At 38.3% G+C, this 72,089-nt stretch overlaps 1 protein-coding gene across 1 annotated transcript; it reads right to left on the bottom strand.

Annotated features, from left to right (window-relative positions):
- Positions 1-17,970: 17,970 nt before the first annotated feature.
- LOC136172992 (phospholipid scramblase 2-like) lies at positions 17,971-61,417 on the bottom strand. Its single transcript, XM_065942136.1, has 7 exons — positions 61,228-61,417; positions 59,392-59,696; positions 57,639-57,681; positions 35,548-35,768; positions 30,321-30,482; positions 20,519-20,680; positions 17,971-18,030 (listed from the first exon to the last, which is right to left on the bottom strand). The coding sequence occupies exons 1-7, from the start codon at positions 61,415-61,417 to the stop codon at positions 17,971-17,973; spliced, it is 1,143 nt and encodes a 380-aa protein (XP_065798208.1).
- Between the last annotated feature and the right edge of the window lie 10,672 nt (positions 61,418-72,089).

Genomic DNA, 72,089 nt, shown 5'->3' with positions numbered 1-72,089 from the left:
AGATGATGTTGAAATCTTTCTTGCAGCTTGGGTTGTATAGGAGTTCTTTTTCCTGTTTCCAGTTAGTTTTCCATGAGAATTTTTCCACATGTAGATTTATTTTTGATGTGTTTTGGGGAGGGAGGTGAGTTCCACATCCTTCTACTCTGCCATCTTTATCTGATCCCACTGCCTCCTCCTTTATGTCAAATGATATTTTTAATTAGTTGAAGTGTTAAAGTGACCAGGTGTGTAGAATGTTTAATTTTCTGCCCCAGAGCTGGCACATAACCATGGAATAAATATATTTTTCTTAACTTAACGGAAATGCCTTCATTGATATTTAACTTTTGTTTTTTTCATTTACAAAAGTAACACATGATCTTCTGAATAATAAAGCCAGACATGAAGAAAAAAGGGAACCCTGTTCTCTCCACCTCCTGTTTTTATTTTCATTACACTGTCAACAGTGGTTAACAGGCATTCTAAGATTTAACTAAGAGAGGTAGATGGAGAGGAGAGAAGAAGGGCCTTGGAAGGGATGGGAATAGAGAGAAAAACTGAGAAAATGAGATGAAAGGAGAAAAAGCAAGGCACTTTGGCCTGAATCCCACCTCATCCACTTACCATATCTATGACATTGTGAAAGTTACCTGCTCATCTCTGTGCCTAATTTTTAATGTGTAAAATGAGGATGATAATAGCATATACTCCATAACATTTTTATGAGAATTAAGAAAAATTAATATGTAAAGGATTTAAATGGATGCCTGTCATACAGTAAGAACTCAATAAATGTTGTCTGTGTAAGATGTATATTACAAAAATGAACATACACATAGCTTTGTTTTTTTTTTTTTAATGCAAATAGGATTATTTTATACAAACTGTTCTCTGGCAATGCATCTTAGACATCTCCAGGCCTTTGATGCAGAACTGTATCAGTAATCTAATTATGTAGGTGTACTTCATTTTTAATTTTTCACAGTTATCAATTATTTTTTTAATTTTATTAAGTGATGACTATGCTGTAGTCATTATTCTTGCACCTGTCTTCTGGTGCAGACTACAGAAGACTCTATTATTCCACATACATACCTTGTTATATTGGGCTTTGCAGGTACTGTGCTTTTTACAAATTAAAACTTTGTGGCAACCCTGTGTTGTCAGATGATGGTTAACATTTTGGAGGGGATAAATTATTTTTAAATTAAGGTGTACATATGTGTATATGGTTTTTAGACATAATGCTGTTGCACATTTAATAGACTACAGTATAGTATAAGCATAACTTATATGAACTGAGAAACCAAAAAACTTCATGTTATTCACCTTCTTGTGACATTTGCTTTATTGCAGTGAACTGTAACCAAGCTCACAGTATCTCTGAGGTCTACCTCTGAAGAAGTGTATAAGAATAAAAAGATCCAATTTATCTCCACAGAACCCCAGAGAGATGAGGACTTAGTGATAGCAAATAAAGAGGAGGACAAAATTGAAAATTAGAATATAAAATGAAGTATGCACAGTAGTCAGAAGGCTATCCACCCACCCTCATTCACCACCTCCATGGAAAGGATGTGGCAATGTTGTGGATTACACTAAGCAAGAGATGGAAGATTTCTTCCGTGTAAAACTGAACAGAGAAGTCTTGGGATTCACTGGGGAAGGAGAGGTTAAAAAGTAACATTTAAATTGGAAGCTCCTGGATCTCTACAGTTTTCCCCTCCCTTCTGCAGAGATGGACTGAGGTGTGGTCTAGGAGTGGGCAGTACCACTGTTGGTGCTAGCTCGGTCAGCACCTCAAAAGCAGCCCAGATCTCTGATGTCAGCACAGCCACTTCCACAGTCAGGAAACTAAACCCCAAGAGAAGCTTCTGCAAATACTGGAGACCTTGGCATCTACCTTGACTATTGCATAATAATCTTAAGAACTGAATGTGTGTCCCCCAAATTTCATATGTTGAAGCCCTGCTCCCCTAATGTGTCAGTATTTAGAGATGGGCCTTTGAAAGACACTAAGGTTTAGATGAGATCATGAGGGTGGGGCCCCATAATGGGTTTAGAATCCTTTTAAGAAGAAGAGAGACAAGAGCTCATTCTCTGTCCTGTGAGGGAGAAAGCTGCTGTCTGCAAGCCAGGAAGAGGGCCCTTCCAAGGAATAAAATCTGTTGACACCCTGATCTTGGACTTCTCAGCTTCTAGAACTGTTGGAAAATTTTTTCTATTGTTAAAACCTCCCAATCTATGGAATTCTGTTACAGCAGACAAGCTGAGTAAAACTGATGTTAAGAACAAAGCTAAACTACAGTATCCATCAAGAAGAAAAATATGAGATTGGTGCAGATGTAATTGCAGCTTTTGCATTGTTGCAATTTTCCATTTGATATTAGAATACATTCTTAAATGTAGTTATACCTCATTTTAATATGCATTTCTCACTTTATGTTTTTTTTGCTAATGATTTGTTACTTGGTGTGACTTTTATATTTATTTTATACTATAGAAATGATTTTAGACCAAAAACAAATTCAAGCAATATTCTTAAGTGGGTTGCAAAGCAGCAGAGACAACTCACAACATCAGTAACACATTAGGCCCAGGTACTGCTAATGAATGAACAGTGCAGTGGAGGCTCACAAAGTTTTGCAGCAAAGATGAGAGCCTTGAAGATGAGGAGTGCAGTGGCTGGCCGTCAGAAGTCAACAATGACCAGCTGGGAGCAGTCACCGAAGCTGATCCTCTTACAAGTATGCAAGAAATTGCCAAAGAACTCAGTGTCGACCATTCTATAGTCATTGGGCATTTGAAGCAAATTGAAAAGGTGAAAAAGCTCAATAAGTGGGTGCCTCATGAGCTGACTGCAAATCAAAAAAACCTTCACTTTGATGTGTCATCTTTTCTTATTCTACGCGACAACAAACATTTGATTGGATTGTGACATTCGACAATAAGTGGATTTTCTACAACTCGTGACAACTATTTCAGTGGTTGTACCAAGAAGACGCTCCAAAGCATTTCCCAAAGCCAAACTTGTACTCAAAAAAGTTCATGGTCACTGTCTGATGGTCTGCTGCCCATCTTATCCACTTCAGCTTTCTGAATCCCAGCGAAACCATTACATCTGAGAAGTATGCTCAGCAAATTGATGAGATACACGGAAAACTGCAGTGTATGCAGCCAATATTGGTCAACAGAAAGGACCCAATTTTCTCCACAACAATGCCCAACCACACATCAAACAACCGATGTCTCAAAAATTGAATGAATTGGGCTACGAAGTTTTGCGTCATCCGCTATGAGATGTGATCTCTTGCCAGCAAACTACCAAGAGTTCATCAAATCCTGAAGCACAGATTTTTATGCTACAGGAATAAACCAACTTACTTCTCATTGGTAAAAATGTTTTGATTGTAATGGTTCCTATTTTGATTGAGAAAGATGGGTTTGAGCCTTTGTTACAATAAGCCTAGTTAAAACGCATGGTCTGAAACTGCAATTATGTTTGCACCAACCTAATAATAACTTTCCTAGCAGTATCTAGACAAGTGTTTGATCAGCTAACTAGGGGATGGAAAACTGGGGGAGAAATCTTTGTAATTCTATTTAATCTAGCATCTATTCTGATAGCATTGGTCTTATGCCATCCCAGTTATACATTTGATTGTCTTTCCTGAATATAATATTGACAGCAGTGAAATATGTCAGATCTTTGGCGATCAGCCCTATTAGTGTATTCAGTACTTCTCATTGAAGTAGCACTAGTTATTCCCCTGGCATGATTGATGGAGTCCAACCTTGTGTTTACAGTCATTTTATCATGTTGACCAGTCCTGATTCTCTGTTGGTCCTCTACCAGAAGTTCTGCAAGGCTCAATCCCTGTCTTAGATGCTAGCCTCTCAAAGATCATTCAAGTTAAACTTTGCCACTTGTTGTGTCTCTAAAAAATGTTTACTTTAAGTTTTGAGATTTGGAGAAATGCCAGTGCTTTTTTTCCAGGGCTTAACCTTGGCATCATAGATAATAAATAGATCCACATCTGCAGTAACTTCAAGTGACCCCAAAAGTTCTCAGTATGGTGTGTTATGGAGAGTCCTATTTTGAATTAGCGTCTGTGAAAATTTAGAATCCATTCTTTAGAGAAGAATTGAGACCTTAAATAACCGTAGTAGTTGGCTCAGTGAATTGGGGTATGGAAAGATCTCTCAAAATAAGAATGCTGTCTATTAACATAATGTGTTGAGCCATTCTTTGCAAAATATTTTGAGGACTCTCCTACAAATTGTCTGCAAGTCTTCAAAGAAGATATGGACCATTTTATTTAACAAAAGAATGAGCTGTGACACAGAGAATATATATTTAGGAGACATGCTTCAGTCATTCCCTCCCATCCACCCTCCCCTGCTTCTAGGGAAAATAAACAAAAACACCAGCCAGGTTAGTTTTCTGTGGACCCCCGTATCCTGATGTTTCAATGAGTTGGATGCTGGTGGTAAGCATTCCTTCTCTTTCGCATGCCCAAGACAAACCTGAGTTCCTCTCCTAATAGGATGTTCAGATTCACATTTCTTCCTAATTCCCATTTTCTCCATGCACCCCTCCCCCCTCATTCTCTTTCTTCTCTAGTTTCCACCTCTGAATTTTTTGTTTGTTTAAAATTCTGGGAGAATATCTCATTTGATATTTATACCTTAGTTTATTTGAACTTTGACTATCCTATTTCTACCTATGTCCTCCCCAAATGTCCTTTTTTACAAAACTTTTCATGTTTTATAGATGTGTTTTTAGTCTGAGGTTTTTTATGGGGTGGGAGCAATTCTTCAGTTTTCTCTTCTACCAATAATTTGTTTTTTGAATGTTTAGCTTGTCTTTTGTTGAATTTTGTCTGTTTGCCTGAGGCCTTGCTTAAGTGTTGGGTGATTCCTAGGTAACATATATATATATATGGTCAGAAGCAGCAAGATAGCAGATTTTAGCAGCAAACTTTGTTGATGAGTTTGCTTCACTGTATGGTTAATGAGTAGAAAGCTGCATTTTTTTTTTTCTTCCACATACTCCAAAATCTGGAGTTTTTTTGTTGTGTTTTCTTTGACTATCCAGTTCCTCCGAAGAGCAATTTTCTGACCATCTCTATGGAAGTCACTGTGAAAGTACTGTCATTTTGTATATCTCAGATGAAAGAACATAATTAGAAAGCTCAATGTATTTATAATATAGAGGAAGAATAAGAGAGAGGCTGAGAGAGAAAGACAGAAGAAAATGAAAAGTGGACTTGAACAACTGGTTAGGAGAGGGCCACAGATTTACCTTGTTCATTAAGAAAGGAGGTAACCATTGTGACCAAGGTTAGACTCAAGGACAGACAGGTCCACATAGTCCAGATGGAATGTACTTATGCATCTCAGGGTACTAACCTCTTTCTTCAGGCAGCAGTTAAAAGTGCTAATAACTAACTTCCATGCAGTGTCTAATTGCTGAAATCACAGCCAAGAGAGCTTCCCAGAAACACATCCTCAGTCATGTAGTACTTTATCTTGTGTTAGCACAACTGACCGAAATCCTATCCTTCCCTAGGACAGACATCTACAGTACAAACCTTTGCCAGTCATTTACCAGGTCCAGGGTTATTTACCAGGTTCCACGTATTATTTACCAGTTATATACCAGGTCCAGGAGAGTTCTGACAAAATATGGGCCACTGGAGACGGGAATGGCAAACCACTTCAGTATTCTTGCAGTAAGAACCCCATGAACAGTATGAAAAGGCAAAAAGATAGGACAGTGAAATATGAACCAGCCAGGTTGATAGGTGCCTAATATGCTACTGGAGATCAGTGGAGAAATAACTCCAGAAAGAATGAAGAGACAGAGCCAAAGCAAAAACAACACCCAGTTGTCAATGTGACTGGTTATGAAAGTAAAGTCTGATGCTGTAAAGAGCAATATTGCATAGGAACCTGGAATGTTAAGTCCATGAATCAAGGCAAATTTGAAGTGGTCAAACAGAAGATGGCAAGAGTGAACATCAACATTCTAGGAATCAGTGAACAAAAATGGACTAGAATGAGTGAATTTAACTCAGATGAACATTATATCTACTACTGTGGCAAGAATCCCTTCAAAGAAATGGAGTAGCCATCATAGTCAACAAAGAGTTTGAAGTGCAATACTTGGATACAGTCTCAAAAATGACAGAATGATCTCTGTTCCTTTCCAAGGTAAACCATTCAATATCACAGTAATCCAGCTCTATGCCTAGACCAGTAACACTGAAGAAGTTGAAGTTGTATGGTTCTATGAAGACCTACAAGACCTTTTAGAACTAAGACCCCCAAAAAGATGTGCTTTTCATTATAGGTGACTGGAATGCAAAAGTAGGAAGGGAAGAAACACCTGGAGTGACAGGCAGATTTGGCATTGGAGTACAAAATGAAGATGGTCAAAGGCTAACAGGTTTGCCAAGAGAGGATGCTGATCAGAGCAAACACCCTGTTCCAACAAGACTCTACACATGAACATCACCAGATGGCCAATACCAAGATCAGATTGATTATATTCTTTGCAGCCAAAGATGGAGAAGCTCTATACAGTCAGAAAAAACAAGACTGGGAGCAGACTCGTGCTCAGATCATGAACACCTTATTGCCAAATTCAGACTTAAATTGAAGAAAGAGAAAACAGCTAGACTAGTGAGGTATGACCTAGATCAAATCCTTTATGATTATACAATGGAAGTTGCAAATAGATTCAAGGGATTAGATCTGATAGAGTGCCTGCAGAACTATGGACAGAGGTTCGGGACGTTGTACAGAAGGGAGGGATCAAGACCATTCCAAAGAAAAAGAAATGCAAAAAGAAATGCCAAAATGCAAAATGGTTGTCTGAGGATTTCTTGCATATGGCTGAGAAAAGAAGAGAAGCTAATGCAAAGGAGAAAAGGTACGATATTCCCATTTGAATGTAAAGTTCCAAAGAATAGCAAGGAGAGATAAGAAAGCCTTCCTCAGTGGTCAGTGCAAAGAAATAGAGGAAAACAATAGAATGGGAAAGACTAGAGATCTCTTCAAGAAAATTAGAGATACCAGGGGAACATTTCATGCAAAGATGGGCTCAATAAAGGACAGAAATGGTAGGGACCTAACAGAAGCAGACGGTATTAAGAAAAGGTGACAAGAATACACAGAAGAACTATGCAAAAAAGAACTTAATGACCCAGATAACCATGATGGGGTGATTACTCACCTAGAGCCAGATATCCTGGAATGTGGGCCTTAGGAAGCATCAGTACAAACAAAGGTAATGGAGGTGATGGAATTCCAGTTGATCTATTTCAAATCCTGAAAGATGATGCTGTGAAAGTGCTGCACTCATTATGCCAGTAAATTTGGGAAACAGTGGCTACAGGACTGGAAAGGGTCAGTTTTCATTCCATTCCCAAAGAAGGGCAATGCCAAAGAATGCTCAAACTACCGCACAATTTTCCTCATCTCACATGCTAGTAAAGTAGTGCTCAAAATTCTCCAAGCCAGGCTTTAATAGTATGTGAACCATGAACTTTCAGATATTCAAGTTGAATTTAGAAAAGGCAGAGAAACCAGAGATCAAATTGCCAACATCTGCTGGATAATCAAAAAAGCAAGAGAATTCCAGAAAAATATCTACTTCTACTTTATTGACTATGCTAAAGCCTTTGACTGTGTGGATCACAAGACAATGTGGAAAATTCTTCAGAGATGGGAATACCAGACCACCTGACCTATCTCCTTAGAAATCTATATGCAGGTCAAGAAGCACTAGTTAGAACTGGACATGAAACAACCAACTGGTTCTGCATTGGGAAAGGAGTACATCAAGGCTGTATATTGTCACCCTGCTTATTTAACTTATCTGCAGAGTACATCATGCAAAATGCCAGGCTGGATGAAGCACAACTGGAATCAAGATTGCCAGGAGAAATAGCAATAACCTCACATATGCATATGACATCACCCTTATGGCAGAAAGTGAAGAAGAACTAAAGAGCCTCTTGATGAAAGTGAAAGAGGAGAGTGAAAAAGTTGGCTGAGAACTCAACATTGAGAAAACTAAGACCATGGCATCTGGTCCTATCTTTTCATGGCAAATAGATGGGGAAACAATGGAAACAGTGAGAGACTTTATTTTTTAGGGCTGCAAAATCACTATAGATGGTGACTGCAACCATGAAATTAAAAGATAGTTGCTCCTTGGAAAAAAAGCTATGGCCAACCTAGACAGCATATTAAAAAGCAGAGACATTACTTTGTGAACAAAGGTCCATCTAGTCAAGGTGTGGTTTTTCCAGTAGTCATATATGGATGTGAAAGTTGTACTATAAAGAAAGCTGAGCACTGAAGAATTGATGCTTGAACTGTGGTTTTGGAAAAGACTCTTTGAGAGTCCCTTGGACAGCAAGGAGATCCAACCAGTCCATCCTAAGGGAGATCAGTCCTGAGTGTTCATTGGAGGGACTGATGATGAAGCTGAAACGCCAATATTTTGACCACCTGATGGAAAGAGCTGACTCATTGGAAAACACCATGATGCTGGGAAAGATTGAAGGCAGGAGGAGAAGGGGACGACAGAGGATGAGATGGTTGGATGGCATCACCAACTCGATGGACAGTAATTTGAGTAAACTCCAGGAGTTGGTGATGGATAGGGAGGCCTGGCGTGCTGTGGTCCATGTAGTCATGAAGAGTCAGACATGACTAAGTGGCTGAACTGACTGACAGACCCCATACATATATGAGTATACACTCATAATGTTTTTATGTATGTATATTTATAACTGTATTCAGTGAATGAATTGGTCAGTGGGTCATGACAACATTTCTTAACATGACAAACATCTTAAAATCCACTGGTTATTCGTGTACAATTATTATGAGTTGTGAGCATTAACTGATTCAGTGTTGGCTCAATTGTAAACTCTGCAAACTGGCTGTGTGCTAGCTCTTCCATTCTGCGCACTTTTCTCATCTGCTCTCTCATCTCTCAAGTGGAAAATATATTATAAAAATATTAGAGTTCAATTAGATAGTCTTAGTACTTGTCTAATATATACCTAATGTTCAATATCTGTTAAGAATTGTCATTGTTTATCTACAAGATGTAGATAATATGCTTTGATTTATTGCTAATTTACTTTTTTTCTCACTCTTTTTAATATTTTGGTTAAGTCATACTTTAGAATACATTCTGACAGATTCAATGAGATGTTTATATTAGTGGGAAGAATTACAGTTAACCAGACAAACTTGGAGGTTAATTTATCACCTTGTAAAGATGAATACAATGCACTAACTAGCCCCTTTCTTATATATTATTTAAATTATGCTATATGCAATCTTTACTTGTGGTTGAAAATATCATATTTACAATTGGAAAATGCTTTGTATTTCCACTAGTTAAAAATCCAAAAGATTTGGGAAATTTGTGGTGCCAGCTTGCTCTTTGATGCTAATAATATATTTGTTTATTTACTGCCTGTACCCTCTGGCGTTTCTTAATTTATTGATTGATTTCATTAACCCTGGCCACTGTAAAAAAAAAAAAAAAAAAATGAACACTGTTTATATTTTGCTGTTACTGTGGCTTTAAATTTAATTGCTAGGAAATAAACTAACTTTAATCAAGCAAGGCTAACAGGCTAAAAGTTTTCTAAATTGCCTCTCTGTATTAAAATAAGTCTTGAAGGATTAACTTAAGATAAAGCATACCTAACTCCTAATGGGTACAACTCTGTTAAATCATAGCATCAGAGTTTATTCATAAGTACTCAGAATCAGATGAGGATTGTAAGATTCATCCACTATTATATAGCCCTGATAAACATTATCTGTTGGATTTATTCCATTTGTATTAATAGTAGATAAATATAATGAGACGTTTAGCATATATATTCTGAATTAGAGTTTAAGATTGACTTTTCATTCAGCAAATATTTATCAGGCTTCTTCTGTGATATCAAGTACTTTGCTTTGCACTCGGGAAGAAAAATTGAAAAAGACATGTCTTTCTGAAAGTAGTTCAGTCTAGTGGCAGGGACACCCAAGTTGTATGTATATAAGTATATAATGGCTATGGAATGTACATTATTATTATTTTAAACTCAATATTATTTAAAATATTTTGAAATATTTAATATTTTGAATATTTAAATATTTTTATTTTTAAACTTTTAAAAATGTGTAAAATTTAGTATTTTGTTTCTTATTTTTCAGTATGAGAAATTTAGCCTTCTAAATTAGCTATATCTTTAGAGATTTAAAAAATATAAATGTATATTTTTTTATTTCAAGCAAAATTTATATAAGAGGTTGTTTTCTTTTACATGTTTTAGCAAACCCTCATCTAAGCTTCCACTTTGGGAAACTTTTAAAAAAAGGAAATTAAATTCAAAATAAGCAGGAAAAAAGAAAAAAATAAGAGCAGAAATCAGTGCAATTGAAAACAGAAAATCAATAGATAAAATCAATGAAACCAAAAGCTGTTTCTTTGCAGACAGCAAAACCAATATGCCTGTAGAGAAGGCAACTAAGGAAAAAGAGAGGGCATAAATGACTAGTATTAGAAATGAAAGAAGAGAGAAGATGCCATGGACGTTAAATGAATAATAAAGGATGAGCTATTCCATGCCCACATTTTTTATACCCTTGATGAAATAGACCAATTCTTTGATAGATACAATCTGCCAAAATTCATACAAGGCATAGCCAACCTAAATCAAACTATATATGTTAAAGAAATGGAACCATAAGTTAATAAGCTTGCAAAACAGGGAGCACCAGACCCAGACAGATCTAGTGATTTCTATTAAATATTTAAGGAAGAAATTATACCAATTCTCTACATTCTATTGCAGAAGATAAAAGCATGGAAAATACTTTCTAACTCAGTCTATTATGCCAGCATTACCCTAACACCAAAACCAAAGACATTACAAGAAAAGAAAACTATAGACCAGGATCACTTATGTTTATATATGAGAAGCCATCAACAAAATAATAACAAAATGAATCCAACAATATATGGAAAGAACTACACACTGTGTCCAAGTCAGATTTATCCTAAATAGGCGAATCTGGTTCAACATTTGAAATCAATTAACACAATTCAGCACATCAATAGGTTAAAAAAGAAAAATTACATGATCATAGATCATAGAAAGAGCATATGACAAAATCTATCATTTATGATTAGAGAGAAAAACCTCTAGTAACTTAGGAATCAAGGAGAAGTTCCTCAGGTTGGTTAAAAAAAAAAAAGTCTACAAGATTGTACTGGAATTCTAGATAATATATTAAGAAAAAGAAATGAAAAGCATACAGACTGGGAAGGAGGAAATAAGCTCTCTTTGTTCATGAGTGGCATGATTGTCTATGTAGACAATGGGACGCTAAAATGGGGAGAGCTTTACTCTGTCACTGGAAGCCGTTCCCACAACTTTAGAAATCTTAATTATGCATACTCAGTTAATCAAAATTATTTGAGACTGCTATCCTAGAGCTAGTGCTTGGGTGTTTATGCTTAACGTTTATGGGGAAAAGGCAGGCGTTAGAAGAAGGGTTAGCAGGGGGCAATTTGGCAATATTTCAGTAGGCAGATTTCCAATTAACTGTCTTTAAATATTGTTCCTACTCCCACCTTACATGACATTGTTATCTTTGAGCCAGTTACCGTGAAGGGATAAAGGTTTTCCTCCATTTTGAACTGTTCATGTGTGCTCTGGATTGCCTTAGCTGGTTCTGATTTATCCATCAGTATCTTCACTTACTATAATTTTATTATAAACTTAGAAGATAGATGAAATATATTCTTATTTTTATTTGTTTTGAACTGGAAGAGACATTTGAGGCACTTGTTTTAAAAAGTCAGTCTTTTGAAAAAGTATAGGCATTTTTCCAAAGAAGGCATATAGAGACCGACAGGCACATGAAAAGATGCTCTGCATTACATCAAGGGAATGCAGATCAAAACCATGATGAAATATACTTCATATCTGTCAAAATGTTCAGTTATTGAAAAGATAAATGTTGGTGAGGATGGAAGAAAAGGGGATCTTTGTTCACTATTGGTGGGAATGTAAATTGGTGAAGTTACTAGAGAAAATAGTACAGAGATTCCTCAAAAAATTAAAAACAGAGTTACTACCTGATCCAACAATTGTACTAATGGGCATTTATCCAAAGAAAATGAAAACATTATTTTGAAAATAAAGCACTAATCTGAAAATGAACCCCTATGTTCACTGCATAATTATTTACAAGAGTCAAGATATGGAGGCAACCTAAGTGCCATCAGTAGATAAACAGATGAAAATGTGTGTGTGTCAATGAGGTACCATTACACGCCAGTCAGGATGGCTGCTATCCAAAAGTCTACAAGCAATAAATGCTGGAGAGGGTGTGGAGAAAAGGGAACCCTCTTACACTGTTGGTGGGAATGCAAACTAGTACAGCTACTATGGAGAACAGTGTGGAGATTCCTTAAAAAACGAAATAGAACTGCCATATGACCCAGCAATACCACTGCTGGGCATACACACTGAGGAAACCAGATCCGAAAGAGACACGTGCACCCAATGTTCATCGCAGCACTGTTTATAATAGCCAGGACACGGAAGCAACCTAGATGCCCATCAGCAGACGAATGGATAAGGAAGCTGTGGTCCATATACACCATGGAATATTACTCAGCCATTAAAAAGAATTCATTTGACTCAGTTCTAATGAGATGGATGAAACTGGAGCCCATTATACAGAGTGAAGTAAGCCAGAAAGAAAAACACCAATACTGTATACTAAGGCATATATATGGAATTTAGAAAGATGGTAATGATAACCCTATATGCAAAACAGAAAAAGAGACACAGATGTACAGAACAGACTTTTGGACTCTGTGGGAGAAGGCGAGGGTGGGATGTTTCAAGAGAACAGCATCAGAACATGTATATTATCTATGGTGAAACAGATCAGCAGCCCAGGCTGGATGCATGAGACAAGTGCTCGGGCCTGGTTCACTGGGAAGACCCAGAGGGATCGGGTAGAGAGGGAGGAGGGAGGGGGGATCGGGATGGGGAATACATGTAACTCCATGGCTGATTCATGTCAATGTATGACGAAAACCACTACAATATTGTAAAGTAATTAGCCTCCAAATAATAAAAATAAATGGAAAAAAAAAGAAAATGTGTGTGTGTATACACATGCACACACACACACATGTATGCATATGTATTTTATTTATATGCACATATATGATGAAATATTAAAACCTGATGAAATCTTGCCATTTGTATCAAGATTATTAATGCTAAGTAAAATAAGTCAGAGAAAGAAAATATATGATCTCGCTTATATGTAGAATCAAAAAAAGAAAATCACTAATCAGAGACTAGATTGGGTGATTCCGAGCGGCAGTAATTAGCGGTCGTCCAAGTGGGCGAAGGTGGTGAAAGGGACAAGCTTCCAGTCGTGAGGCAAGTGAGGCTGGGGTGTGATGCATAGCGTGGTGAGTATAGTTAGTGTAGTGTCACATACTTGAAAGTTCGTAAGAGTAGAACTTAAAAGTTCCCATCACAAGTGAAAGATTATGTGAGGTAATTGATACTGTTATTATTATTGTGGTAGTCATTTTCCAACATGTACAAATTTCAAATCATTATCAGTCCAGTCGCTCAGTCGTGTCCAACTCTTTGTGACCCATGGACTCCAGCACGCCACCCTTCCCTGTCCATCACCAGCTCCTGGAGCTTACTCAGACTCACGTCCATCGAGTCAGTGATGCCATCCAACCATCTCATCCTCTGTCGTCCCCTTTTCCTCCTGCCTTCAATCTTTCCCAGCATCAGGGTCTTTTCAATGGGTCAGTTCTTCGCAAAGTACAAAGTAAAAAGTTAATACAGGGGCTTTTCGGGTGGCGCTAGTGGTAAGGAACTCACCTGCAAATCCAGGAGACTTAAGAGACATGGGTTTGATCTCTGAGTCAGGAAGACCCCTGGAGGAGACCATGGCAACCCACTCCAGTGTTCTTGCCTGGAGAATCCCACGGACAGAGGAGTCTGGTGGGCTACAGTCTGTGGGGTCTCAGAGTCAGACACAACTGAAGCAGTTTAGCACACAAAGCTAATAATACAATGTTTTCTGTCAATTATATCTTAGTAAAACCTGGAAAATTATTACCTGACTATGTGCTAGTCTAGACAACATGTCAAGATCCCTGTGATGCTGCATCTTACTACATTCTATCAGGCAATGCTCAATTGCACTTTGTCCGATTACTGAGGATGATCACTTCCATCATTTGATTATGGTGGTAGCTGCTAGGAGCTGCTGTGAATGTTATTTATTCTTTCTCCCTCTAAAAGTAAATAGGTTTCGTGTGACAGTGTATTGAAACTGTGTATATCTTTTTCTTCCTCAAACTTTTCATGTTTATTTTATCTCCAGGGATACATAGTGTTCTATTTTATCTAATGGTAATCATCTCTTTAAAATACTTTGATGTTCCTTAATTTTGCTGGTTGGAGCCCTTTCAGTTTTATTCTTTCGACACACCACCCACCTCCTGAGCACCTCATTTCTATTCCATAAGTTGTTCAAGGCTTATCTTATACTTTTTCCTGCTTTAATTCTGGGATCAACCCTTTCTCAGAGACCCCAGTTTGGGTAGAGAACAGTATTAAGAAGCCAACATCTAGAAATTGTTGAGTAGAATAATGACCTGAGATGTGATGCTTTTCCTTTGTTCTCTGCAGGGTGAGACCACTGGCAGTGGGAGCCCTTGTTCTGAGTGAGTCCATGACCTCCCATCTCTTAAGTCACCTCCACCTGAGGGACAGAATCTCTGACAGGGTAAGGTCTCCGTTCAAGAGCAGACATGGGAAATAGGGCTTAAGAGCGCAATACCTTTATAGGATTTCTTTTTGGTCCACACACTTTGATCATTTAAATGCTTGTGATTAATAGTACTGAATTTATTGAACCTTTTTAATAAGAAAAAATGACCTAGACTGTGGAAATATCATGGAATCTAGGTCACTGAAATCATTTTATTAAACCTAAAAATGCCTGTAATATAGTTTTATTAATAAATAATTATAATAAGACAGCTTCCCACAAGGCACATTGGTAAAGAATCTGCCTGCCAATTCAGGAGACGTAGGAGTTGCGGGTTTGATCTCTGGGTCGGGAAGATCTTCTGGAGAAGGAAATGGCAACCCACTCCAGTATTCTTGACTGGAAAATCCCACAACAGAGGAGCCTGGTGGGCTACAATTCATAGGATCTCAAAGAATCAGACACAATGGAGCACATGCACACACATAGACACACAATTATAATTGTTATAAAAATTATTATAAAATTATAATTATTATTTAACAACATAAACAGGTATTTTCATGAATTTTTCTGGTATATGGTAAATTCACTCACCTTAAAGAATAATCTATCCTAATTGCAAATAAGATTTGTTACTGTTTTTTCTATTACTCTCTTGGCTCCATCTGAATTTTCTCTCTGGATTTTCTGTTGTGCATAAATGTAAGTTGATAGATACGTTCCTCAGGAATCCCCCCTTTTCTCTGTACTTTGTGTTTTCTGACTTCTAGAAGAATTTCTAAAATATTTTACTTTATTATGTTATATCCTTCTACATTATGAAATCTACTCTTCTACTGTCTCCATCATACTTTAAAATGTGGTCATTGTATTTTTACAAGTTGATTAAAGTTTTGCCACATCAATATATTTCTTTTTCTCTGCCTGTCCAGAAATGAATATGCAACAGTCCCTTAAATCTCATTGAGATTATAAATGAAAACATTTGTGGCAATTCCTGGTATGTTTCTTACTTAAGTTTCTAATTTTTTGTGTTTGATCATTTTTCATTTTGTAAATATTTAAAGAGAAAGTATTTGTCTAATATTTGAATATTAAGTTCTGCAGATAATGTATAAGCGTCTGCTCAAATCTTCCCTGTACAATTGAAGAAGGAACTCTTCAGATTGATCAGATGCTGTTTTACTTTGCTTAATCACATATCCTAGGTCTTATGCAAATAAGTGGGAGACGGGGAAGCTGAGAAGGAAAACAGAAGCAACATGTAGATGTACAGAGATCATGTCTGTGTGTAACTTTAACCTCTTTTTGGGTTGATTCTGGTACCTAACAGCTTGGAAAGCCCTCCTTCTCTGACGGGCATAACTCATGTCACCAGGATCCAGCTTTACACGAGCCTCAGGGTACCTGGCATGCTGTCTGTACCACCTGTAAACTGAACGTGAGTGCCTCAGTGACACCTCATCAACGGAATGTGGCATCCGGTAAATGACTTAGACTAATGAAAGGTGGTCTAGACATGACTTTTCCCGCAGCTCCTCTGCCATCGCAAAGGTCTCAATATTAGGAGCTAGGGACTGATGCTGATGCTGAGACGCCAATAGTTTCATCACCTAATGCAAAGAGCTGACTCATTGGAAAAGACCCCGATGCTGGGAAAGATTGAAGGCAGGAGGAGAAGGGGACAGTGGAGGATGAGATGGTTGGATGGCATCACTAACTAGATAGACATGAATTTGAGCAAGCTCCAGGAGTTGGGGATGGACAGGGAAGCCTGGCGTGCTGCAATCCATGGGGTCACAAAGAGTCGGACATGACTGAATGACTGAACTGAACTGAGGGATGTTGGAGGTCTCCTGAGGATGATCTCTTATTTCTTATCCTAAGCTCTTATTTCTTATCCTAATCTCTTATTTCATAATCAGCACACTTTTCCTTTCTATTAGGTAAATTGAGGGTTGGACCTCTTCTCTCTCTGGATTCAATTTTCTCTACAAAACAGGATATAAAAATTCTTCTAACTTTCTGACACATAGAAACCCTAGTTTTCAGTACTGGTATCTGTTTTATTAATGGTATCATATGCTTTTGCTCCTTTTAAAGGAGCAAAAGGGAATGAGTGGTAAATGTATAGGGCTCAGAGTACCACCTGAATAAAGTGTTTACAATTTGTTTAAAAATATCAATATGCAAACAAAAATAAATAAAATTTAAAAAATTAAAATATCAATATGCAAATAAATATATAAAGAGTTTTCTATCAGTTATTTTGACTGTTGGTACAAATAATAATATACCATTATAGAAGTTTATGTTCTGTGAAGGAATATGTATGTCGTTTAACACCTAAAGTGCTCTCAGAATTACTATGTTCAATGGATGATAGAATATATGAGGTAATAATTACTTATTAATAATTATGCCAAAAATTGTAATAATACCCTAGTTCTAGTGAATGAGATTTTTTTTTTAATGTATCTGTGTTTGGGAAAGAGTCATATCTTTCTTTGTACTGAAAACTATTAAAAATTGGTAATTTATATTCCAGTTAATGTCTTATTTATAGTAGCAGGTTAGATTATAGGTGAAGTTTATATAAAGTGAACTGCTATAAAACAAATACAAATTTTACTTTTCCTTAATAATATGCATATTAAGTATTATTTAAACATAATTATAAAGGAAATTTAGTATATATTAATGTTAACTTTTGAATATACAGTATTTGCAGAGTAACATTAGTTGTTGCATATAAAAAACTAGATTTAATTACAAATATTTCATATTATAATTAAGTCTTTAATTTTTGCTATAAAATGGAAAAAACAGACTATAATTCAAAGCAGTTTTTCATAAAAAGATTCATGTCTAAAGGTAAAATGTCCAAAATAGTTTCTTTCAAATATATGATGAATGTTTAAAGAAAATGTGTAAAACCATAAGTCAGTGAACAGAAAATAAACTATATAGTTTTGACACAAGATCACATACCTGGACCACAGGATTCACAGAGGATTTCAGACATGGTATAATACTTTAAAGGTAAAAAACACTGAGTTTTCCTTTTCATAGTCCCACTGAGTATAGATACCAAATTTTCTTTTATGAGAGACTTTTGTGAGCTTGTTAAAAAGGTGTTAGTGCCAAAAACTTAGCGCATCTCTTACTTTCATAAAACATGAAGTCCTAAATTTAAAAAATGCAGAGAAGAATATTCAGAAGCAAAACATATATAATTCTCTGGTACAGAAATTCTATGGGATCTGATAAAACACTAATATAGCTGTTAAACAAGAAAAATTAACTATAAACAATAAATCAGGTGAAGTCTATGGCTGCATAAGTGTACCTCCAGTTTTCTATTTTAATATAGTTATGCCCTATAATTCATTCATGTATTGATACCTGCATGAATTTAATTACTCTTTGGTAATTTCTCTATGTGGCTTCCTGGGTGGCATGGTGGTAAGGAATCTGCCTACAAATGTAGGAGACTCAGGTTTGATCCCTAGGTTGGGAAGATCTCCCGGAGTAGGACATCACACCCCACCCCATTGTTCTTGCTTGGAAAATCCCATGGGCAGAGGAGCCTGGGGGGCTAGAGTCCACAGAATCACAAAAAGTTGAACATGACTGAGCATACACATGCAATTTCTCTATATTTCACTTTTTATAGTCTCCGTTAAATCTTCTTTCAGTTTTTCTTCCCCAACTTTTTGTAGTCCTTCTCTTGCAGTATAACTTGTGTTGAGCGTTGCATATATAATTTTTAGATTTTTTTTCCCATAAAAATGATGGCCATCTAAAGAGTCAGAATGCACCTTAGAAGTTTTTGTGTCAGTTTCATGATTTGTCTTCCAAATTTAATTACTGTGTTTTCCAGGTTGTTCAACTCCATCAGTGTCTATGCAGAACTCCCTTCCCTATAACTTTAGCCAAATCCTATGAAATTTATTTCTCTCATATCTATTATTTTTTTTGTTCCTTTAATAGAAATAATTTAATACTTGTTGCAAGACAGTAGTAATTATACTATTGTACTTTTACCCCTCAAATTCATTGTTCACATAGACAACAGGATTTATATTTCTAAAATTTGGATTTATAGCTATTTTATTTATGCCTATTTCAGTTCAGTTTAGTTCAATCGCTCAGTCGTGTCTGACTCTTTGAGACCCCGTGAACCGCAACACAGCACACTAGGCCTCCCTGTCCATCACCAACTCCCAGAGTCCACCCAAATCCATGTCCATTGAGTCGGTGATGCCATCCAACCATCTCATCCTCTGTTGTCCCGTTCTCCTGCCTTCAATCTTTCCCAGCATCAGGGTCTTTTCCAGTGAGTCAGCTCTTCGCATCAGGTGGTCAAAGTATCAGAGTTTCAGTTTCAGCATCAGTCCTTCCAGTGAACACCCAGGACTGATCTCCTTTAGGATGGACTGGTTGGATCTCCTTGCAGTCCAAGGGACTCTCAAGAGTCTTCTCCAACACCACAGTTCAAAAGCGTCAGTTCTTCTGCACTCAGCTTTCTTTATAGTCCAACTCTCACATCCATACATGACCACTGGAAAAACCATAGCCTTGACTAGACTGACTTTTATTGACAAAGTAATGTCTCTGCTTGTTAATATGCTGTCTAGGTTGGTCATAACTTTCCTTCCAAGGAGTAAGCGTCTTTTAATTTCATGGCTGCACTCACCATCTGCAGTGATTTTGGAGCCCAGAAAAATAAAATCAGCCTATTTAAATAATAGCCTATTATGCCTATTTAAAACCAGTCAATTAACAAAACCATTTTCAATGAGTTACCAGTCTGTAGAAAGTGTTGCTTAATCCTTAAAGGTCTTTTAGAGACAGGTTAACTCACATCTTAATCATACCACTGGATTTCCCTGGTGGTGGTGGTGTTCAGTCAATTAGTCATGTCTGTCTCTTTGCAACCCCATGAACTGTAGCTTGCCGTGTTTTCCTGTCCTTCACCATCTCCCGGAGCTTGTTCAAACTCATGTTCATTGAGTCATTAAGGGTAAAAATTATTATTCTGTCTCAGATATCTTTAATTTTGACTGGATGTAGAATCATACAAAACTTCTGATTCTGAAATTCTGATTTAATTGAACTCAGGGTATGATTTGGTACTTGGGGTTTCTGAAATTTTTCTAGGTGATTTAATGTGAAGACAAGTTCAGAATCATTGCTCTATCCCATGTATTTCCTCTCAATTTGCACTTTTATCTAATTGCTTAATTGACAATATACTCTTGTTGCAGATTACAATTTACACTAGATTATTTAATAGTGAATCAAGAGGAATTCTCCCTATTTCACTGAATTTATGCCATTTTAAGCCCTTATTTAAAGTATTCCTCAAAGCATGAATTTTAATTTTTTTTTTTTAAATACAAGCCCCAAAGATCAGGGCCTCTCCTTAACACATAAGGTCCATATATTGACATATGAAATTGAGTTGACTTTCCAGAGAAGGCTAGTCACCTGTGAATCCACAGTATCAGGAAAAAATGAAACATCAGAGCAAGGATAAAATGTCACCCCTTTGAATAAAATCTGTGAGTTTAAGATCACTTTTAAAATGTGAAATTTAGTAAGTAATTTCAGAATGATACTAGAAAATCACCTTCAGTATAGACTGAAGTTCAGCAAGAATAAAACTTACTATGAGGAAACATGCGCCAAGTATCACAGCTTTCATTTTCACATCAATGTCTGAAGAGAACTGAATGTCAAAGTTACTGTAGCTTGTGAATATTTCTCTCACAATTCCAGTAAACTGCTTAGAAATCTTGCCAACCACATTTTTTCCATCAAGAGATTTAATCTAGATTGGAAGAACAGAAGTCTTAAAGAATTCTAGAAAATAAAAATAAAACTACCTGTAAACTTGGAATATAACAAATACTCTATTAACCTTATGGGGCATAACAAACTTTGAAAATTATATCACTTATTAGATGCATATAGATACACACACACAGATAATTCAGAAAACTGTTTCTTTGCTGTAAAGAACCTCTATGAAAATAGCTTTGCTAAAATATTTTAATATTTTTTATTTTACATTAAGACAGACAGTAATAAATGAGTTGGAATTGATCCCAAATAAAAGTTAAACAAGAAAAGATACAGCCATAAAGTGAGTGAAATGTTTCTTTGATGAAATTTCTAGAAGCCATCAGGAAGGTCGTACGTGAAACTCCCATCTGAATTGAGTTTTAAGACAGTGACAAAGAGCTGACTTAGGCTAAGTCTTTAGACATGATGCGAGGCCCCATTATCGCCCACTGTCAGTAGGAAAATGTGAAATGCCAAGAGCCTGGAAAAGAGGACTGGCAATTTTGAATGAAGTAAAGTAACCAATAAGTAACTTGATGGAATCATGAATACCTTATTGCAAAATTCAGAATTAAATGGAAGAAAATAGGGAAAACCACTAGACCATTCAAATATGACCTAAATTAAAACCCTTATGATAATACAGTGGAAGTGACAAATAGATTCAAGGGATTATATCTGACAGAGTGCCAAAAGATCTATGGACAGAGATTTGTGACATTGTAGGGGAGGTGGTTATTAAGACCATCCCCAAGAAAAAGAAATGCAAAAAGGCAAGATGATCTATGGACAGAGATTCGTGACATTGTAAAGGAGGTGGTGATCAAGACCATCCCCAAGAAAAAGAAATGCAAAAAGGCAAGATGGTTGTCTGAGGAAGCCTTACAAATAGCTGAGAAAAGAAGAGAAGTGAAAGGCAAAGAAGAAAAGGAAAGATATACTCATCTGAAGGCAAAGTTCAAAGAATAGCAAGGAGAGATAAGAAAGCCTTCCTCAGTGGTCAGTGCAAAGAAATAGAGGAAAACTATAGGATGGGAAAGACTAGAGATCTCTTCAAGAAAATTAGAGATACCAAGAGAACATTTCATGCAATGATAGGCACAATAAAGGACAGAAATGGTAGGGACCTAACAGAGCAGAAGATATTAAGAAGAGGTGGCAAGAATATACTGAAGAACTATGCAAAAAAAGATCTTAATGACCCATATAACCATGATGGGGTGATTACTCACCTAGAGCCAGATATCCTGGAATGTGAAGTCAAGTGGGCCTTAGGAAGCATCACTACAAACAAAGGTAATGGAGGTGATGGAATTCCAGTTGATCTATTTCAAATCCTGAAAGATGATGCTGTGAAAGTGCTGTACTCAATATGCCAGCATATTTGGAAAACTCAACAGTGGCCACAAGACTAGAAAAGGTCAGTTTTCATTCCAGTCCCAAAGAAGGGCAATGCCAAAGAATGTTCAGACTACGGCACTATTGCACTTCTCTCACACGCTAGCAAAAATAATACTCAAAATTCTCCAAGCCAGGCTTCAACAGTACATGAACCCAGAACTTCCAGATGTTCAAGCTGGATTTAGAAAGGCAGAGGATACAGAGATCAGATTGACAGCATTTGTCGGATCGTAGAAAAATCAAGAGAATTCCAGAAAAACTTCTATTTTGCCTTATTGACAACACCAAAGACTTTGAGTGTGTGGATCACAGCAAACTGTGGGAAATTCTTCAAGAGATGGGAATACCAGACCATGTTTCCTGTCTCCTGCGAAATCTGTATATAGCTAAGAAGTAACAGTTAGAACCGGACATGGAACAATGGACTGGTTCCAAATTGGGAAAGGAGTACATCAAGGCTGTAAATTGCCACCCTGCTTATTTAATTTATATGCTGAGTACATTATGTGAAATGCTGGGCTGGATGAAGCACAAGCTGAAATCAAGATTGCCAGAAGAAATAACCTCAGATATGCTGATGACACCACCTTATGGCAGAAAGCAAAGAGGAATTAAAGATACTCTTGATGAAAGTAAAAGAGGAAAGTGAAAAAACTGACTTAAAACTCAGCATTCAGAAAACGAAGATCATGTCAGCTGGTCCCATCTCTTCATGGCAAATAGATGTGGAAACAGTGACAGATTTTATTTTTGGGGGTTCCAGAATCACTGCAGATGGTGACTGCAGCCATGAAATTAAAAGACAATTGCTCCTAGGAAGTAAAGCTTTGGCCAACCTAGACAGCATATTAAAAAGCAGAGACATTACTTTGACAACAAAGGTCCATCTAGTCAAACCTAACTTTTCCAGTAGTCATGTATGGATGTGAGAGTTGGACCACAAAGAAAGCTGAGCACCAAAGAATTGATGCTTTTGCACTGTAGTTTTGGAGAAGACTCCTGAGAGTCACTTGCACTACAAGGAAATGCCACCAGTCAATCCTAAAGGAAATCAGTCCTGAATATTCATTGGAAAGACTGATACTGAAGCTGAAGCTCCAATACTTTGATGTGAAGAACTGCTTCATTGGAAAAGACCCTGATACTGGGAAAGATTAAAGGCAGGAGGAGAAAGGGAGGACAGAGGGTGAGATGGTTGGATGGCTTCAACAACTCGACGGACATGAATTCTGAGCAAGCTGCTAGAGTTGGTGATGGACAAGGAGGCCTGAGGTGCTGCAGTCCATGGGGTCCCAAAAAGTAGGACTTGACTGAGCAACTGAACTGAACTGAACTGTGTTGCTCCCGCTCAAAGCTTGGGATAAGTCTGGACAACAGGAGGGGATGGGGGACAACAAACGCGGAAGTGCATGAAACAAAGAAGCTCAATAAAAATTTTTTACTTCTACAGTTCGAGGAAAGCCAAGGGCCATGGTAGAGAGTTGAACAGCTTGTCGCCACAGAAATGCACCTCACCAAGAGGGCATATAGTGGACTTGCCAGGGTATATATAGGAAGAGTTGTGTCAAACCAGGAAGAGAAATGTCCTTTTCAAATATGCACAAGGTACCATGTATGCTGGCATAACCTTTGAAGCTCTAACTCAGGCTGGGACCAGTTCCATAACATGGGATGACTGAGGTGTTTTATTTGGATATGGTTGGTTAAGTTCTCTAAAACTCTGTATTAAACTTCTAGTATGAACACTGTGATAACATGAAGTTGTCGTTTAGTTGCTAAGTCGTGTCTGACTCCTTTGACCCCATGAACCCTGCCAGGCTCCTCTCTCCATGGGATTTCCCAGGCAAGGATATTGGAGTGGGTTGCCATGCCCTCCTCCAGGAGATCTTCTTAACACAGGGATCAAACCTACATTTTCTGCTTTGCAGCCAGATTCTTTACTGCTGAGCAACTGAGGAATTCAGATAGCCTGAATTACTGTTTGTCAAATAGTCATTTCAGTGCCTTCCCTCTGTAAACCCAGTATGCTTCCGTGCACATTGAAATTAGGACTTGACCATGTTCCTTGTTTAACCAATGGAGGGTTAATGGATGTGACACCAGCAAAGACCTCAGAAATGGCTGAATGGTTTGATCTTGGTCCTGCTCTCCAGAGATCAACCACTAGAAAAGCATGATCCAGGCAGCTGGTATTGCAGCAGCTCTAGAATGAACATATCTGGAACAGACCTGAAGCCAACTTACAGCCAAAATTAGGGCCATCTGTCTGAGTCTAGGTTTTTACCCCAGACCCTTAACCTTGAGAATAAATGCCTATTTTTAAGTCAGTTAACTTTAAGGGTTATATGTTACATAACATTATTGTGACAAAACATTAATACAGATCTCTTGCACACCTTCATTTTTTAATCTGCTAGTAGCTGTCATTTAAGCACATGTATCTTGTAAAGAAATCTTTGTTTAAAATTTATTTTTGAAATATTTAAAAATTTTGAAAACACAGAAAATAACTTAACCTGTCACCAAAATCTTACTATTAGATATTAACATTTCCCCTTCTTGATTCCTATAGCAGGAAATTTTAAACTGTACCAAGATTCATGTAAAAAATAAAAATACAATATTTTTGAATGAAAAACATCAGAAATATGAATAATGACCTCCAACTGGAAAGTTATTAGGACCAGATAATTTTTAGCTAAATTCTAGATAAACTTCTAAGAAGAGAAAATTTTTATCATAAAGTTATTTCAACCCTGAAGTTATTAATTAGTATTTGTGACATAAGAAGAAATACATATTTAGGTTTTTGTTTTTGTTTTGTTTTTGTCCCTGGTTCCTGACATGGAGCTCTAGAACTCTTGTAACTTTCTGGTTGATAGGGATTATAGGAGAGTCTTTTGTCACAATATGTGTTATTTGTCCCAAGTTCTTGGCACACATTTGCTAAAACTTTTGGAATCTTCTGAGGAATAAAAGTTTTCTAGGTTAACGAGATGATTGGTGGCTGTGGGCCCTGAAAAGTGAAAGTGCAAGTCGCTCAGTCATGTCCGACTCTTTGTGATCCCATGGACTATACAGTCCGTGGGATTCTCCAGGCCAGAATCCTAGAGTGGGTAGCCATTCCCTTCTCCAAAGGATCTTCCCAATCCAGGGATTGAACCCATTCTTTACCAGCTGAGCCACCAGGGCAGTCCAAGAATACTGGAGTGAGTAGCCTATCCCTTCTCCAGCAGATCTTTCAGACCCAGGAATTGAACCAGGGTCACCTACATTGCAGGCAGATTCTTTACCAGCTGAGCTGGGGTTTTGTCACCAGAAAGTCCAAGCAATAATTAGAAATTTGGCACCCTGAACTCCTGCATGACCTTTGGGGAGGAGACAGGAGCGAGAGATTGATTTATTCATCAGTGGCCAGTGATCCTATAAATCATGCTTATGCAGTGAAGCCTTCATAAACACTCGGTAAACTGTTGAGTACTGGAGACCTTCCCGGCTGGGGAACACGCCCCTGGCTGGGAGGGTGGCATAGCGCAGCTCCAGGGGGTGAAAGCGCCTGTGCTGAGGACCCCTCCAGACCGTGCCGTGTACCATTTCATCCTCCTGCTCATCTGTGTCTCATGGTACCCTTTATAAAAACCGTTAAGCATGAGTAAAATATGTTCCTAGTGCTGTGGTTATCCTACCAAAATATTGAACCTGAGGAGGGGATTGTGGGTATCCCTGATTGATGGCTAGTAGGTCAGAAGTACAGTAAGTCTGAGACTTGTAATTAGCCTCTGAGGTCAGTGTGGGATCTACATCAACTCCAATTAGCTAGTGTCAGAATTGAATTAAGTTGCACACCCAACTGGGGTCCAGAGAATAGGATAACTATTTCATGTGAGAGAAAAAAACACATACATTTGGTATCAGATATATGGATAAAAAATCAAATTATGGTATATTATATTTGAATTAAATTTATAAATCCATAAATTTAATACCAGTATTTAATAAATATATTCTAAAAAGAAAATTGCAAATCATGTATTAATATAATGTAAATATAAATAAAAAATCCAAATAAAACATTAGCACATAAACCTAGCAAACAATGCACTGTAATAAAGTGTAAAATACTTTTAAAATGATACATTATAAGCAAATGATCACATCAGTGATTGTGAAAGATATTTTATTACTTACTAATACAATGTATAACATTTGGTACAATCATGGCATACAAAGTCTTTACAATTTAATGCTCATAGCAACCTTGCAAAGTATGTGCTATGTTAAGCAATATAGGGATAGTAAAATGGTATGAAAGATCATAGCAATATATTTCTAAAGTATAATATTTTTCACTGTTTCAACTGAAGTAATTAAATTGATAGTTATTGTTTTACTGTAATCATCATTATAATTTTTGACCTGTAGAAAGGCTGGGAAAAAAATGAGCCAATTGCTATAGAAGCATTATAAGAGCTACCATAATGGCATTTGAAATGTGATGTTATACCTAAGAAAGTTAAATAAATAAAGCAGAAACACCTATGTTTAATATTATGATATAGTCATATGACTGGATAAAAAATAAAAATAAATAGCTTTTCTCACAATTAATAATAGCACTTATTTTTAACAGTGATAATGGTATAAATTACAAATAAACATAATAAAACACAAAGTTTCTATATGAAGAAATCTATATGTTCTTATGAAAAATATAAAACAAGATATGAGTGAATACTTCTTGGATGGAGCAGGTTTAGCATCATAAATATGTTAATTTAAAAATGATAAACAGATTTTAAACAATCCTGATTAGATTCTAACTTATGAAAAATTAAATGACTTTAATATTCATGTGAAGGAAAATACTAGATATTAGCAATAAAAGACTATCAAAGAAGAATATTGAGTGATCATTTTGGTATGAATTGAAAGAGGACATATTATGTCACCATAATTATATCATAAGGCACTACTGTAAAATCAGATTGTCAGGTCAGTACAACAGAGGAGTGAATCTAGAAATAGATTTTATTATATGTAGGGATTTAATGTTTGATAAATTAATGTTTAATGTTTGCATGATATTTTAATTCAGCAAGGAAATAATAGTTTCCTTAATAAAGTCTGATGACATACTGTCTGACCATTGAAACAAAATAAAGCTTGGGATTCTCCTGGTGGTCCAGTGGCTAAGACTCCACACTCTCAATGCAGGGGGCACAGGTTGATCCCTGGTCAGGAAATATGCCACAACTAAGAGTTCGCATGCCACAACTGAAGAGTCTGCATGTTGTAGCTAAAGCCCTGGCACAGCCAAATAAGTAAATAAGAATTACAACTGCAGGAAAATAAAGTTTGCTCCTATATGGTACTAATAGATACAAAATTTCTGTATGGGCTTCCCAGGTGGCGCTAGTGTTAAAGAATCCACCTGCCAATGCAGGAGAGGTAAGACACGCGGGTTTGATCCCTGGGTTGGGAATATCTCCTGGAGGAGAACATGGCAATCCATCCAGCACTCCTGCCCGGAGAATTCCATAGCATCACAAAGAGTTGGACACAACTGAGTAACTAAGTACAACACACACACACACACACACACACACACAGGGTACAACACTCCTTGAAAACTATTTAAAATCAGCAGACAAATCAAGAAACCTGTGTGCAGGTCAGGAAGCAACAGTTAGAACTGGACATGGAACAACAGACTGGTTCCAAATCAGGGAAGAAGTATGTCGAGGCTGTATATTGTCACCCTGCTTATTTAACTTATATGCAGAGTACATCGTGAGAAACGCTGGGCTGGAGGAAGCATAAGCTGAAATCAAGATTGCCGGGAGAAATATCAATAACCTCAGATATGCAGATGACATGACGCTTAAGGCAGAAAATGAAGAAGAACTAAAGAGCTTCTTGATGAAAGTGAAAGAGGAGAGTGAAAAAGTTGGCTTTAAGCTCAACATTCAGAAAACTAAGATCATGGCATCCAGTCCCATCACTTCATGTTAAATAGATGGGGAAACAGTGTCAGACTTTATTTTCCTGGGCTCCAAAATCACTGCAGATGGTGACTGCAGCCATGAAATTAAAAGACGCTTACTCCTTGGAAGGAAAGTTATGACCAACCTAGACAGCATATTAAAAAGCAGAGACATCACTTAGTCAACAAAAGTCCGTCTAGTCAAGGCTATCATTTTTCCAGTGGTCATGTATGGATGTGAGAGTTGGACTATAAAGAAAGTTGAGGTCCAAAGAATTGATGGTTTTGAACTGTGGTGTTGGAGAAGACTCTTGAGAGTCCCTTGGACTGCAAGGAGATCCAACCAGTCCATCCTAAAGGAGATCAGTCCTGGGTGTTCATTGGAAGGACTGATGCTGAAGCTGAAACTCCAATAAATTGGCCACCTGATGGGAAGAGCTGACTCATTTGAAAAGACCCTGATGCTGGGAAAGATTGAGGGCAGGAGGAGACGTGAACGACAGAGGATGAGATGGTTAGATGGCATCACTGATTCGATGGACATGAGTTTGAGTAAACTCCAGAGGTTGGTGATGGACAGGGAGGCCTGGTGTGCTGCGGTTCATGGGATCACAAAGAGTCGGACACGACTGAGCGACTGAACTGAACTGAGCTGATACAGAAATTATTTTTATAAACTGACAAAAAATAAACCACTCAATAGCCAAACAGACATTAATAAGCAAAGCAATAAGAGCAAATGCAAGTAGCCAGTAAACCTAAAGTAAAATGCTCAAAATCCCTAATGATCAGGGATTGTTGTTCAGTCACTAAGTCATGTCCAGCTCTTTGCAATCCCATGGACTACTGCATGCCAGGTTTCTCTATCCTTCACTGTCTCTCAGTTTCCTCAAATAAGGCCCTGAATTGGTGATGCCATCCTCATCCTCTGTCGTCCCCTTTTCCTCTTGCGCTCAATCTTTCCCAGCATCAAGGTCTTTTCCAATGGGTCAGCTCTTCTCATCAGGTGGCCAAAGTATTCGAGCTTCAGCATCAGTTCTTCTAATGAATCTTCAGGGCTGATTTCCTTTAGGATTGACCAACTTAATGGACATGAGTTTGAGCAAACTCTGAGAGATAGTGAAGGACAGGGAAGCATCTTGGTGTGCTGTAGTCTGTAGGGTCGCAAAGAATCGGACGGAACTTAGTGACTGAACAACAATAACAGATATGTGCGCGTGTGTGTGTGTGTATGCATGAACATAATGCCTTTAAAAGAGCTTTACAAAATCTCTTTATGTTGTGTGTGTTTTCTTAGAATTATCCATCTGTTAGTACACTCTAATGTCTCTTAGGGGAATGATTCATCTTCATATAGTCTGAGTCTAACAGATGAATTAAAAGCTATGTGACTAGGGAAGCCAGCCAGATAATGTAAAAGAAAGATACTGGATAGTGGGAAATCTTAGGAAGTCAGGGGACAGTGACAGAATTCCCATATCTTATCATACGGAGGCAACCCTGCTTGGTGTTAGGAGAATTTTGCCCCTTCTATGGAAATGAGTGATTTCAGCTTATGATCAGTTTCAGATTTTATGATCTTCCAAGAAAATCATGACATTAAGATTAGGTTATAAAATATCTCAATCTTCTGCAACTAAATACTTTGGACTATGGGACTAGGCCTCATCTCTTTGGAAAATTTGCTGTGATGAAATTCTTCTATGTGGTAAATACATGGGTATATTATGGCTTATAGAGATCAGTTTAATACAAAGAAAGATAAAGGAGAGACTATAAAAAGCATAATTGTGTAGTATAACTTATATTATCTTTGTTCTGATACTCTTTGCCTAATATAGGAACCCAGAGATTTTAGAGCTTCTGAAGAGGGCTTAGGGCATTGGCAGCCTGTGTTTCAGACTGAGAAAGGAACATTTTTTCTTGAAATCAGATTTTGAAGACAACGTTAGCATTTTCACTTGTATGGATAATACATAGTACCTCCATTAGAAAACACCATGTTTAAGTGTTAGGTGTTTTGCTTATATTTATTTGACTATAAGTTTCTTCCCTTTTTTCACATTTAGAATCATGATGTTTAATAAGAGCAAAATCCCGCTTTCTAGCCCAAGTTAAATGTATAAGCACATTACCTTCCTCTTGAGATCAGTATACAAATATTTATTAATATGTTTGTAATATCTTACAAAGTTATGATATTCTTATGAGCCAATGTTATAAAATTTATCACATCTCTTACCTCAAAATCAGTATCTCCACAACAGCTGCACATACAACATGGACCAATAATTTTTAGTACATCCTTTCTATCCTCATTTTGAATTCTAAACTTTGGCAGAAATGGATGCCTGATCTGAGTAACATATCCTATTGGTACACCGGGAGGAGCATCGATTTCTATCTGAAAAAGTTAAAGAATAAATGTAATATGTCATTCTCATCATCATCACTATCATCAGATGTCTAATAAGAGCTCTCATCAGTACAGTCTTTATTTCCAAGTCTACTGAGGTATAATTAACAGCTAAATTATAATATATCTAGGGTGCACTGTATGATGATGATATACATGTACATTTGAAATGGCTGCCACACTCAGGTTAACACAGCCATCGCCTCACACAGCCACTTTTTTTGGTGTCAGTAATTGGGGTTTACTCCTTGCAAATTTCAAGTACACAGTATATAGCTGACCCTTGAACAAAGCAGGAGTTAGGGGCACTGACTCCCCTGACCCTCACCTCAACCTCTACACCCCTATCCTGCACAGTCAAAAAGCTGCCTTTGCAGGCTGGCCGTCCATATCCAAGGTTCTTCATCTGAGGATTCAACCAGTCACAGATTAGGTAGCACTGCAGCATGTGTTTATTCAAAGAGATCGATCTGAGGAGCCTGGTGGGCTGCAGTCCATGGGGCCGCTAGGAGTCGGACACGACTGAGCGACTTCACTTTGACTTTTCACTTTCCTGCACTGGAGAAGGAAACGGCAGCCCACCCCAGTGTTCTTGCCTGGAGAATCCCGGGGATGGGGGAGCCTGGTGGGCCGCCGTCTGTGGGGTCGCACAGAGTCGGACACGACTGAAGCGGCTCAGCGGCAGCGGCAGCGTGTGTAAATGGCCCAGTGAAGTTCAAACCCTGGTTGTTCAATGGTCAACTCTAATACTGTTAACTATAGTCATCATGATATACATCAGAGGTCTACAGCTTATTTATCTTATAACTGAGAACTTGTACTGATGACCAAAATCTCCCCATTTCCCTCACCCCTGAGTTCCTTGCAACCACCATTTTAATCTCTTTACAGGAGTTAATTGTTTTTTTCACATTTAAGTGATAAACCACACTGTATTTGTGTTTCTCTGTCTGATTTGTTTCATGTAGTATAACACCATCCAGATATATGCATATTATCACAAAGGCAGGATTTTTTTCTCCATTTTTGGCTGAATAATATTCAATTGTGTGTGTAGGTACAGATGCGTACATAAATGTGATCTATATAGATCTATATGTGATCTATTTATACACACACACACACACACACACATACTTAATCCATTCATCTGTCAACAAACACTTAGGTTGTCTCCATATCTTTACTGTTATGAATAATGCTGTAATTAACATAGAATGAAGATATCTTTGAAAACCTGATTTAGTATCTGTTGGATATATACACAAAAGTAGTATTAGTAGATCTTAGAGTGGTCCTTTTTTCAGTTATCTGAGGACACTCCATGCTGTTTTCTCTAACGGCTTTACCAATTTGCATTGCTAACAAGAGCACCCAGGTTCCCTTTCTTCTCATCCTTACCAATTTGTGTTTCTTGTCTTTTGAAAAAGAGCCGTTCAAACAGTGTGATGTGGTTTTGATTTGCATTTCTGATGATTAGTTATGTGAGCACCTTTTCATATATGGGTTGGTCATTTGTATGTCTTTGTTGACAAAATATCTAGGTCCTTTGCTCACTTTGTCAGGGCAAGATACTGTTTTACAAACACTTAATTCACACTATATTCTCAGAAGGTTGGTTCTATTATTCCTATTTATAGAGGAAATAAGAAACAGAGAGGTTAATTAACTTATATCCGATTCCCCAGCTGCAAAGTGGAAGAGATGAGATACCAACTTGGGGAGGGTGCATACACAGTCTTCACTGTGAAGCACTGCTCTGCTGGTTTTACATATTTTAAAATATCTGTACCTACAAAAAATGTCTAAATTATCCAGAACTCTTTCTTTAAACACGTTTAAAAACAGTAGTTTAGCTATATGGACAGAGCCCTGATCACTGGGGCAGTTTTCAAAGATAAGTGGCAGTAGCGCTGGGATGGAAAGAAAACGAGACCTAGCGTCTTCATTCTGCTGCACAGCTGGGCCACTTGGAGAGTCTCCCAGTATGCTCATCGCAGCTAAGGGCTTCCCAGGGATGTTTTAGGTCAATAACATATTGTATGTTAATGAGCTCTATAGATTGTAGAGCATATCCATCAAATTCTGGTTTCCTCAGATACTCTTATTATAGATATTACATTTAATAAATATATGTGGAATGTCATTCCTAAATGACATGGAAAAAAAATAATACAGTATGGACTTGGGTTATCTTTTCAAAATAAGTACAATATTAGACATAAATCTCTGTGTGCCCGTGTCTCTGTCTGCTCTGGTCTCATGGATCACAGAGTGGCCCAGGCAGTGCTAATCTCAGACCAGTGGAGACATAAGCAAAGGGCGACATCCTATAAGCACTCTGTGACCTGGCCCCTCCCCCTGAGATCCTTGTTATCTGTCAGAGGGCTGTCAAATACTACGAAAAAAAAAAAAAAACACACCTGGTCTTTGCGGATTGAAGGTGCTCAAACTTGCATAGCCCTATTACACGGACTCAAAGGTATAGTGTTGTTCAGTTGCTAAGTCCATATTCCATCAAATAAGTCCATCGAAGTCCAACTCTTTGCAACACCATAAACTGCGGCATGCCAGGCTTCCTGTCTTTCACTGTCCTCCAGAGTTTGCTCAAACTTATGCCCACTGAGCTGCTGATGCCCTCCAACCTTCTGATTTTCTGTCACCACCTTCTCCCTCTACCATCAATGTCTCCCAGCATCAGGGTCTTTTCCAATGGGTTGGCTCTTTGCATCAGATGGCCAAAGTATTGGAGCTTCAACTTCACATCTGTCCTTCCAATGAATAATCAGGGTTGATTTTCTTTAGGATTAACTGGTTTGATCTTACTGTTCAAGGAACTGTCAAGAGTCTTCACCAGCACCACAGTTCAAAAGTATCAAAAGTTCTTAGGCGCTCAGCTTTCTTTATGGTCCAACTCTCACATCTGTACATTACTACTGGAAAAAACCATAGCTTTGTACCAATGTATGTCAGCAAAGTGATGTCTCTGCTTTTTAATACACTGTCTACGTTTGTAATAGCTTTTCTTCCAAGGAACAAGTGTCTTTTAATTTCATGGCTGCAGTCACCATCTGCAGTGATTTTGGAGCCCCAAAAATAAAGTCTGTCACTGTTTCCACATTTTCCCCATCTATTTGCCATGAAGTGATAGGACTAGATGCCATGGTCTCCAGCTTTTTCACTCTCCTCTTTCACTTTCATCAAGAGGCTCTTTAGTTCTTCTTCACTTTCTGCCATATGGGCAGTATTATCTACCTATCTAAGGTTGCTGATATTTCTCCCAGCAGTATTGGTTCCAGCCTGTGCTTCTTCCAGCCCAGCATTTCTCATGATGTACTCTGCACGTAAGTTAAATAAGCAGGGTGACGATATACAGCCTTGGTGTACTCCTTTCCCAATTTGGAAGCAGTCTGTTGTTTCATGTGCACTTCTAACTGTTACTTCTTGTCTTGCATAGAGATGTCTCAGCAAATGGGTAAGGTAGTATGGTATTCCCATCTCTTCAAGAGTTTTCCAGTTAGTTGTAATCAACACAGGGAAAGGCTTTAGCATAGTCAGTGAAGCGGAAATACGTATTATTTTAGAATCCCTTTGCTTTTTCTATAATCCAGTGGATGTTAGCAATTTAATCTCTGGTTCTTCCACCTTTTCTAAACCTAACCTGTACATCTGAAAGTTCACAAAGTGCAGAAGACTCGCTTGAAAGAATTTGAGCATTACTTTGCCAGCATGTGAAATGAGTGCAATTGTATGGTAGTTTGAACATTCTTTGGCATTGCCTTTTTTGCGATTGAAATGAAAACTGACCTTTTCCAGTCCTGTGGCCACTGCTGAGTTTTCCAAATTTGCTGGCATATTGAGTGCAACACTTTAATAGCATCATCTTTTAGGATTTAAAATAACTCCACTGGAATTCCATCACCTTCTGGTGCTTTGTTCATAGTAATGCTTGTTAAGAGCCACTTGACTTCATACTACAGGCTCTAGGTGAATGACCACACCACTGTGGTTATCTGGGTCATTAAGATTTTTTTTTTTTTTGGTATAATTTTTCTGTATTCTTGCCAACTTTTCTCAATATCTTCTGCTTCTGTTAGGTCCTTGCTGTTTTTGTCCTTTATTGTGCCCGTCTTTGCATGAAATTTTCTCTTGGTAGTTCCAATTTTCTCGAAGAAATCTCTTGTCTTTCCCATTCTATTGTTTTCCTCTATTTCTTTGCATTGTTCACTTAGGAAGTCTTTTTTGATCTCTCCTTACTATTCTCTGGAACTCTGTATTTAGTTGGGCATATCTTTCCCTTTCTCTTTTGCCTTTCACTTCTCTTCTTTTCTCAGCCATTTGTAAGGCCTCCTTGGACAATCACTTTGCCTCTTTGCATTTCTCTTTCTTGGGGATGGTTTTGGTTATTTTCTCCTTTACAATGTTACGAACCTCTGTCAATAGTTCTTCATGCGCTCTGTCTGCCATATCTAATCCCTTGAATTTATTTATCATCTCCACTGTATAACCATAAGGAATTTGACTGCAGTCATACCCAAACGATATGGTGGTTTTCCCAAATGTATTACTTTTCCTCAAATGGAGAACTGAAAAACACAGGAATTGAAATATCTCAGAAGCTAGCTGTCTGTAGCGTGGGGAATTTTGAGATGAACACGTCTGTTCTTTTCCTCACTCTTCTTTTCACTTGCCTCTGGAGTGGCATTTGAAGATATTCTCTGTGGAACCCTCCTCTGGGTCTCGTCAGGCCCTCATGGTCATTTCAGCTGAGGGACTTGACAAAGACGCCCTACCTTCTCAGCTCTCCCTGAAGATCAGAAAGTCTAGTCCCTGAGATCTCTGATCTCACCCCCAGGGGGCACACTGCTCTGGAATATGGAGCTAATTTTTCAGTCTTTTCCACCTGCCTTCTTTCCTACAATTCACTATCAAGCATAAACCAGTAGCTGGTGGACCACTTTTCCTTTAAATCTCATGATTCTATAGGTTCACTGAAAGGGTGAAAATTTTTGCTGACCTACTTTACAACGTACTCTGTTAATTGCTTACTGACCTCCTGAAGGCAGCAGGGGATACAACAGTAGTTAAGTCTTAGTGGTCTCTCCAGAGTTATGACTTCGTGGCCTAGAAGATCAAGAATCCTCATGGTAAAAGGCCTAGAGGCCCCACAGGAATATCGGGTACAGCAATCAGTATCCTCTACTGCAAAGTAAATCTTCTGTCCAAGGCTGTTCTTGATTTCATATTTGTTATTTGTTTTAACATGTACAATGACTGAAAACATAGAGGATAAAACCATAATCATCATCATGTTAAAAATACAGACTAGACTAAAATATTTTTAGATATTACATTAGATGATATTTCATATTACATAGGGCAAGGTGTTTAGAGATGAACTAGCATTAGAAAAAAGGGAAAGAGAGAAGGGACAGTTTTAAGGTACTGGTAAATTAAGCAATCCGTGTGAGACGCAGAGGATAAAACAGTACCCTCTGCTGCAGATGTATTCTCTATCAAAGACTGTTCTTAATTCTATGTTTGTTATTGGTTTCGTTACTTATGACTAAAACCATGGAAGAGGAAACCATAATCACCACTGTTAAAAGAATTTTAAATCTAAATATTTTAGACTTACACTTTTTAGACACTACTTTAGATTATATTTCTTTTTTTTTTAACTTTTTTTTTTTTATTAGTTGGAGGCTAATTACTTCACAACATTGCAGTGGGTTTTGTCATACATTGACATGAATCAGCCATAGAGTTACACGTATTCCCCATCCCGATCCCCCCTCCCACCTCCCTCTCCACCCGATTCCTCTGGGTCTTCCCAGCGCACCTGGCCCGAGCACTTGTCTCATGCATCCCACCTGGGCTGGTGGTCTGTTTCACCATAGATAATATACATGCTGTTCTCTTGAAAAATCCCACCCTCACCTTCTCCCACAGAGTTCAAAAGTCTGTTCTGTGCTTCTGTGTCTCTTTTTCTGTTTTGCATATAGGGTTATCGTTACCATCTTTCTAAATTAGATTATATTTCTTGAATAGTGAGAAGGAAAAGGAAAAGTGTTTGGAGATGATCTAGGCAGAGGAAAAAAAAGACAAAGAAAACTAGAAGGAAATGGTATTAAGATACTGAGAAATTCAGTATCTATGTAAGAGTATCTGTGAGTATCTATGTGAGACACGGAAGAGAAAACAGCTCACATCTTCCTAATCCCATGAACCACGCCAGAAAGGGAGACGTCGCTGTGAGGGACGGCCACAGTCATGCTGAGTGTATGCAGAGAACGTCTGCTTGTCCGTGTATTCAACTAGAGAGGGGAATATAGGATGGCTGTTACATTTATGTGCCGCACAATATTATATTAAGATTTTGTGTTATGAACGAGGCATCACTTGTCTTTCTGCGCTGTGTGAGGAATGCATGAGAGGGCTCTCTCTCAATGAGCACATGTGAAAAGGGAGAGCGTGAAATGGAGGGGCAGGTCGAACCCGCCCTGGCACCCTTGTTTATTTCAGCAGTCGTTGTTCAGAAGGAGGAGGTGAGATTAAACACGGGGAAGAGGCGCTTGGCAACCAAGACTACAAGTCACAGGACGTCCAGACCACTGGCATCCTAAGTGCACTGTGTACCTTGGTGGGGGCTGATGTCTCTATGGGGGGAAACAGAGGTGTTCTGAATACTGACACCCATGTGGTGTCTTACCAAAGGGCTTCCCCTACAAACCACACTTTGGAAACTCTCCTTGCTTAAAGCCAGGAAGGAGCAATAAATGGTCCCACTTGTCCACAGCCCGCATTGACCTGGATCGGAGGATGGTGAAGCCACCAAATAGTGGCTGAAAGTGGTTAAATGATATGGATAGGACCAAAACCACTCTCTTGTATTGTTGTGGATAGACCATTAGTCAGAGGTGTCCTTCACAAGTTTTATCACTATGCCTTCTCGTAAGCGTCTTTGCTCTCATTCAGACAGGATTTTACCTTTAAAAGAACCATCCTTGATGCTGCTATCTCCCATTCAACGTCTGATGAGAAAAATTTTAATTGATTCAAGAGATGACATCTGTTACCTAAGTGTTTCATTAAGCAGCTTAATCTCAAAATTCTTCAAAAATCCCCAAAATCATCTTTTTTTATCTTTAAAATGAGTTCCAAGGACTTATATAATCTTTAAATTTTCTTCTGGTTACTTACAAAATGACAACAAGACAAAGAATCTATGGTTGTGTCTTTATTAAGTTTTGAAACATGGAAAGGAATAAGTGCTGGTCATAGCCTCGTATGCTAAAAATAAACTGAGTAATCATCATCACTTTATACTACTTTTAAGGTTACAATGTAAACTTCCATTTAGAGACAAAAAGAAAAGAAGAAAATTAAAGACATTCCTTTTAAAAAAAACTGAAGAGTTATCAAGCAATAAATTTCTTAATTTATATTTAATGATAAAGGCATACATATATTTTACAAATATGTATAACTTTTTTATACATAAATTATAAATGGAGTCCTGTATAATATATGTATCTGTCTGATGGTTTTATAATCTCAATAATGTATGCTTTAGAATATCATATTTTTTAAAAAATCAGAATACAAATGATTAAACATCAAAGACTTCCTTTTGAGAGAAAACTTCAAGAATCTCAACAAAACCAAGAGCATTATAAATATCCAATACTATGCATTTTAAATAATGCTTATTGAAAATGATACTCTTAACTTTTTATTGAGATGCTATTAATGTATAGCATTGTATTTATTAGTTTTCGATATACCTCATGATTATTCATGCATCTACATATAGTGGGATTCCCTGGTAGCTCAGATGGTAAAGAGTTTGCCGGCACTGCAGGAGACCTGGGATCAATCCCTGGGGTCGGGCAGATCCCCTGAAAATGGAAATGACAGTATTCTTGCCTGGAAAATCCCATGGATGGAGGAGAATGGCAGGCTACAGTCCATAGGTGGCAAAGAGTCGGACACGACTGAGCGACTTCCCCTTTACTTTCTACATAAAGTGTAACGATTACTACAGTAAGTTAACATGATCATTTAAGATACTCTCTTAGCAACTTTCAAATATATAATACGTTGTTGCTAATTATAGTCACCATTCTGTAAATCGTATCCCCAGGACCCCTTTTACTTAACACTGGAAGTTTGCCCTGTTCACCACCTTTACTCATTTCACCAAACCCACTGCACCCACTCTGGCAACCGCCAATCTGCTCTTGGTATCTATGAGCTCATTTACTTTTTTTAAATTCCACATATACTGAGGTAAGATATTGTCTTCTTTTTCTAACATATCATTTAGCATAATGTTCTTAAGGTTCATCATGTTATAGATAGAAGGATTTCCTTCTTTTTCTGACTGAATAACATGCCATTGTGTGTGTGTGTGACTGTATCACATTTTCTTTATCTGTCAGTGGACACGTGTATTAGGGAAATAAAATAGAAGTAGTCTTGTTCAGGCTTCAGAGGCAAAAGAGCACCGCAGGCCTCTGACCTTGCTTCTGACCTTCCTGGATACTGTCTTGACTACTGCCCTGGGTGTCAGCAACACCTGCTGTGAGTTCCCAGAAGAGAAACACTCTAATAGATAGTGAGGGGGTCTTGGAATTTGTTAAATCCCTGGAGGAGGTCAGGCCAATCACTGCCTCAACAACATTCCAAGATTTGTAGAACAAAGCAAGCAGCATTATAAAAATTAACATGACACCAGAACTGCAGTTTTGCTCTTGGACTTACAATGATATCCATTTGTGGCCTGGGAGTCATGGATGGGGGCCCAGAGACAGCAATCCAAAGTCTCATCCCCAGAGCACTGCCTGGGACCTTTCCCGACTGAAACTGCAGACTGCTGTCACACAGGACCCCCAGCGGTGTTTGAGTCTGGATGCTGGCAAATTCAATCAGGCAATATAGCCCAGCCAATGGGTTAGTGTAAAAAACATACTTCTCATTCATGGTGGGACTTTTTCTTTACTCCATCCCCTACTGCTTGGAAATGGTTTTCTGTACTGTTTAATCTCTTGTTCCTTTGATTATCTTGTTTATTTTAGCCATTTGGAATTGTTATTTGATTTATAGAATTTAAAAGACTGTGTTATTTTGTCCTGTTCCTATGCTCTTCATTCTAAACAACCCTGAGGCCAACTGTTAGGAAAATAAAATAGAAGTAGTCTTGTTCAGGCTTCAGAGGCAAAAGAGCACAGTGGGCCTCTGACCTTGCTTCTGACCTACCTAGACTCTGTCCTGACTACTGCAGTGGGTGTCAGCCATACCTGCTGTGGTTTCTCGGAAGAAAACAGGATAGATAGATAGATGGATAGATAGGGAGGGGATCTTGGCATTTGATATGTCCCTGGCGGAGGTCTGGTCAACCACTCCCCGGACTTAGCAACACTCCAAGATTTGCCCAAGGGTTGTGCGTGGGGCCGTATTGACAGCAGTCCAGTCTCGGCCTCAGCCGGGACATGCTGCCTGGGGCCTTTTCCCAGTGGGGTTCTGGGCCGCTCTCACACAGGACTTCCCACCGCTGTTGAAGTCTGGATGTTGGCAAATCCAGTTTGATGACGTATGTACTACTGTTCTCCTCTGCTGTTTCTTTTTCTTTTTTGCCTTTTAATGTTATTATATTAAAAGTAGACTATATAGTTCTCTAATAAATATTTGTACTGTGTGTTTGTATATAGAGAAGGTGTGAGTCACTCAGTCACGTCTGTCTCTTTGCACCTCCAAGGACAGCGCGGGCCATGGGACTCTCCAGGCCAGCGTACTGGAGCGGGCAGCACCTCCCTTCTCTAGGGGATCTTCCCAACCCAGGGATCAAACCCAGCTCTCCTGCAATGCGGGCAGATTCTTTACCAGCCAAGCCTCCAGGGAAGTTGTATATAATGAGGGGCTTACTTTTTTTTAACAATTCTTTGAACCTGAGACAAAAGTGGAAACTTTCAGCGAAACAACATAGGTTGTTACCAAGTCTTGGCTGTGGTAAATGTGCTGCAGTGAGCATGGGGATGGAGATATCTTTTTGTTTCCTTTGGTTAAATACCAAGGAAAGAAAAATGGAACTGATCATGTGGTAGTTCTATTTAGTTTTTTGAGAAATCTCCATAGTATATCCTATAGCAGCTGCCCCAGTTTACATTCCCATCAACAGAATGTAAGTGTTCCCTTTTATAAAAAGACAGTGAAGTTGCTCAGTTGTATCCGACTCTTTGCGACCCCATGGCCTGTAGCCTACCAGGCTCCTCTGTCCATGGGATTCTCCAGGCAAGAATACTGGAGTGGGTTGCCATTTCCTTCTCCAGGGGATCTTCCCAACCCAGGGATTGAACTTGGGTCTCCCACATTGCAGGCAGACGCTTTACCCTCTGAGCCAGCAGGGGCTCAATATCCTCAAAAGACACTTATCTCCTCTCTTTTTGATAGCAACCATTCTAACAGGTATGTGGTGGTGTCGCACTGAAGTTTTGATTTGCATTTCCTCCATAATTAGTACTACTAAGTGCTTTTTCATGTCACTATTAGTCATTTGTGTGTCTTCTTTGAAAGATATCTATCAGATCCTCATTTAAATAATTTTAAAACAATTTCCCTTTCTACTAAGTTGTATGAGATCTTTATATACTTCAGTTATTAGCCTCTTACCAGAAATGATTTACAATTTTTTTTCCCATGCCATATGTTGCCTTTTCATTTTGTTCATTGTTTCCTGTGCTGTAAGGAATCTTTTTAATTCAGTCTTTCTTGTTTATCTTAGTTTCTGTTACCTGTGCGTTTGTAATACATTACCCAAGAAAACATGACTGTGAAGCATATTCCCTATGTTTTCTTCCAGAACTTTTACATCTTACTTGTAAGACCTATTTTGTTTTGAGTTGATTTTTATGGATGGTACAAGACAGTGGTCCAATTTCATTCTTTTGCATGTGGCAATCTGGTTTTCCCAGCACCTGTATTGAAGAGACTGCCTTTCCCCATCGTATGCTGTTTCTTTATCATAAATTGAAGGAGCTCTCGTGTGCAGGGTGTTTCCAGGCTCTCTATCCTGTTCTCTTGCTCTGTGTGTCTGTTTTTATACTAACACAACACTGTTGACTGTTATAGCTTTGTAATGTGGTTTGAAATCCAAAACCATATTACATGTGGTATAGTACTTCCAGTCCATTCTTCTTTCTCAACATTCCTTTGATTTTTTTTTTTTTTTTTTTTGTCTTTTGTGGTTCTGTACAAATTTTAGGATTGTTTTTTCTCTTTTGATGAAAATTGCTGTTGGAATATTGATTGGGTTTTCATTGAATCTGTAGATTATTTTGGTTAGTAAGATCATTTGAACAATATTAATTTCTTCAAATCTGTGAGAATATCTTTCCATTTATTTGTATATTCTGTTTCTTTCACCAATATTTTACAGTTTTCAGTGTACCAGTCTTTCACTTCCTTAGTTAAATTTATTCCTAGATATTTGATTCCTTTTGATACAATTATAAATGGGATTGTTTTCTTAATTTATTTCTTAAGATATTTCATTATTTGATTTGTGTATAGAAATGCAACTGATTTTGTATATTGTTTACATACTGAATTTGTTTATTAGGTCCTGTGGTTTATTAGATCAGCCTTTCAGGTTTTCCATGATATCATGCCACCTGAAATAGAGTTTTACTTCTTTGTGATTTGTATACATTTTATTTCCTTCTATCGCCTAATTGCTCTCTCTTGGACTTCAGTTGAATAACAGTGGCTAGAGTGGGCATTATTTGATTTTTCTTGACCTTAGATTAAAAGGTTTTTAGGTTTTCAGTGTTGAATGTGATGTTAACTGTGAGCTTGCGGTATGTAGTCTTTATTACGTTGAGTTACACTGCTTCTATAGCCAGTCTTCTCAGAGTTTTTTTTTTTTTTGACATGAATGTATGTTAAATTTTGTCAAATGCTTTTTTTGACAAATGGGAATGATCTTCCTATTCAGAAGATCATGTGATTACAATCACTCATTTTATTAAGTAGCATATCACATGGCTTGATTTGTAAATGTTGAGCGCCCTTGTATATTGGAATGAATTCTACCAGAACACATGCTGTTGTTGTTGTTGTTGTCCAGTTGCCAAGTTGTGACCAACTCTGTGACTCCGTGAATCCCAGCACGCCAGGCTCCTCTGTCCTCCCCTGTCTCCCAGAGTTTGCTTAAATTTATGTCCTTGAGTTGGTTTCATGCTATCTAACCATATCATCCTGTGCCACACCCTTCTCCTTTTGCCTTCCCCTTTCCCAGCACTGGGGTCTTTTCCAATGAGTTGGCTCTTAGCATCAAGTGACCAAAATATTGGAGCTACAGCATCAATCCTTCCAATGAAAATTCAGGGTGTTTTTCTTTTAAGATTGACTGGTTTGATCTCCTTGCAGCTCAAGGGACTCTCAAGAGTCTTCTCCAGCACCACAATTCAAAAGCATCCATTCTTCAGAGCTCAGCCTTCTTTATGGTCCAACTCTCTTATCCGTACATGACTACTGGGAAAACCATAGCTTTGATTATATGGACTGTTAGCAAAGTGATGTCTCTGCTTTTTAATAAACCTTCTAGGTTCACGGGTTTGATCCATGGGTCGGGAAGATACCCTGGAGTAGAAAATGGCAACCAACACCAGTATTCTTGCCTAGAAAATTCCATGAACAGAGTAGCCTAGCAGGCTAAAGTCCATGGGGTTGCAAAGAGTTCGACATGACTGGGTGACTAAGGGCTAGGTTTGTCATATATTTCCTTCCAAGGAGCAAGTCTTTTAATTTCATGGCTAGAGTCACCGTCCACAGTGATTTTGGAGTCCATGAAAATAAAATCTGTCACTGCTTCCACTTTTTCCCCTTCTGCTTGCCAAGAAGTAATGGGACCAGATGTCATGATCTTAGCTTTTTTTTTTTTAATTGGAGGATAATTGCTTTACAATATTGTGTTGGTCTCTGCCATACATCAACATGAATCAGCCACAGGTATGCACATGTCTCCACCGTCTATGAGGTCGGACAGAGTAGGACACGACTGAAGCAACTTAGCAGCAGCAGCAGCCTCCCTCTTGAATCTCCCTCCCACCTCCCACCCTATCCCATCCCTCTAGGTTATCACAGAGCACCTGATTTGAACTCCCTGCTTCATACAACAAATTTCCACTGGTTATTTTACATATGGTAATATACATGTTTACATGCTACTCTCTCAATTTGTCTTACATTCTCCTTCCCCTACTGTGGCCATAAGTCTAGTCTCTATGTCTGAGTCTCCATAGCTGCCCTACAAATAGGTTCATCAATACTATCTTTCTAGATTCCATATAAATTAGTTAATACATGATACTTGTTTTTCTCTTTCTGACTTCTCTCAGTATAACAGGTTCTAGGTTCATCCACCTCATTATGACTGACTCAAATATGTTCTCTGTTATGGCTGAGTAATATTTCATTCTATATATGTACCACAATTTTATCCATTCATCTGTCGATGGACATCTAGTTTGCTTCCATGTCCTAGCTATTGTTAATAGTTCTGCAACAAACATTAATGTATATGTATCTCTTTCAATTATGGTTTTCTCAGGGTATATTCCCAGTAATGGGATTGTTAGGTCGTAAGGTAGTTCTATTCCTAGTTATTTTAAGGAATATCCATCCTATTCCCATAGTGGTTGTGTCTGTTTACATCCCCACAAACAATCTAGGAGGGCTCTCTTTACCCCATGCCCTCTGCAGCATTTATTATTTGTAGATTATTTTTTTATGATGCTCATTCTGAACAGTATGAGATGAAACATTATTGTAGTTATTGTAGTTTTAATTTGCATTTCTCTAATAATTAGTGATATTGAGCATCTTTTCATGTGCTTTTTTGGCCCTCTGTATGTCTTCTTTGAGGAAATGTCTGTTTAACCTCTGTTTTTTTTATTGGGTTGTTTTCTTGATATTGAGTTGCATGAGTTGTTTATATATTTGGAGATTAATCCTTTGTCAATTGCTTCATTTGAAAATATTTTCTCCCATTCTGAAGGTTGTCTTTTTGTTTTGGTTATGATTTCCTTTGCTGTGCAAAAGCTTTTAAGTTTATTTAGGTCCCATTTGTATATTTTTAATTTTTATTACTTTAGGAGGTGGATTAAAAAAGATCTTACTGTGATTTCTGTCAGAGTGTTCTGTCTATTTTGCTCTAGGAGTTTTATAGTGTCCAGACTTACATTTAGATCTTTAATCTATTTTGAGTTTAATTTTGTGTATGGTATTATGGAGTGTTCTTCTCTCATTATTTTATATATAGCTGTCCAGTTTTCCCAGCACCACTTATTGAAGAGACGGTCTTTCCTGCATCGTAAACTCCTGCCTCCTTTCTCATAGACTAGGTGGATTAGGTGATCAAAGGCATGTGGTTCATCACCGGGCTTGTTATGCTATTCCACTGATCAGCGTTGCTGTTTTGTGCCAGTACCATACTGTACTGGTTTATATAGCGTTCTAGTACAGACCAAGTCAGGCAGCCCGAGTTCTCCAACTCTATGTTTCTTCCTCAAGGCTGCTTTGGCTATTCTAGGTTTTTGTGTTTTCATACAAATTGTAATATTTTTCACTGGAATTTTTTAAGTGCTGTTGGTAACTTGACATGGATTGCACTGAATCTATAGTCATTTTCACAACACTGAGTCTTCCAGTCTATGAACATGGTATATATTTCCATCTGCTCGTTTCATATTTAATTTCTTCATTAGTAACTTACAGTTTTCTGAAAAAGAGAGTCAAAGTGTCAGTTGCTCAGGGGTATCCAACTCTTTGTAACCCCATGGACTGTAGTCCATCAGGCTCCTCTGTCCCTGGGATTCTCCAGGCAAGAATATTGCAGTGGATAATCGTTTCCTTCTCCAGATGGTTTTCTGAGTACAGGTGGTTGGCCTCATTGCCATCCTTGTTGTTCAGTCACTGATTCATGTCCAGCTCTTTCTGACCCCAGGGATTCCAGTATCCCAGAATTCCCTTTTCTTCAACATCTCCTGGAGCTTGTTCAAACTCATGTCATTGAGGCAGTGATGCCATCCAATTCAACCATCTCATTTTCTGTTGTCCTATTCTCCTCCTGCCTTCAGTCTTTCCCAGCATCAGGGTCTTTTCCAGTGAGTCAGTTCTTCTCATTGGGTGTCAAATTATTAGAGCTTCAGTGTAAGTATCAGTCCTTCCAATGAATGTTTAGGATTGATTTTGTTTAAGATTGACTGGTTAGATCTTGAAGTCCAAGGGGATCTCAAGAGTCTTCTCCAGTACTACAGTTCAAAATAGTTCTTTGGTGCTCAGCCTTCTTTATAGTCCAAATCTAACACCCATACATTTCTATTGGAAAAACCATAGCTATGACTATGCAGGCTTTGTCAGCAAAGTAATGTCTCTGCTTTTTAATATGCTGTCTAGGTTTGCCATAGTTTTTCTTCCAAGGAGCTTTTCTTTTAATTTAATGGCTGCAGTCACCATCTGCAGTGATTTTGGAGCCAAAGAAAATAAAATCTATCACTGTTTCCATTGTTCCCCCATCTATTTGCCATAAAATGATGGGACTGGATGCCATGATTTTTGCTCTTTGAAGTTTGAGTTTATGCCAACTTTTTCACTCTCCTCTTGTAATTTCATCAAGAGGGCTCTTTAGTTCTTCTTCGCTTTCTGTCATAAGTGGGGTGTCATCTGCATATCTGAGTTTATTGACATTTCTCCCTACAGTCTTGATTCCAGCTTGTGCTTCATCCAGCCTGACATTTTGCATGCTGCACTATGCATATAATTTAAATAAGCAGGGTGACAATATACAGCCTTGATGTACTCCTTTCTCAATTTTGAACCAGTCCATTGTTCAATGTCCACTTCTATCTGTTGCTTCTTGACCTGATACAGATTTCTCAGGAGGCAGGCAAAGTGGTCTGGTATTCCCATCTCTTGAATAATTTTCCAAAGTTTGTTGTGATCCACACAGTCAAAGGCTTTGGTATAGTCAATAAAGCAGAAGTAGATGTTTTTCTGGAATTCTCTTGCTTTTTCTATCTGTGATCCAATGGATGTTGACAATTTGATCTCTGGTTCTTCTGCCTCTTCTAAATCCAGCTTGAACATCTGGAAGTTCTTGGTTCACGTACTGTTGAAGCCTGGCTTGGAGACTTTTGAACATTACTTTGCTAGTATGTGAGATGAGTGCAATTGTACAGTAGTTTGAACATTCTTTGGCATTGCCCTTCTTTGGGATTGGAATGAAAACTCACCTTTTCCAGTCCTGTGGCCACTGCTGAAGTCTCCAAATTTGCTGACATATTGAGTGCAGCACTTTCACAGCATCATCTTTCAGGATTTGAAATAACTCAACTGGAATTCCATCACTTCCACTAGCTTTGTTTGTAATGATGCTTCCTAAGGCCCACTTGACTACACATTCCAGGATGTCTGGCTCTAGGTGAGTGATCACACCATCATGATTATCTGGGTCATGAAGATCTTTTTTGTATAGTTTTGTGTATTCTTGCCACCTTTTCTTAATATCTTCTGTTTCTGTTAGGTCCATACCATTTCTGTCTTTTATTATGCCCATCTTTGCATGAAATGATCCCTTGATATCTCTAATTTTCTTGAAGAGATATCTAGTCTTTCCCATTCTATTGTTTTCCTCTTTATTTGCATTATTCACTTAGAAAGACTTTCTTGTCTCTCCTTGCTCTTTTTTGGAACTCTGCATTCAGACAGGTTTATCTTTCCTTTTCTCCTCTTTCACTTCCCTTCTTTTCTTAGTCTCCGCTCGAGACTCTGGACACTCACCGGCAAGTCTAGCTCAGATTCTGGTGGGGTCACTGCTCCTTTCTCCTGGGTCCTGATGCCACAAGCTTTTGTTTGTGCCCTCCAAGAGTCTGTTTCCCCAGTCCTATGGAAATTCTATAATCAAACCCCACTAGCCTTCAAAGTCAAATTGCCTGAGGGTTGTGTCAGTCCCTTTGCCAGATCCCCAGGTTGGGAAATCTATTGTAGGCCCTAGAAGTTTTGCAACAGAACAGTGCAAGAAGTTCTTCAGTGTAATTGTCCTGCAGTTTGTGGGCCGGTTGCTCAGAGGCGTTATGGTGGGGCCAGTGGTGACCTCTCAGAGGACTTGTGCCCCATGCTGTGCCTCCCAGGTCTGCTGCAGCCAGGCTCACTGTCCCTGCTGCAGGCCGCTGCTGACCTATGCCTCTGCCTACGCAAGCACTCAAAGGCAGCTTGGGCTCAGTCTCCTGTGGGGTCCCTGGGTCCTGGTCTGCACAGGGTTTTCTTGTGTGTCCTCCTAACATCGTTGCCTCCTTAGGTTTATTTCCAGGTATTTTAATATTTGTGATGTGATGATAAATGGGGTGGTTTCCTTAATTTCTCTTTCTGATCTTTCATTGATACTGTATAGGGATGAAAGAGATTTCTGTCTTAATTTTTTATGCTGCAACTTTACTAAATTCATTGATGAGCTCCAGTAGTTTCTGGTAGCATCATTAATATTTTCTATGTATCATGTCATGTTCTCTGCAAACAGTAAAAATTTTATTACTTCCCCCCCCACCAATTTGGATTTTTAAATTTCTTTTTCTTCTGTGATTCCTGTGACCAGACCTTCCAAATCTATTTTGAATTAAATTGGTGAGAGTGGACATTCTTGTCTTGTTCTTGATTTTAGAGGAAACGCTTTTAGTTTTTCACTGTTGAGAATGATGATTGCTGTCATCATTTTTGTCATAAATTGCCTTTATTATGTTGCGATAAGTTCCCTTTATGCCCACTTTCTGGAGGGTTTTTATCATAGATTGGTGTTGATTTTTGTCAAGAGCTTTTTTGCAACTATTCAGATTATCAGATAGGCTTTTATTCTTCTATTTGTTAATATGGTGTAATATGTTAATTGATTTGCTTATATAGAAGAATCCTTCCATCTGTGGAATAAATCTACTTGATCATAGTGCCTGGTCCTTTTAATATGTTGCTGAATTCTGTTTGCTAGAAATTCGTCGAGGATTTTTGCATCTGTGTTCATCAGTGATATTGTCCTGTAATTTTCTTTTATGTGGCATCTTTGCCTGGTTTTGGTATCAGGGTGATAGTGGCTTTGTAAAATGAGTTTAGGCATTTTCCTTCTTCTGAAAACTTCTGGAAGAGTTTGAGCAGAATAGGTGTTTGCTCTTCTCTAAACTTTTGGTAGAATTCACCTATGAAGCCATCTGAACCTGGACTTTTCTTTGTTGGAAGATTTTAAATCACAGTTTCAGTTTTATTACTTGTGATTGATCTGTTTATTTTCTATTTCTTCTTCAGACTTAGAAGGTAGTACCTTTCTAAGCATTTGTCCATTTCTTCTAAGTTGCTCATTTTATTGGCATATAGTTGCTTAATAATCTCTTATGATCTTTTGTGTTTCTGTGGAGAACTCAAGTCAGTATAACAAAATCCAATATCTGTTGTTGCTGAGTTGCTCAGTCATGTCTTGACTCTTTGTGTCCCCATGAACTGCAGCATGCCAGGCTTCCCTGTCCTTCACCATCTCTTAGGGTTTGCTCAAACTCATGTCGATTGAGTCAGTGATGCCATCCAACCATCTCATCCTCTGTTGCCCCCTTCTCCTCCTGCCTTCAATCTTTCCCAGTATCAGGGTCTTTTTCAATGAGTCAGTTATTCATATCAGGTGTCCAAAGTATAGGAGTTTCAGCTTCAGCATCAGGCCTTCCAATGAATATTCAGGATTGATTTCCTTTAGGATTGACTGATTTGATCTCCTTGCAGTCCAAGGAAGTCTCAAGAGTCTTCTTCAACACCACAGTTTGAAAGCATTAGTTCTTCCCCATACAGCTTTCTTTATGCTCCAACTCTCACATCCATACATGACTACTAGAAAAACTATAGCTTTGACTATACAGATCTTTGTTGGCAAAATAATATCTGTTGTAACTTCTCCTTTTTCATTTCTAATTTTATTGATTTGAGTCCTCTTCCTTTTTTCTTGAAGAGTCTGGCTAAAGGTTTATCAATCTTCTTTACCTTCTGAAAGAACCAGCTTTAAGTTTTATTTATCTTTTCTATCATTTTCATCTCTTTTTCAGAAATTTTTGCTCTAATCTTTATGATTTATTTCCTTCTACCAACTTTGAGTTTTGTTTGTTCTTTCTCTAGTTGCTTTAGGTGTAAGGATTGTTTGCTTATTTGAGACTTTTTTGTTTCTTGAGGTAGGACTTTATTGCTATAAACTTCCCTCTTAGAACTGCTTTTGCTGCATCCCATCGGTTTTGGGTTATCTTGATTTTGTTATTAGTTTCTAGGTATTTTTTGATTTACTCTTTTGATTTCTTTAATGATCCATTAGCTATTTAGTAACATATTATTTGGCCTTCATGTGTTTGTGTTTTTTACAGTTTCCCCTGTAATTTACTTACAGTCTCAGAATATTGTGTTCAAAAAAGATGCTTGGTATGATTTTAATTTTCTTAAATTCATTGAGGCTTGAATTGTGACCAAAAATGTGGTCTGTTTTGGAGGATGTTCTGTGAACACTTGAGAAGAAAGTATATTCTGCTGCTTTTGGATGGAATGTCCTATGAAAGTATCAAGTAAGTTTATCTGATCTAATGTGTCATTCAAGGCTTGTGTTTTCTTACTAATTTTCCGTCTGGATGATCTGGCCATTGGTGTAAGTGAAGTGTTAAAGTCCCCTAATATTACTGTGTTACTATTGATTTCCCTTTTTATGAATGTTAGCATTTTCCTTATATTGATGTTCTCCTATTTTGGGTGCATAAATATATTTATAAAAAATACATTTTTTATATCTTTTTCTTGGATTGATCCCTTGATTATTATATAGTGTCCTTCCTTGTTTATTGTGGCAGTCTTTATTTTAAAGTCTATTTTGTCTTATATAATATTGCCACTCCAGCTTTCTTTTGATTTCCATTTGCATGAAATATATTTTTCCATCTTTCAGTGTGTATGTGTCTCTGGGTCTCTTGTAAACAGCTTATACTTAGGTCTTATTTTTGTATTCATTCAGTCAGTGTCTTTGGTTGGAACATTTAATCCATTTATATTTAAATTAATTATAGATATGAATGTTCCTGTTGCTATTTTCTTAATTGTTTTCAGTGTTTTTGTAGCCTTTGTTTCTTCTCTTTTTTTTTTCTTTTTTTTTTTCTCTTCTCCTGTGTTTCTTGCCTAGAAAATTCCTTTAACATTTTTTGTATAGCTAGTTTGGTGTTGCTGAATTCTCTTGGTTTATGTCTATTAAGCTTTTGATTTCTCTGCTAAATATGAATGAAAGCCTGGCTGGGTAGGGTAATCTTGTTTATATGTTTTTCCTTTTCATAATTTTAAATATATTCTGCTGCTCCCTTCTGGCCTGCAAAATTTCTGCTGAAAAATCAGGTGATAATTTTATGGGGAGTCCCTTTTATATTATTTGTTGCTTTTCCTTTGTTGCTTTGAACATTTTTTGTTTGCATTTACTTTTAGTTCATTCGGTTAACATGTCTCAGTTTGTTGTTCTTTGAGTTTATCCTATGTGGTACACCGGGCCACCCAACACTTGGTGACTATTTTCTTTCCCATGTTAGGAAAGTTTTCAACTATTATCTCTTCAGATATTTTCTTAGGCTTTCTTTTTCTTCTTCTGAGACTACTATAGTTTGAATGGTAGTATGTTTAATGTTGTACCAAAGGTCTCTGAGACTGTTCTTATATTTTTTTCATTTTTTTTCTCTATTCTGTTCCACAGCAGAGATTTCCACTATTCTGTTCTCCAGGTCACTAATCTATTCTGCCTCAGTTATTTTGCTGTTGATTCCTTCCTGTGTAATTTTCATTTCAGTCATTGTTTTGTTCATCTGTGTTTGTTCTTTAGTTTTTCTAGGTCTCTATTCAACCTTTCTTGTATCTTCTTGATCCATGCCTCTGTTCTTTTTCTGACATCTTAGATCGTCTTTGCCATCATTAATCTGAATTCTTTTTCAAATAGATTGCTTATCTCCTCTTCACTTAGTTATTCATGTAGATCTTTATATTGCTTTTTTTGGTAACATATTTCTTTGTTTGATTTTGCCAAACTTACTGTGTTTGTGGTTTCCTAGTGAAGGGAGTTAGCTGCACCCTCTTGGGACAGTGTGGTGGGTCCTAGCACCCATTGGCATATTTCCTAGTATTTAGATCTATCTTCATGCTCCTGGGAGAACAGTGTGTATTCTGGCACCAACTGATGGACTTCCTAGTAGCAGAAGCTATCAACATTCTCTCAGAACAGCAAGCCTGGTTCCGTGACCTAATAGGGGATTTTCTAGTAACGAGAGGTTTCCTCACACTCCTGGGATGACTCACAGTTCCTGGAACCCACTTGAAGTATTTCATAGCAGCAAAAGGCATCCATGGATTCCTGGGATTCTGTGGGTAGGTTATGGGACAGTGTGGGCAGGTCCTGGAACCTGCTGGCAGAATTCTTAGTGGCTGGACCTGTCCATGTCCTTCCAGGACAGTTGGGGCAGGTTCTGGGTCCCACTGGGGGAGTTGCTGGTGACTGGAGCTGTCTTCACCCTGTGGGTCAGCAGAGGTGGGACCTTGCATCTGTCAGCAGGTCTGCAAGAGGTGTTCAGTGCTGGCCTCTGGAGCCCAAGACGGCAGCAGTGACTTTCGTCCTCTCCTTGAGCCCCTGTGGGTGGTGTCCTCTTGCCTGAGAGTGCTGGTAAGGGTAGAAGTTCTTACGGTGGTCCCACCCCTCTCCCCGTGCCTTCTCATGGGCCCAGGCTTCTTCCTAGTACACCCTCGGTTGCCATGGCCTGCCCTCCTCAGGCTGTTTTTGCACCTAACCCTGCTCCTCTCCCTGGGACTGAGATTTGAGGTCTGAATGGCTGACCCCTACTCCACCAACAGAGGAATACCTCAGATTGGGGAGTGCAAAGTGATGAAGCTGACCCCCTGTGCAGGTTACAGTCCACTTTGCCTTCCACAAATTGGTTGCTGCTCTCCTCTCTCAGACTATGAAGCTCTCCCTCTGTCCAATCTAATCGCTCTGCTGGGAGGAGTCTTCCAAGGTATGGGAACCTTTCCTCCTTTACAGGGCACGAGCCCTGTCCTCATTCCTTATTTTTCTTTTTCTCTCTGTCCTACCTGTTTACTTGGGGGTTTTCTTATCTTTTGGGGCCTCATAGGTCTTCTGTTAGCACTCAGCATTTGTTCTGTATGAATTGTTCCACTTGTGGATGTATTTTCAATGTTTCAGTGAAGGGAGGTGATCTCTGCTTTTTACTCCTCCACCATCTTGATTCTGACACTACCCAGATTCCAATATTGTTGTGATTGGTGTATTTGTGAGAGGAGGTGAGGTCTAGATCCTTCTACTCTGCCATCTTGCCTTCTCCCTAGAGACTGTCCTCTAAAAAAAAAAATCGAGCCTCAACTCTCCTCATTAAACAAAAGTAAGATATGTAATACAAGTCTAAAAATGGGCAGTGAAATAAGTATAGTTTTCAATTCACATTGAATATGGAAGAAAAAATATGTATAAAATTTTGAAATTAATTTAAACATATTTTTAAAAGTTATCTTTTTAAAAATTGTGTTTGGGGGAATGTCAACTGATTTCTAAAGGAATTAATGCCAACATTGTACTGAATAAAAGTCATTCAGTATTGCTAGTCTATATAAGAATGGGTGCAGAGTAATTTTCCCTTTATTTTGTTCTGTGGTGGCAGGCATCAACCTTTGACTATGCCTAAACATGCTAAAATCTAACATCATCACATTGTGTTACTGTGGTAATGTTTGCTTCTTCCTTGCTGGTATAGTCTGCGAACTTCTGAGAGAGAGAACCACATCATTACCCATAGAACCATAGGCCAGTGTCTGCTGAGAAGCCTCATCCACAAAGCTGGAAGTGGACTTGGCCAACATCTAGGCAAGCCCGAGGACCAGAGTATGGGTTGAGACGTGTGGATAAGCTTGTGAGTCTAAATGCCAGCCTGCAGGGCCTCTCCTGATAGACAGACTCTGGCCTGGGCTCATCCTGGGGTAGAGTGACTCCCTCACTCTGCACTATAGCGACAAACGTCAGGTTTATCATTCCCAAGCAGCATATTAGAGGCTCTTTCTCTTAATAAACTAAATTGCTATAGAGAAAATAAGTATACACAATGACATGTGGGGGACACACTCACACCTTAAACCACAAGCAGACGGATGACACCTTTCTGAGAAGCATAAATATGAATTCATCGCTACATGTCCGGTGTTAATCACTGCTAAAGCCATGCAGTCCTGAACTTGGTTTACTGAGAGGTTTTCAAACACAGACTCCATGTCCTTACTAGTGACTGGTCTTCGTAAATCTGCTACCTCTTTGTGTTCAGTCTTGGCTTGTCAGATGTTTCTTGGAATTTATCTATTTAGGTAGTCCCGTTTGTTGGGATGTACTTGCTCATGGTTGTCCCTTATAATGCTTTTCATTTCTTTGGTGTCAGTTGTAACATCCTTTCTCTCAGTTTTCATTTGAGTCACTTTTTTTTTTTTTTTTTTGGTATATCAAACTAAATGTTTGCCTATTTTGTGTTTTCAACATTCTCTTAGTTCTATTGTTCTTTCTTATTTTTTTTCCCTCTACTAGTTTTTGGCTTCGTTTGTTCTTTTTCTGATTCTTTGATATATAAGGTCAGGAGTTTATTTGTGACCCTTCTTATCTTCTAACGTTGCATTTATTGACATGAGCGCACTCTTATTGCTGCTTCTCCTGGATCCCATCATTTTGGTATGCCGCATTTCCACTTTCATTTGTCTCACGATATTTCCGTGAGTTATATTCCGCTTCTCCTCTGATCCTTTGGTTGTTCAGTCTCCACAGTTTTGTGAAATTTCTAGTTTTCTTCTTGTACTTGCTTTCTGCTTTCAGACTATTTTTGAAAAAAAATGATTTCAGTTTTCTTAGATGTATTAAGGCTTGTTTTGTGACTTAATATATGATGTATCCTGAAAATGTTCCTTTTGCACTTAAGAAAAATATGTATTCTACTTCTTTTGGATGGAATGTTCTGTAAATGTCTTTTAAGTCCACCTGGTTAAAAGGTATTGTGTAAGTCCAAAATTTCTTTATTGATTTTTGTCTGGATGACGGATCTGTTGATTAAACTGAGGTATTAAAGTCCCCTAGTACCATTTTATGTTTGTCTATTTTTCTCTTCAGGTTTGTTAATATTTGCTTTTATATATACAGATACTTAAAATAGTACACCAATATTTACAAATTTATATCCTCTTGGTGGATTGTAACTATTTAGCGATCTTTTTTGCTTCTTATTTTGGTCCTTGACTGAAAGCTATTTTGTCTGATATGAAAGTGAAAGTGTTAGTCTCCCAGTTGGGTCTAACTCTTTGCCGTCCCATGGACTGTAACCCACCAGGCTCCGCTGTCCATAGACTTCTTCAGGCAAGAATACTGGAGTGGACTGCCACTTCCTTCTCTAGGGGATCTTCCCAACACAGGCAGATTTTTTACTCTTTTAGCCACCAGGGAAACCCTCATATTTTCTCTGATATTAGTATAGCTACTCCAACTTTCTTTGGTTAAAATTTTCTTGGGATACTTTTTCCCTCCCTTGACTTTCACTTGTGTGTGTTCTCAAAGCTGAAGTGAATTTCTTGTAACAACATGTAAGTAGATTTCTATTGGCCTCCATGGTCTCTGGAGGTAGTGGTAAGTACCTTTATGTATGTTAACTTAGAACTAGCACCCAAAAATAAAATTTTTAAAAAGTGTTTGCTTTATTTAAGCAAAAAAGAGTACTTTCACAGAAAAATGGGCTTGTGTCAGTCTGATGCCTATGTGTTGGGATTAGATATGGTGAGTCAAATGAGCCCCTACAAACTGTCTCTGAGCTGTTTGTAGCCTTTTGGATCCCATGGATATAAGTCCCAGTGGTTTTCCAAGTTAGAGGTTTTGGTGGACCCATCTGTCTGACAGGAATCTTAAAAACTGGGGCACCAGCCGTTAGGTCAAACTCTTCATCCCTCAGGGAGAAGCTGAGAGGCGTGAGCTCCCTCTTGGTCTGTGTTCTTATGCTAGGAGAGGGGTTTGTGGTGTGGCTGTGTCATAGGCTCTCCTAACCATTTCAGTATTTTTTAAAATTTATTGTTTTTAATTGAAAGATAATTGCTTTACAATATTGTAATGCCTTCTGCCACACATGAGCATGAATCAGCCATAGGTATACATATGTCATCTCCCTCTTAAACCTCCCTCCCACCTCCCTCCCCTACCCACCCATCTAGGTAATCACAGAGCAACGGCTTTAGGTTTCTTGCATCACACAGCAAATTCTCACCATATATACCATATTTTATATATGGTGATGAATATGTTTAATGCTACCCTCTCGTCATCCACCCCTTCCTCCCACACTGTGACCATGTCTGTTCTTTATATCTGCGTCTCCTTGGGTGAGCCTAGAGCCTGTTACACAGGGTGAGGTAAGTCAGTATTTTATTTTATCTTACTTATTTTTCATTTGCGCGATGTGTAGTCATTCAGCTAGTTTCCAGATTTCTTTCAGAAGGAAGCTTCCTGTGGGTAGCTGCAGATACAGAGTGCTCCTAAGAGGAGATGATTCTAGGAGCCGGCTCTGACACTGTCTTTAACTGTCCCATTACAGGTAGTTTAAACACGCTGCTGCTGCTGCGTCGCTTCAGTTGTGTACAATTCTGTGCGACCCCATTAGTAGGCGGTAATTGTATATTTTAACCAAATCCTTACTCTGCTGTTAAAATTTGGTTTCTAAATCTACTACTGGAAAGGAACTGTCCACCAATAAAGGTGGACTTACAGATGTGTTCTATAACTAACAGTTTTCACTAACTCCTTATATCTGGAAGGAGGACACTGTGGTTCATCAATCTACATAGGTTCTCTTTCTTCTGGCAGCAGTTGTGCAGTATCTCACTAGATCCTGAATTTATTCTTGCACATGGAAAGCACTAGAAGCATGTGGAATCAAAGGGGTCATTCATCACAAGCAGGAGTGCTCTTCTGGGAAGCCAGGCGACTGGGCCACTGGTCAGCGCTCTCCAGCACTGCAGCGTCCCCTCATGCGAGTTGGTAGTTCACAGTCCATGGAGCAGAGCCCGTGGAACACAGGTCTTCTAGGGTTCATCTGAACTCCCGAGAGAGGCTGAACAGGAATACAGTTTTCTAAAACATCCACATCCAAATTCACAAAGTTCTATCTCTTTGGAAATGGAGTAAGGTAATTTAGTATGGCTTCCCTGGTGGCTATGTGGTAAAGAATCTGCCTGCCAATGCAGGAGACATGGGGTCGATCCCTGGGTCAGGAAGATCCCCTGGAGAAGGAAATGGCAACCCACTCCAGCATTCTTGCCTGGTAAGCCCCATGGACAGAGGAGCCTGGAGGGCTACAGTCCATAGGGTTGCAAAAGAGTCAGACACGACTTAGTGACTAAACAACAACTGTTAGTACATGATAATAAGTTAACATGAACTACTGCCAGTAGCTCTGTGCCAACGTCAAGGTTGTCATAAAGTGGGGAGAAAATAGGGGAAGTTATAGAAGTCAGGTGAAGTCGTGTCTGACTCTCTGCGAACCCATAGACTGTAGCCCACCAGGCCCCTCTCCCCATGGGGATTCTCCAGGCGAGAATACTAGAGTGGGTTGCCATGCCCTCCTCCGGGGGCTCTTTCCAACCCAAGGATAGAAGCCAGGGCTCCTGCATTGCAAGTGGATTCTTTACTGGCTGAGCCAACCAGGAAGCACAGATAAAGTGACAGATTTCCTGAAATGATGTCTAGAGAGGGGAGGGAGCAAAAGTATATTTTGGTTGTCTTCCTTCTAAGTTAGAGTCTTCATCATGACAGATGTCCAGATGAATAATATTTTGCCAGTTGACTCCCGCTAATTTCAAGAAATGAGTTGCTGTATCCAATTCATTACAACAAATAATGTAAAATTTTGTAAATAACCAGTTTAATGGTCCAACATCACTAAAAGTGTTGTATTTGTGGTTGATGACATGCCTTAATCTCCATAAATATCTCCTCTTTCTAGAAATATAATCAATACAAGGAATACATACCTTCTGTAAGTTCAATTTGCTGATGAATCAGGATTTGATTTACCTATTATAGTAAACAAAAATATAAGCTGTAAGCATATGTCAGATGATTTTTAAGCCAACCAAATTATGTTTTTATATTTTTTAAAATGCATATAATTATCAATATTTGTCAATACTGTCAATATTTAATGATAGTTTACATGCTTGTTAGTGTAAAACTAAAATGTAATATAAATTATATGCATATATATTTATAAGTGACAAGATACCTATTGAATGTGTTCAGTACTAATGTGGGCATATTCAAGTGAAATAAAATGACTTAAACTAAAAAAAACGGGGCTTCCCTCATAGCTTAGTCGGTAAAGAATCTGCCTGCAATCAGGAGATCTAGGTTTGATTCCTGGGTTGGGAAGATCCCCTGGAGAAGGAAATGGCAATCCACTCCAGTATTCTTGACTGGAAAATTCCATGGACAGAGGAGCCTGGCTGGCTACAGTCCATGGGGTGACAAGAGTTGAACAGAACTTAGCTACTAAACCACCACACTAAAAAAAAAAAAAAGAAAAACCTTAAAAATGAGAACACTGATCTTTCTAGAAGAGCTTTAGGAAATATTAAGACCATTTTATCCATGTGAAGAGATTTTTTTTACTATAAATCTCAATTTTCTTTTTTAGTGTAAATGAGATCATCATTTCTAGTAGGTGATAACTTCTACGTATTTTGTGAGTCCTTGATTTTAAAAAATCTATTTCTTGGAGAATATATGAACTAATAAAATTCTTATATTATGCTCAAATACATTTTGGTATACAAAATTAGTTCAAAGAGTGTAAGAGACACAACTCATTTTTTGAAAAATGTTTGAATGACACAGGAATATTTAGCTTTATATAGTTTGGGCACACAGAACTTCCTATTCTACTTTGCCTGTGAGATTTCTCACATCAAACAAATGTAAAACCTTATTTTGCTGAGATAAGTTATCAAACATTATAATCTATTACTTTTCCCCACTTTATGGTTGCATTTATAAAATTGGCTCTTCAAAAGAATAAAAACAACATAAAATATAATTTTATTAATTACAATAAAAAGGTAAGTCATACAAAAATTGTTGAATTGAACACTAAAGTTTGTTTTATATTTGTTTTTAACTGCTAACAAATTATTCAGTGTTGGGATTAAAGGGCATAGAATCCAAAACCAAGGTTCCAGCCGTATAAAACCATTTCTACTTCCTGTGCATTTTGATGCTGAGCAAATTATTTAACTTCCTCTAGGCCTCAGTTTCCTCTTTACGAAAATGGTGACAATTCTAGCACCTGTATATCATAGGCTTCCCAGGTTACTCAAGTGGTAAAGAATCCACCTGCCAAAGCAGGAGACCCAGGAGATACGGGTTCGATCCCTGGGTTGGGAAGATCCCCTGGAAGAGGAAATGGCAACCCACTGTCATAGAGCTTCTAACAGATTAAATGCGTTATTATATGTAGTACATTTAGGAACAAAGCCTGGGAAATAGTGTTTAGTAAAGGTTTGCTGTTGACTCTTAATTACAGATTATATTCAAGTTCATAGAAAAATACAATTTCCTAAGACATTGGTGTTTCGCTTTATTAGTAAACCTTGCTTAGAAGAATTAGTTTGTTAGCAAGAAATGTTGTTTTACCATTTCAGACTTTTGTGATTTAGTTATTTGCTAGTCATTAAGTAAACTGGGAGCACAATTTTACTTGTTAAGAGTCTTTTATGCATTTGAAATTACCTGACTTAAATATTGTAACCCTGGTGGACAGTCTGGTGAAGGTATTAGTTTTATGATATATAATGGCTTTGCAGGTATATTTGGCTGAAGAGACACTTGCTGGTATTGGACCGGAATGTCAACTAGGCCAGATCCTGTTTTTCCAGTTTGGACGACTAGATAGTCAATCTGTGTTTCAGAGTATGCAGGCTGAGGACTGGTATATTCAGCTTGGGTTCCAGGATTGCTATCCTGGACATGATTTTCAGCCTGGGTTTCACTGTCGCCGGCCTGCCGGGTGGGACAGCCAGAATGTTCCAGAGATGCTGAAATATGAACAAGTGTAATTATTTGTAACTGCACAGAAAAGTTAAGATTTCAATTCTTTTAGTTATCTACAAACTAAAAATTTCTACTCAGAAATCCTGTTTCTATGAAGCTTAAAGTTTGTGTTTTTATAGTTCAACAATTTTTCAGTAAAATATCTGTTGTTTCATATCCATTTCTTTTTTTTTTTTTTTTTTATCTTATTTATTTATTTATTTAGCTGCACCAGGTCTTAGTTGCAGCATGTGGGATCTAGTTCCCTGACCAGGGATCGAACCTGGGCCCCCTGCATTGGGAGCTCAGAGTCTTAACCACTGGGCCAGCAGGGAAGTCCCTCATATCCATTTCTATTTGTGGGTTTTCGCCTGTATATAGAGTTGTTCCACATCCTTACACGTAGTCAGAATTCATATGAAAATATGGTTGAAACCTAAGGAAGTGAAAACAGATCAACAACGTAGCATACATATTCTGGAATGCCTTCACGGAAATGAGATGTGGCATTGGATAGAAGGCCCAAAATAGAGGTGTTAAGCCAGCATTTCTAGAACCAAATCACTCTACAAAATATGACAATTCTGAAATTCTGACAAATGGAAGTTCTTATATGTATAGAACTGGCAGTGGTTTTGCCCCTCCAAGGAATACTTGTCAAGGTCTAGAAATGTTTTTACTGCTTCAGCTGCAGAAGAGAATGATCCCGGGATACAGTTGTTAGAGGCCAGGAATGCTGTTAAATATCCTAAAGTGGTCAGAACAGCATGCTGAAATAAAGGGTTATCCATTCCCAAACATTATAATGTTCTCATTGAGAATCTGGTATACAGGTAAAGGCATGTCATTCCATCTAGTATACTGTCCAGATACTTCCCTGGGTTAACCATTTGCCTGGGGCTTTAATCCATGGTTTACCCCTTTCCTAAAACCCTTTCATCAAAAAAAAAAAAAAAATTGACTGATCCTGAAGTTACAAATTAAATTTTAAAATTTCATACCTTAGCTCTCTGGAAAATATGATTTGAGAGCAAAAGGAGGTAAAAAGTATCAGAGGCAAAATTATCTTAAATAGTTAATAAACACAGTATGGGAAGAATTTAGTAAGCATTTATTCTTATAATCCATGAAAATTTGTAAGCAGTGAAACTTTATAAGCTTATATGTACATAGAAAAGCAATTCCATAAAAATGTAATATAATTTGAAAAGACTGTGTCCCAAAATATTTTAATTGCAAAGGCTACGCAAAACTTAATACTAAGAATAGGCCATTTATAAATACGTTTAAGTGGAACACTGATGACAAAACATTGTAAAGAGTAAGCCTTAAAAGACTTTTTCAGAGGGAGACCAATGGTAGAGTAAAAGGACATGCAGCTTACTTCCCAACACAAACATATTAATACATGGACGTGTGGAAGAGTTCTCATGGAGAACTAACTGGAAACTGGCAGAACAACTCCTGCAACCGAGGATGTATCAGAGATACACATGCGATCGGGTATAATGTGAAGAGAAGTGATTGGGTCAGTACCTGTGCCCCTGGGGCGGGACTCAGAGAAGAAAGGAGATCGCATGGGTGGATACTTGCCCTGGTAAGTGAGCAGGTTGAACAACAGACTGGATGTCCTAGTCCTGGGGTCCTGTGTGGGGAAGGCATGTCTCTGTGGCTGCTTGGAAAAATGCTTTCTATCTAAAAAAGGGTAGAGAATCTCAGACTCCATCCATGAGGGGTGTTAGGTCGCCCCCAGGAAGGGTGAAAAGGGGTCTGCCCTAGTGATTGCCACCTCACCACACTCTCCAAGCAAGTGAATACCAACCACAGCCCTACTCAAACCGCATTGTACCATACCACGGCTCTGCTTTAGCTCTGGGGTGGCCAGGACCGGCTGAATGCTTGACCTAGGGACAGAGACTGCCTGGGTGCCCAGAGGATAGCTCAGGCGGGATGCTAGTGGCCACTGTGGGTGCTTACTCAAGTGGCGCCCCGGAAGCAGCCCAGACTCTGAAGGCAGCTGGAATCCCCATGGCCTTTATGCTGTGTGTCCAGCATAAAGTGCAGCCCAGCCTGCTCCATGCGGCGGTGCAGCTCTAGATCTGAGTGGGGGAAGGGCCATATCTGAGCAGAGCCACGGGGGCCTAAATGAGCAGAGCACTGGACCTCCGGAAGCACTGAGTCCCACTCGCTTCCCCATCCCCACCTTTAGGGCAAAGAGCCTGGTGTGAGGAAAAGGAAAAACACGCGCTTAAAGAGAACAGAGCCAGCTGGAAGCTCGACCTGCAGGACTTCCGCTCCAGCAGCACGGGAGCAGACCCCACTGCTGAAAAGGGTGGTGATGGTCCCGAGCAGAGAGGAAGCTCTGCCTCCGCCTGCTCCAGCTCTAGCTCCTCCATCCCCGGTCACACCCCCACCAAGGTGACAGGTGTCAGTACACGCTCCGGAGGCGTGATCGATGTTCATAACAGCCAGCCCTCACATCTGTAGAGGGATGCTTTTATAAAAGAACACCCTTTCAAGACGACAGCAGGTAATTGTTTCACCTAAATTAACAGAGGCAGAGAAAGTTAAGAAACCTGAAAAGGCAGAGTAACTATTCTCAATTGAAAGAGCAGGAGATACCTCTGAAAAATAAATAAAACAGAAGTACATAACTTACCAGATAAAAATCCAGAATGTTGGTAATAAAATGTTGATTAAGTTAAGGGAGGGAATTGATCTAAATACAGATCATCTTAACTAGGATTTAGAAAGTATAAAAAAAAAAACCCAATCAATACTAAACAATGCAGTATATGAAATAAAAAAAAAAAAAAAAACAAGCACCCTAGATTCAATGAGTAGCAGACTAAATGAAACAGAAGAATGCATACATGATCTGGAAGACAGAATAATGGAATGCATATATAATCTGGAAGACAGCATAACAGACAGAAAGAAAAAAAAAATGAAAGCAACATACAAAATGGCTGGGGTAACATTAAATGTGCCAACATTTACATTACAGGGGTTGCAGAAGGAGAAGAGAGAAACAGGTGCAAAAAATGTATTTGAAGAAATTGTAGCTGAAACTTCCCAAATCTAAAGAGGGAAACAGATATCCAGGTATAGGAAGCAAAGAGGGTCCCTAACAAGATGACCTACACGAAGACATATCAAATTAAAATGTCAAAAATTAAATATAAAAAAGGAATTCTAAAGACAGCAAGAGAAAAACAAAGAGTTATATACAAGGAAATCACCATTATATTAGCAACACTATAAAAAAAGAAAATTACAGGTCAATAAATTTTCAATACAAAGGCAAAATCCTGAACGAAATATTAGCAAACCACAATATATGAATAGGATCATGCCCCATGATCAGTCAGTCAGTCAGTTCAGTCACTCAGTCGTGTCCAACTCTTTGTGACCCCAGAGACTGCAGCATGCCACGCCAGACTTCCCTGTCTATTACCAACTCCTGGAGCTTGCTCAAACTCATATCCGTTGAGTTGGTGATGCCATCCAACCATCTCACCCTCTATCGTCCCCTTCTCCTTCTGCCTTCAATCTTTCTCAGCATCTGGGTCTTTTCAAATGAGTCACTTCTTTGCATCAGGTGGCCAAAGTATTGGAGTTTCACCTTCAACATCAGTCCTTCCAATGAATATTCAGGACTGATTTCCTTTAGGATTGACTGCTTGGACCTCCTTGCAGTCCAAGGGACTCTTAAGAGTCTTCTCCAACAAACACCACAGTTCAAAAGCATGAATTCTCCTGTGCTCAGCTTTCTTTATAGCCCAACTCTCACATTCATACACAACTACTAGAAAAACCATAGCTTTGACTGTATGGACCTTTGTTGGCCAAGTGATGTCTCTGTTTTTTAATACACTGTCTTGGTTTGTCATAACTTTCCTTCCAAGGAGTGTTTTTTAATTTCCTGGCTGTAGTCACAATCACAGTGATTTTGGAGCCCAAGAAAATGAAATCTGTCACTGTTTCATTTTTTTCCCCTTCTATCTGCCATGAAGCAATGGGACTGTGTGCCATGATTTTCATTTTTTTTGAATGTTGAGTTTTCAGCCAGCTTTTTCACTCTCCTCTCCTCCACTAGAATTTCTTAAGTTTCTCTAAAATATTTTTTTATTTTGTGAAGGGAAAACAGGTGGTATTGGATATTTGTCTACATCTTCTCTATAGTACAGATACTAAACTACACACTGAATTCTAAAAGATAACACAAAACAAATTGTATCGTTTCCAGAACTTAATAAAACTTTATGACAGATAACCTCTTAACAACAAAATTAACATTATAGTGTGGGACATAAACAAAGCAAATGACTTACTTTGGCTGTTCATAATCTAAAGAGATCTGAAAAAGAAGACCTTGTATTAATACATTGCCTACAAATTTGAAAGTCAAATGTGACTGTTGAAACAAAACACTCTGTACCTATATAGTCATACACTTGGAATTTTCCCCTTTATTCATCTAGTCTAGCTATATCTGGCCATTTAAACCCTTTGGGTTTGATCCCTTCCTCACTGCTGTGTTTTTGGGTAGAACTTTAGAAGTGGTTGGCCAACCCAGGATGGTGGATAGTTTCTAAAATCCTGAGTGTCCAATGAGGCAGAAAGCTAGGAAGTAAAGCTATGAGCTTAAGAGCCCTCATGATAACAAAGTTAAAAATCAGAGTCTTCACAATGTACACAGCCTGAGGGGGAGCACGTGATTCAGCATCCAGCCTCAGGGCTCAGCTCCAGGAATGAGAAGAAGAAAAGTTAGCTATCAAGTCAACAACAATCAAGTCACACAACTGCAAATACCTCTGGAAATTCCAGATCCCGAAGACCTGTTCTGCCCAGCTTGAACAGCAAATTTGAGATGACTTTGACCCCATGTTATATATCAGTACATACTTTTCCAAAAACATATGTCAAGGTTTTATACAAGCTGTAACCCTGTGATAATCCAACTGAAACTTGGAAACAACAAACTTCCCTTTTCTAGTGCCTTAATCACATTCTAGTTTTTCTTTTTTTTTTTCTGGTACAATCCAGTCACTATTTCTGCTATCTCTCCACTTTAAATCCCAGCTCCTATATGCCTATATGTTAATTGTAAATTACATGAACTGTCAATTACAAAAACTCTGCTATCTGACTGGTTTATTTTGAACTAGCCTGAATATGATTCAGTCCGTCCCCTTCCCAAACTTTCTCCAGTCTTTCCTGCCCTTTACTAAAGCTTCCTACTGTATCATTGTAAATGTTAAATAAAATCAAGTAATTTCTCCAATAAGTGTCTGATATCCAAATTATATAAAGAAATCATGTAACCCAATATTAAAGAAAAACAATCTGATTAAATAATGAGCAGAGGACCTGGAAAATATTTCTCCAAAGAAGAAAGGCAAATGACCAATAGACACATGAAAAGGTACTCAATATCATTAATCATCAAGGAAATGCAAATCAAACCCACAAAATATCTCACCTTTTTAGAATGGCTATTATCAATCAACAAGACAAGAGATAACAAGTGATAGTGAGAATGTGAAGAAAAGGGAATCTTCATACACTGTTGGTGGAAATATAAATTAGTGTAGTCACTGTTGAAAACAGTATGGAGGTTCCTCAAAAATAAAAATAAAAAATAGAACTACCATAGGATCTAGCAATTCCAGTTCAGGATACTTACCTAAAGTTAACAAAAACACAAATTCATGAAAGATATATACACTACTATATTCACCACAGCATTATTTATAATAACCAAGATATGGAAGCAACCTAAATGTTCATCAATAGATGAAGATGTATATATACACCCTACCACCATCATCATTTATAATGGTACCTCAATCTCTTTCTTATAGAATCATCGTTTTTAAGTAGAGCAGTTAGAGTAATTATAATATGATACTTAATTTTGTAACACACACACACACACACACACACACACACATGAGGAGTATTACTTAGCCATAAAAATGAAATATTGCCATTTGTGATAAAACAACATGGATCCACCTAAAGGTTTTTATGCTAAATAAAATAAGTCAGAGAAAGACAAATACCCTGTGAGCTAACTTATATGTTTATATGTTGGATCTTTAAAAAAATAAACAATAAACAAATAAAAAATAAAACAATAAACAAAATAGAAAAAGACTTTCAGACACAGAGGACAAGCTGCTGGTTGCCAGAGGGTAAGGAGCATGAAGCCGGCGAAATGGGTGAAGGGAACTGAGAATATAAACGTCCAGGTATAAAACACAGAAGTAGATGAAGTGCACAGCATAAAGAATACAGCCGATAATACAGTAGTAATTTTGTATAGTTATATTGGTTACTAGACTTCTTATAGTGACCATTTTGTAATGTATTTGACTGTCAACTTCACTATGCTATACACTAAAAACTAGCATAATATTATTTGTCAAGTATATTTCAATTAAAAGGCAGTCAATTAATCCCTAATTTCCTTAACTAAAATCTGGTGTTTCCAAGATGATCCTCCTCTTCATTTAAAAATCATAAGCATGCAATGCTCCCTACCAACCAGTAGAGCAAAAATGGAGAAATGGACAATTAAACAAAATTAAGTACCTTATTATAATTACTGTAAGTGCTCTAATTAAAAATGATGGTTCTAAAAGAAAGAGAGATTGAGGCACCGTTTTAGATAATGATGGTGGTTGGGTTTTCATAAAAGTCTGATCTGAAAGCCGAAGGAAGTCTAAATTCAACCAGGCCAAGGAGGTATTGGCCAGTGGTGGGGTGGGGGATGGGATGAGATGAGGTGAGGCATTAGAGGCAGGGGGACCATATCCGTGGCAGTCTTGAGGCCTGAGGGGGGGTCTTGGCTCATTCAAGGGGATGAAGATCTGCAGGTCACAGAGCAAAGAAGAGATCACTAGACAAGAGGATGGAGCGATGGACAGGGAAGCTCTTAAGGGTATCCTGCCTCTAAGTTCTCTAAGAACAAGACACTTAATTGGTGCCTATTGAGTCAACAGTGCATACATTATTATTTCACCCTTTCAGAAAGAAAAGCTTCTTTACCAATGTGAAGGCTGCTAATCTGTAACTCAACTGTTTTATGTGCCGCTTCTATCCAGGTGGAAAAGTCCGCTCATTTCCTGTTTATCTTTCATTTACTTGTGTTTGTTCAGTAGTCAAAGCCCTATAATCGTCATGCTTTCCAGAATGGTATTAAGAGAAAGTTCTGTTGTCAGGAAAGTTCCAGGAAGAACAAGGGGACCGACCCTGAATCTCCTGACACTTCACTTAGCAAGTGAGGCCAGGATTGCTAGAATAGCTTTCTAGTAAACCAGATGGGAACCAGACAGTGAGCCTGGAGAAGAAGGGACTTCGTCAGATACTAAAAGCTACAGATCTAACTTTTGCTGAACCCATTGTGCAATGCCAGACCCTAACAAAGTCACACTAAAACACACCATGCTCTAACTCTTTTAACTTGACCATTATCCAGTTTCAGACACGCTAGAGGAAGGGATGTAGCGAGTAACTGCCTGGGAGTCCACAGATGCTAAGCAGTAGAGGCAGGTTCAAGTCAGGCAGGGGATGCCTGAGCTACTGATTTTAGCCTCTATGTGATAAATCACTTGTCTTCGCAATTTTCTGGTGTTCCTGAGCGCCTAGCATCGTTTTGGCCCTAATCACAGCCCCCATTCATACTTACTGTTCAACAACAGCTAGCGGGCTCTATTAACCGTTCCTTCTAATATGGCCAAATGCTGGCAGATACCCCTGAGCCAAGGTTCTGGCCACGATCCAGTGCTCCTCTGCGCTATAAAGAGATGGATTAGGCGAAATTCAGCCTAAAACTTGGTTTGAGGCAGGAGACCATTTGGTATACAAAGGTCTAGGAATAGGACTAGGTCAGCTAGGCCGCTCGCCAAGCCCTCCACTCTGCTTCTGCAGTCGTTTCCCGAGGCCCCTGGGACCCTGGGTCCCGACCCTGTGAAACCCAGCTCCGCCTCTTGCTTTCCCCCATCCCCGGCCAGCGCTGCTGCGGTGGGCCCCCTTGCCTCCGCAGCGGTCCTGGGCAGTACGGATGCAGTGAGCTGAGTGCGGTCCGGGTCCTGGGCAGCCGAGGTGGTTCTCCTGCCCTGCAGCCCACGTTGATGCCGGAGGGCATGAGACTTGGAGATGAGACCGCTGCCCTTGTGAGACTCAAGCAGCAGAGACGTTGCCGCTCCCTTTCTTGCCTCTGGAGAGGCTCCAAAAACGTTGGTTCTGAGGTTCAGGTTCGCGAGGAACTAGGACGTGGCCACCAGCTGGAACTTGGAAGTCGTTAACAGCGGAGTAACCCGCTCAAGGGAACATACTTGGCTCTGGCTTGACCTCCATCTGTTAGGTTCCTGTTGCTTTTAAGCCAGGATCCTGGTGGCGGTAAAGAGTATAAACGAGGATGGGATCAGTCTCATTTCCTTCATGGCCTCTTTTCTCTATAGCGTATGCTCTCTGCCTCTTTCTCTACCAAATGTTGTTTTAAAACAGTTGAAGAGTCAAAACTACTAGGTGTGTGGACTGTTGGATTTTCTGGCACACAAACCATTCATAAATACATACTGGTTAAAATGAACTGCAGTGTTTTCACTGATTTTTTTTTTTTCTTTAACAAGTTTTATGTACATAAGTAACATGATCTTCCAAGCAATAGGCTGAAATTTTACCTTCTTCACGCTCTGTTTTACTTCTTACTCCACTGTGAACTATACTTAACAGACATTTGAAGATTTAACTAAGAAAGGCAGGTGGGAAGAGACAAGGGTGTTGGAGGGAAGGGGCATAGAGAGAGAAACTGAGAAGACGGAAAATGAAGGGAGGATATCAAGGCACTTTGGTTTGAACCCCTTCTTTCTTATTCACTTGCTGTCTCTGTGACGTTGGGAAAGTTACATGATCATCTCTGCGCTTAATTTTTATGTGTAAAATAAAGGTAGTAATGGTATCCATAGGATTTTTATGAAGGTTAAGAAAGATAAATACATAAAGGGTTTAGAATGGTGCCTGCCTAGAGTAAGCACTCAGTAAATGCAATACATGCAAATATATGTATACATATCTGTATACATATACAGATACATATATGTATATCTGTATACATATATGTATACATATGTATACATATCTACATGGTGCTTTTGATTATTTTTTTAAATAAACAAAATTATTTTTATATAGTCTGATCCCTGATGATGCATCTTGGAAATTTCTAGGCCTTTGATACAGAGTTGAATCATTGATCTAATAATCTAGGTGTCCTTTATTTTCAGTTTTTCACAATTACAGATTTTGTTATCATCTTTGTACATATCTTTCTATACAAGTTATAGAAAAATATCCTGTTCATCTACCAGTCAAGTATGAGAATGCTTGTTTATTTACATTGCTCCAGTTCTGTAATTTCAATTGTTTGCTTCTCTGATTGGCAGTTTTTACTATTTTTCTTGTGTTTTTTTGTAATTGTTAATAGAGTTGAGTAATTTTTAACATGATTACTGGTCATTGATCATTTTATTATGTGATTTATCTGACATTAATGCCTGTTTTTCTGGGGTGTTACTATTTTTTCCTTGCTGATTTATTGGTGTTCTTTTTTAATATTGTAAAGTTGAATCCCTCACCTATTAAGATACAGTTCTTTCACCCAGTAGGTCTCTGGTTTATAAATTATTTAAGCTTTCTTTCATGTTTTGCAAGTTTTTGTTTCTAATTATTTTATTTTATTTTTTTGACTTCTGGGTTCTGTGCCTTGATTTTAAAAAACCGATTGTGCCCCAGGATATTTATTATGGCTTCCTCCTTCACACCTATTTATTTCCTAATTTCTAAGGGATGGGAATTCTAATTTTAAGTTTTAACTATTGTTTGTAATTGTAATATAAAAACATGCTAGGAATAGTTTCAATTTTTTTGAAATGTTTTGAGAATTGTATTTTAGCCCTTTAGTACACACGAAATTTTTGTATTTTATAATTATTTGAAAAATAGTGTCGGTCTCCAATTGTGGGTGTACAGTGCTCTGTTTTATAATTGACTTAATTTGTTAATTGTATAGTGATTTTATTTTGTTCTATCATTAATTCAGAGGGACTTTAAAATATCAACTACAATTATGAATTTCTTTGTTTCTTATTGCTTTGATTTTTTTTTTCCCCATTCATTCTGAAGTTATCTGATTGGGAAAAACCTGAATGTTGTATATTCCTGATGAATTGAACATTCATCATTATGAAGTATTTCTCTTTCCTTTTAGTATTTTTTTCCTTTATATCTAGTTTGTGTGAAATTAATGTTTAATTCATAAATATATTCATATATATATGTACATATATATACTCACACATAGATAAATATAGATATATTCTCTTATCTGGAAACACGTCAAGAGGGTCAAGTTTCCTCTGTGCTCTTCCCTTCTTCATGCTTGGGGCTTCATGCTTCGTGCTCTTAGATTTTACAAGGTAATAACATTTTGTGAACACATTTTAGTGGGGGTCTTCTCTTACCTTTTTCTTCTTGATGGGTTCTGAAATATATCTTTGATCTTAACATCAGTTTTATTCAGCTTGTCTGCTGTAACAGAATTCCATAGACTGGATGGCTTTAACAACAGATTTTTTTTTTTTTCCTACCGTTTTAGAAGCTGGGAAGTCCGTGATCAGAGTGTTAGCAGATTTGGTTCCTGGTAAGGGACTGCTTCCTGCTTGTGGACAGCAGCCTTCTCACCATTTCCTCACAGGACAGAGAGAACTAGCTCTTGTCTCTCTTCCTCTTATAAGTTTTCTAAGGCCTTCATGCAGCGCCCACCTCATGATCTCATCTAAACCTAGGTATCTCCCAAAGGCTCCATCTTCAAATACTATCACATTGATGGGGGGACTTCAACATGTGAAATCTGGGGGACATGAACACTCAGTTCACAGCATTTTTATGCAGTAGTCCAGATAGATGCCAAGGTCTCCAGTGTGTGCCGAAGCTTCTCCTGGGATTTAGCTTCCTGACTGTTGACCTTCTGCTGCAGATAGGGTAGGAAAAATGTAGAGATCCAGTAGTTTCCAATTTAAATGTTATTTTTTAACCTCCCCTTCCCCAGTGAATCCCAAGACTTCTCTGTTTAGTTTTACTCAGAAGAAATCTTCCATCTCTTGTTTAGTGGAATACAGACCATTGCCACATTTTCTCCATAAAGGCAGTGAAGGAGGTGGATGAACAGGCTTCTGAATGTAAACTCTTCATTTTAATTTCTAATTTTCAGCTTTATCCTTCTCTTTATTTGGCATCACTGAGTCAAATGCCATCATGAGTTTCCTTGGGGTTCTGTGGAATTAAAATGGATATCTTCATTCTTACTTCCTTCTTTATTACTTTAAGTTGTGGTTTCCTCTGTTTTCCAACATCATTTACCACATATGTTTCTATTTTCTATTCTCTCCCTATTGTATATTCTCACATTTTTATTGTCCTTGGAGTTATTGTAGCTTTTGAGTTTTTTGTCTAACTATTTTATTATGGTCTCTGAAGAAAAGTATCATCTTAATTCAAAATCATCTTGGTATGGTATAATCTGTTGTTGCCTACCCAAAACTCAGTGTGATCATGCTGAGGCCTGGTTCTAGAACCCTTCAGGATACCATAATCCACTGATGCTCAAGTACCTTATATAAAGCTATGTGGTATTTGCATATAATCTACACATATCCCATTTATACTTTAAATAATCTCTAGATTATAATAGTATATGTCTTCCCTGGTGGCTCAATTGGTAAAGAATCCGCCTGCAATGTGGGAGACCTGGGTTCAATCCCTGGGTTGGGAAGATCCCCTGGAGAAGGGAAAGGCTACCCGTTCCAGTACTCTGGCCTGGAGAACTCTTATACTTTAAATAATCTGTAGATCATAATATTATACCTAGTACAATATAAGTGCTATGTAAACTGTTGTAAATATAATGTAAATACTATGTGAGTAGTTGTTGTTCCACAGCAAATTCTAATTTACTTTCAGAAACTTTCTGGAAATATTTTTAGAGTATATTTTATCAGAGGTTTGTAGAATCTATGGATGCTAGGGGAGCATCTGTATCTACTTTAGCATGGTTAACTATGGTCCCCGAATTTTAGAGTGCATCCGAATGATCTGGAAGTCTTGTGAAACTCATTTTCAGGCCCCATCTAGGGTTTCTGATTCAGTGTGTCTTGGATGGGGCCTGATAATTTGCTTTTCTAACAAGCACCCATGTAATGCTGATGATGTTGTGCTACGGACCTCACTTTAGAAGCGTGGGTAAAGCGGTAAAGCAATGCTGTTTTGGTCAGGTATTGAAGAGCAATATGTTTATGAAACAAGGATCCCAACCCTAAAGATGAATTTTT

This window comes from Muntiacus reevesi, chromosome 8, assembly GCF_963930625.1.
Source record: "Muntiacus reevesi chromosome 8, mMunRee1.1, whole genome shotgun sequence".
Taxonomy (NCBI): domain Eukaryota; kingdom Metazoa; phylum Chordata; class Mammalia; order Artiodactyla; family Cervidae; genus Muntiacus; species Muntiacus reevesi.
This window is presented reverse-complemented; position numbering and strand designations above follow the sequence as displayed.

Bases quoted from the DNA above. Each gene is read 5' to 3' on its own strand.
- LOC136172992 (XM_065942136.1), bottom strand. From the start codon at position 61,417: ATGGAGTCTGAGATTCTCTACCCTTTTTTAGATAGAAAGCATTTTTCC. The intron at 59,697-61,227 runs GTACTGACCCAA...TTCATATTTCAG, and splicing joins GTCCCGCCCCAGGGGCACAG to CATCTCTGGAACATTCTGGC. The intron at 35,769-57,638 runs GTATGTATTCCT...CTATGTTTTCAG, and splicing joins GCAAATTGAACTTACAGAAG to TCATTGTACATGTTAAAACA.